This window comes from Sinohyriopsis cumingii, chromosome 14 (genome assembly GCF_028554795.1).
Source record: "Sinohyriopsis cumingii isolate HCF-2022 chromosome 14, ASM2855479v2, whole genome shotgun sequence".
Classification (NCBI taxonomy): domain Eukaryota; kingdom Metazoa; phylum Mollusca; class Bivalvia; order Unionida; family Unionidae; genus Sinohyriopsis; species Sinohyriopsis cumingii.
In genome coordinates, this window is record NC_142974.1 from 95,894,593 (window position 1) to 95,966,681 (window position 72,089).

The window sequence follows — 72,089 nt, forward strand, 5'->3', positions numbered from 1 at the left end:
AACGAGAAAATTTAAAAGGAAGAAGAAAATGAGAAGAGGAAGAAAGAAGAGGAGGAGAAGCAGAAAGAAGAGAAAAGAAGGAAGAAAAGAAAGAAAAGAAGAGAAGGAGTGTAGGACAGAAAATAAGAATCTGGTGGAGAAATAGAAGAAATTAAAAGAAGACGAAACCCAAAGGCCCTTTTCAGGGCCACTCCAATCACTCGAAAAGAGATAGACTTTCCATTGCCTACCCCTTTTTTATTTTTTTATTTTTTTTTAAAATAGGGTCCCGACCCTGTTCCATTTTTCCTTGTCGCTCAACAGACCCAAGATTTTTTTCCATGTTCAATTCCCCTTGAGGCTAGAGTGGCCCAAGACTTTTTCCCCATGTTCAATTCCCCTTGAGGCTAGAGTGGCCCAAGACTATTTCCCATGTTAAATTCCCCTTGAGGCTAGAGTGGCCCATGATTTTTCCCCATGTTAAATTTCCCTTGAGGCTAGAGTGGCCCAAGGGGGTCCTGTAATGCTAATTCTCATTGAGGCTAGGGTGGCCCCTATTACTACTGCCGGTGTTGATGTTGATGTCATGGGTTTGGTTCCCAATATGTCAACAGGTAGCTCTTCTGGTTTTCCCTCACTCTCTTGGATAATTTCATCCTCAAGTTGTATTAGAAAATACGAGTTTTTCCCCAATATTTCATCCTCGTATTTGGGGTTTCCTGGACGGCAGGTCTTTTTCGGGGTGACAAAGTCTTCCCACTCTAGATCTTTGCCGGTCGTATTTATTATGGGTGTCTGAGTGTTTCCGTAAGGTGTGGTTGTTGTGTCTTTTAGTTGTGAGGTTGTCGGATCAGTTATGTCCGTATTTGCGAAATCAATCAAATTTTCGCCATTTATTTCTTCATCAACAGTTTTTGTTGTATTTGTAGCTGCCGCACTTGTATATGTGCTTGGGGTTAACGGATGTGTACAGTCTCTGGGCGCATGCCCAATTTTTCTGTATCGTGTACAGGGACGCTCGTACTCGCATCCCTTGTACCAAGTTTTTAGCAGGAAACCCAAAACATAGAAAAATGTTGGGAGCTTGGCTGCGTCCTCTCTGGCAACTGTAATGATTCTTACCCCGGTTTTTATTTTCTGGTCCCCCACACAGTTGCCATTTTTTATTTTAATGTTGATCTGGAATTTCTGCTTTATTTTGTCTATCAGAGCTTCGTTATCAACTTCCAAGGGGAGCCCCGAGACCATTACGTCTGTTGTTCTGGGCTCTAACCCTCTGGTGATTTGGGGGGCTTCTGACACCTTTGCTGTCATTCCCTTAATGTATATTTTCCCCATGTCTAATATCGGGGTGTCGTAGTCTTTTGGGTAGATAATAAATCTATTTCTCCCTCCATTTTGTATTCCCTCATTCTCATCTATGGGTAATCCATTCGCTTTCAAAGCGGTGATTATGCCTGATTGTCGGGGGCAATCTGCAACGTCCCCGAAATCTAGCAGTTCGCATCCTTTGGGGTGAGAGGCTGTTAAAATATCTCTCCCATCCCCTTTCTCTATTTTATCTGCAAAGTACTGATCAAGTCTTGCCCCTTTATACATAATTTTATATCCCTGGGCCATAATTCTATTTGGAGAAAAAAATCCCAAAATGTTTCCAAATCTATCACACTGTAGTAGAAAAGGCACAATTCTCTATACTACACAATTACAAAATTGCAAAATTCAGCAATACAAAAGGATTAATTGGTATAATGAATCACGGCTGTGGTCTATTTATCAGCTAATCCTATTGCTCATATGGTCTCACGCTGTTGCGTAAAACTATGTGTCATGTACTTTAAAAAAGCACTCTATGTCAAAAATACAGATTGCTACAAACAAAATTTAAATTGTTAAGCAACAAACATATGAAATCAATGTAAATAATGAATGTAATAAATGAAAGAAAGAAAAAAACGTTTGCATGAAAGATCACAAAATATGATCCAACAACAAAATTGAAAAAGCAAATGTGAAATGAAAAAAAAAAGTGTAACACTAATATACCCTTTTCTTTCTATTAAACTGCCTTGGTTGCCAATTGCTTCCTAGGTGCTTTTCCACCGATGGACTTGATGGGTCAACAAACAAGGCTGCAACTGTTTCTTATGAAGGAGAAAAGCCAGATAACATCACAGATGTTAATACGATGTTAATAAATTGCTCTATGGCTCAATTATCATATTCGGCTATTGGATCACGAGGAAGAACAATATATAGCTTCTCACCAGATGTGCCACCAGGTTCTTTACTGCAAGTCAATTCCAGACAGATTATCTATTCTCCGCTAAACGTTGAGCAGCAAATCACCACCAGAACGATGACGCTTACAGATCAGAGCGACAGACAACTAGATCTTTAGAAAGAAACGGTAATGTATTATCTTCACTAAAGGCAATAATAAAAAATTGCATAAACAATCAACGTAATGATTAATCGCACAAAAATCTACAGAAAATGTAGTAGGAGGTAATCTCTTCAGAAGCATTTTTTCAAAAATAATTGAGCATGGGCCAGGTTTAGCTGCAAAACTAGCACAAGTTGCTATTGATGCGTCAAAAGCGGTCGCCACAGGTGCAGCATCAGCCGCTCGTACCAATCTTGGGCAAAAATATCTGATAAGATAAAAGATGTTCAGGACGCTCGCGTCCCACTTAAAAATCATGAAAGAAAACTAGCTATATCAGAAATAGATCCAACGCCAGAAACCATCAGAGCTATGATAAAAGCCATCAAAAAAGTGTTGTCGCCGAGAGGTGAAGAAGCTGTGTAAAGATAGTATCACGCATTGGACAGCAAAGAATTGATGTTGCAACATTCAAACATTTTTGTAATTATATCGAATGACAGACAATACTAATGAAGAAAAAAACTTATCTCAATATTAATGAAACACAACTTATGGATGAGTCGGCAACTGAGTTTGAGTATATTTACTATTTTAACAAAATTTCTAATGACATGACAATGGAACTGAAAACAATAAATATTATCGATGAAGATATATATTTGGTACACAAAGCCTTTCTTGACGCCAAATTTCTTAACGGTGCTTGTGGTGCATTCGCTGCTGGCACAGAGACAGCTCTGCTTAACAAAGGATGGGAATTATTTCATACTGCACGTTATCAGCTAGCCAATCTAGCCAATAAACAATAGAACATATTACAGACAATTTGCTAATAGCTAGTACAATGTTAAACGTTGTGTCATTTAGCGATGATTACTCGGAGATCAACAGCTACAAATATGTTATGGTTTAAGGACACCGGTCTTGCTACAGCTATATCAGCAAAGTTTATTCCAATGCACAATCTGATTGCTGCTGGTACTAATGCGGCTTCTAACATAGCTTCAGTAAGAAATTGACACTTACAGCAGCATGCAGAGCTGTTAATATTACTCAACCAGGATAATGGAGATGCAATGCTTATTATAGTTAACCAAATAATAACAATCTAGCTAAATAGAAACGTTTCATAGAACTAAAGTTATGCTAAGCGCAGAGTTTTTACTGACGGGAGTGCTGAAGTTACAATGTTTCTTCTTCTGTCCAGCATATTTTGATTTTTGTAGAGACGTGAATAAAGTTTTTAGAATCATTAAACACACGATAATTCTTGACAGGGCTGATAAAGACAAAATAGCTTTAGAGCAGAACGAGTTCATGATGGCCAATTTGTTATGCAACATTTATCACTATGGATGCTAACAAATTGTCGTCGTGGAGACTAACAATAACTTTGACTGGACAGCTAAGACGACATATATTTGTAGCGTTTCAAACAACAGCAAGTGAAGATGGTAATCAAACGACAAACAAGAGTATTTGATAACTTAAATCATACAGAATAACAGCTAGAAATAACTCAAGGCAGTTCCGAGAGCGACAACGCGTTTGTAATCACATGCTTATTTGTCTTTGATGGAAGCAATGTAACAGTACCAAGATACCAACAGTGGTTGTCAGATCTCAATGGAGGAGTTTATAACTATGTACTCAATATTTCATTGCGACGTTAGCAAGCATAGTGGAAAAGTAATAGGAAGTCCTGCTGATATTGAGATTTCCTGAACATTACAAGCAGCTTCAGGTGCTGGTTACTTAACACACGTGTTAATCACATCAGATAGATACATTACAAATGATGCTATAAAATGATAAAAGAAAATTTGGATGTAACACTAGTGTCTAACGATAGCGTTCGGACCGAAGTTTGTGTAAAACCTGGGTATAAAACTTGTTTTGAAACGTGTCATATACGCAACAAGAAGTTAATTTATCTGATGCCCAATTAAAAATATAAATCATTGCAATAGGTAAATCTGAAGCTATTTCACTAAAATAGAATTTCATGTTAATACATTAGATAAACTACAGAAACGCAGCTGTCTATGCTCAGTAAAGGTGAATCTTTTGTACTTAATCTTTAAAAATCAGAAATCAAAATGATGTCAAAATTGGGTGGATCAATTAGTTCAGCACTAGCTGTTATATCAAAAACGCTTCTTCCAAAAATACTACTTGTGTTAGGAATTCTTGGCATATCTGCATTATCTGGTGCAATATCAGGTGCAACACTCATAAAGAAAATATCCATAAGCACTTCACAACTAAAAATACTAATAGGTATATTCATGATCTACCTCGTATTGTATCGGAATACAATAACACAAAGCATGGGACAATAGCAATGACTCCTGCTCAGGCACTAAAAATACAGTATTAGCAAAGGAAAATATATATCGCAAGCATAACTTCAGAAGAAGCAAAATGAAAAGGTCAGAATTTCATTGTTCAAGAAAAGGTTGAAAAAAGTTTTACTCCAAATTGGTCTAAAGAAAAATTTATCTTTGATAAGATTCTAAAGTTTAAAATATTTAGCCGAGATGTTACTGGAAGCTTTTATGAGCAAGAACTTTTAAAAAAAAAATGAACAAGATATATTCGTTATAGAAAAAGTAATAAAGTGAGTGGTAAAACATGTTTAGTAAAATTGTGTGTTATAGTGATAGTTTTAACAGTTGGATACCAACTGGTCGTATTAAAGATCTTTAATGAAATCAGCGTAGATCTTTTACTATTTTATCATAGCAAGCTTACATTAAACGGTTTGCAAAATGATAAGTGATCAGCTCATTCCGCTGTAACAAAACCACTACTTAGTATAATGTTAATGATTTTAGCAAACATAAAATCGAATTTTATATTTCTTTGATGACTTGGTATTTTAATGTTCATAAAATATTTAAGTATATTATAAAACTGTTGATGCTTCTCAATAGTAAAATCAAACTTCTTGATCTTTTTTCCTAAGAAAGTATTTAACGTTGTATCGACTAGTTATCGGCATATAATAATATTGCTGATTCCTTCATAAACGAACATAATCAAAAATATCATCAACAACGTCGCCACCATCCGTTCCTGAGCGCTGCTCAACGAATAAGTATTCGGTAAGACCAAATTCTTTTGTTTAAGCTTATCCATATATTTCGCCATAATCGTGATAAAGATTAACGAGTAGTTTAAACATTATAATATAACGTTTACCTAAATAAACTATAATAAGATGGAAGTAACTAAATATCACGCAAAAGTAAATATCATAAATATTGAGCAGCTAGAAGTTGTAAGAAAATGTTTTTCAGGCAATGATCATATTAATGTAAATATCGGTATTGGCATCGGCACAAAAAAAAATATGTTACTAACATCAGCCGAAAATGCAGCGCTAGAACAGTATACAAATCTGTTATAACATACGATATAAAAACAATGCTGGAATGGTGTTCCAGCTGCATAAGCAAAGAAGAACTAATAAAAAATAATACTAAGATATGAAATATAAAGATATTATCTTACAATCTATAATCGATGGCTGAACGTTTTAACGTTACAGCAAACATCTTAAATCCGCAACAAATAGAAAAAAAGCCATTAAACATATTTTTGCTCGAGATATGTATGTTCTTTCTCATTTTAAAGTCGAAAAAATAAAAATTGCGATAGTTTGCTAACAACAACAGAATTAGAACTTCTTTATAAACATGATGAAATTTGGGTAGAATATGATCAATATGCGAAACAAAATATGTTATGTCTTGTTTAAAAAAACGAGAAACTAGCTAAATTAATTAGGTAATTACCGATACTTATTTTTATTTTTATTTGTCATTTAACTGATCTTGAGTTAATGTTAAAATGTCTTGCTGCTGATCTAATAGAAGGAAATAACATTTCTTCATATGCATCAGGATTTATAGGTTACTGCATTTGTATGGGAATATATGGACTAGTTTTTCGGATGGAAATGCTGCACGACCTTAAGAGTACAGTATATCCATCCGACAAAACGAGTTCATCTTTTTCCATACAAAAGCAGCAACCTTTTTATTATATGCTCATTTTCTTATTCTACCTAAGGCTTAATTATATATAACACGTAACAAAGTAACTGAATGTATGCCGTATTCCAAACTAAATACGCAAGCGCAGATTCATCAATATACAACAACAACATTAGTAATGCAAACATAACTCCGCCCGAAAAATTTGAACTTGTCGCGAAAGAAAATAACGTTTTAGTCTACTTAAAATTGAAATTTGGAGTCATATAGAGAATGAATGCGCATTGCACCAACTTTTCCCTTTGATCTTGAATGAATTGATTTTGGTAGTTTTGTCGTTCCTACGAAATTGCATGATTATGAACTGGATTTATCTGTGCCAATTCTACATGAAGTACATCGGATTTCAGCGGCATCGGAGCAAAATGTTGACATTTGCAAGTGTGTTTCTGTTCTTCCATTGAAATTTTTAAATCATAATGTGGGAAAACTTTGAAGCCATTCAATTTCAATCATCAAAATGACGCTGTGGAATATAATGTTTAGTTTATTTTGAGTGCAGTAAGGAGGTTGTAATTGCATTTCGAATGTAGTCGAACTTACAGTACAATTTCGAAATGTGTAATCAAGCTTGAGAACACATGACATGGCTCATGTAATTCGCTTTTGCAGAACTAAGAAAGTACATTCTGAGGAAATTCAGGATACAAAAATATAAGTATATTTTTTGCAGTTCTTGGACCAGCTAAAGGAGACAGTTTATGTCTTGTCGCTTGAAATGCAAGTTGCATTTATATGAAGGTGCCCAGCAATTATTTGAAATCTGGCATCTATCGCCAACTAAATTCAAACTAATGTATCAAAAAAGTTAACGCGGGATGTAGCAAAGCAGCTGGTATCTGGCAGTCCACAAAAAATCTGCTTTAGTTCATTCAGAAACAAATTTTATCAACAAAACTTAAAGGCATTCTACATGAGTCTACATGATTTTTTTACAATTCAAAAGTGTCTGCGTTTGCGTCCATAGTTTGTTTACAGTAGAAAGTAGTTCCCTTATGTGTGCAGTATGAATTCTGTGCGCGAGTTCAATATTGTAAAATACTGCACGATTCTGACAATGCAACGTTAACGGAGAAAAAATGAGCATATAATAATAACTGTTATTTCAGGTTTGAGATTTTTAAAATTATCAACATCTCCAGCATTACTGCGCCTGCTGTTTTCTTTATGAGATCAAGGCTATGTTTGCGATTGTCGGTTCTAATACTGTTTACATGGTCTATAACTGAACCTTTTGAAATAACCTTATAAAATACTTCATAAACAGAACGGTGTGATAAATACGTTACATAATCTGTGTTTGTTCCACAAACCGTAACAGTCAGATACCCCATGCTATTCAAATTTCCAATAATCTTTCTCGTTTTGATATTTCTGATAATACGACGTTTGTTTGCTTCATACAAATCATAAAATTGATGTGGTTGACATTCCTCCTGCAAATCTAGATTAGCAAGATTATTATCCGTCAAGCGCCGTTTAGATGATAAACGCGAAACCCCTCTGGATTATCACCATAAAATAATGTTCAAACAAACTCGTGTAAAAACATTTCCGTACGCTTTTCACAATCTGTTCCTTTTACTAGTATTTTATACCCATCCGGTGTTAGTACTATAATATGCAAACCAGTTCAGTAACTACACCTAGCATGTTTGAAGCGTAATAATTATACTTTTGATGAGGCCAGCAAATTTCTTGCTTTGCCATAGTTTGCTCAACATTGTTGAGACTTCTTTTTTCGCTCATTCTATTCTGTACATTATAAATTTCTAACTGGATTTTTAACCTGTTATATATAATTAGAGAAACAACCAGCCTTATAATATAGATGTACCGATTACGCGATATTGCATTAAAAAAGCTTATTAACAGCCGAAAAAATTGCCACAGCATTTACAGGATTTGACAACTGTTGGCAGTTTGATGACCATAATATTTTAGCCGGCTCTTCTTCAGTTGATCTCTACCTTCTGATGCTGCCAACTATAAAAGGAGATCTTAGTAAGCACAAAGGACAAACTAGTATAGTGTAGTATTATGTTTTGCTGACTATGCTTTACAATGATGAAGAAATCGCCACTCCGTTTACCATATCAAATATAGAAAAGTATTATTTGGAACAATCTTAAAATCATTAGCGGAAGAGGTGCATCAGGAGATCTAGAAAATGATTAACGAATATGCAAGTAGTTAAGTGGGACGACCTAGCGTCAATGGGAATTAGCATTACAGAGACCCCTGGGACACTCTAGCGTCAAGGGAAATTTAACATGGAGAAAAATCTGGGACGATCTAGCGTCAAGGGAAATTTAACATGGAGAAAGATCGTGGGAGGGTTTAGCGTCAAAGGAATTTAAACACGGTGGGACTGTATAGCGTCAAGGGAAATTGAACATGGGATTTTTTTTTATTTTTTTTTTAAATTTTTTTTAAAATTTAAATTTAAATTTAAATTTTAAAAAAAGGGGTAGGCAATTGAAAGGCTATCTCTTTTCGAGAAATATGGCTGGCCCTGAAAAGGGCCTTTGGGTTTATGTTAATGTATTCATTAACATAAAGGGCACCGCATTGGTCTTCTTCTTGTCCTTAGGCTGCGTCTTACTGTTGGTCCGTAAATTAGCACTCTTTTCAGGCATCCTTGTCTTTCAACGTAGATCCTACGTATCCACAGGCTGGTGTTTGTCCTGTGGACAACGGTCCACTTCGATCGGACATACATGAGCATGTCCGTCCTAAACATCATGGAAGACACAAGGGTGGATGACTCAACTGTGGTCCACATCTTGAAGCGACGAGAACAGGTGAATCAATGCAGTGAACTGTGCTTATTTATAGGTACAGGAAGGATTGAAACGGATTGAGTTCATTCACCAATCCAAACACGCGTTACAAAATTCAGTCAGCTCGCATCCAATCCGAAGAGAACAGTCTGTGACGTCACGTGGTCTATATAGATTCGTTAGCGCTTGTGTGCAGTCAATCTATGCGACAGTGATTGAACATGACGGAAACTCAGAAAACGATCCATTGGGGTGCACCAACAGGGGAGACTGCCCAAGGGAACCCGGACTTACTTTCAGAAGAGGTGAATTGGGATTTTGTGGATTTTCTCTCCTCGCAAGAATTTGTTCCGGAACCTTCGTTACCTTCTTCATTACCGCAAGTGGAGAATTTTAGACAGAGACAGAAAGAAGAATTGGAGAAATTTATACAACGACAAAAGGAAGCGGAACAGGCTTTTCTCCTACAGCAACAGCAAGAAGAAGAGGTAAGAAAAAAACAACAGCAACAACATCAAGAAAAAGTAGCAGCAGCAAAGAAACAGGAGGGTGAAAATCAAACGGTCACGGTACTGTTGGACATTTTAGCGGAGTTAAGAAGTTTGAAACAAATGTATCAGACTTCTTTATTACGACCGAAGAGAATACGACCTTCCCGAGCTAAACACGTCAACCCTGTGACTAAGCCTACCGTACCACCCTTAGTGATTTCAACCCAATCATCATCATCAACATTACGCAGTCCAGAAGTAGGCCTTGGCCGTGGCAAAGGCTTAAGGCAGTTAAAGTTGATTGTTTAAACTCACCCCAACACCATAAAGAAAAAAGGCCCAATAACTCAAAAAAACCCACCCATTTCACCCTTATAGTACGTTTCTGTGTATGAGTGCGTGAGTGTACGTTCTTATTTTAAAATCATAACTCAAAGACACTTACCTTATATCATTAATTTATTCTTTTCTCCATTTTTTACAATCCAATTCACAATTCACAACACAACACTTTAATAAAAAGTTCATTAACTTCTTCTTTCTCCTTATTTAGTCTCTCTGTTTTTTGAATTTCTTCACCGTCTTTTCCTCATTTTCTTCCCTTCTTCTTTTCTTCTCCTGTTTCTTTGCCTCTTGTAAATAGAATTGTCTTCTTTCTTCCTCTTCTTCCTCTGAAGAATCCCTCTCTTCTTCCGAAGAATCCCTCTCTTCTTCTGAAGAATCCTTCTTTTCTTCTGACTCCTCTTGTTTCTTTTTTGGGCAATCTGGAGACCAATGTCCTTTTTCTTTACAATAATAACAGGTATCTTGACTTTTGTCTTTTTTAGCCCCTGTTTTTGTTCTTTTTTGACGGTCTGGACACTCTGAAGACCAATGCCCTTTCTTCTGACAGATATAGCAAGTATCTTGACTTTTATCTCGAAAGGAAGGAGAGTAGTCCGTGGGCTGGTCTGAAGAGAATTTTCTAATGACCCCTCGCAAAGCTCTGACGAAACGTTCGATTTGGTTAGTCTCTTCCATCGTTGTGCTCGGCTTGAGAGTGAAATGAATAGTGAAAGGACAAGACACACACCCTTTTATATACGCCGGTCTGTTATGACTATAAATTAGTTTATGGTGTTTACACTTGAGTCATTTGACGTTTTGAACTCAAGATGAAACGATCCTATTCATTTGAGAAGAAAGAAGAAGAAAGTAAGAGGCAGAAACGTGATCTATCGCCTCGTACCAGAGCTGAAATCTTGGCACAAATTCATGCCAGTGATTTTGAAGAGGACATGAGTGAACCAGAATCCAAACCCTCTAAACCAAGTTCATCACCCTTTGTCAACCCTGAAAAATACTATTCCATTCGAGAGACTGAAAAGCGCTCCTCTAGAAAATTTAGAACCACGGCTTACACCTACACGGTGAAGTTTAAAGATTTCAAGGCCGACGTACCCTTGGAGAAAGCAGAAGGGTTCATCACAGAGATGTGGGATTCTTTGCTTACCGCACTCAAGCGACAATGTCAACCCAAAGAAGACGATCGCTTGACACTATCCATAGATCACGACGGTTTGAAATCCCCTGTTTGGATCGAGTTTAGCAGACCCGCAGAACTAACCCCTTCCAAAGTCATGGACAAGATTCAACACGTACAACAATCTAATGACCAGTTTGACATCACTGATGGTAAAGCCACACTGAAAATGGCTCACGTCTCTCCTCCTCAAGGGACCGGACAACGCAAAAAGATGTTATTGGTGGACGAGCTTCGCAACACCAAAACAAGTCTCGTCCGAATTCACAACCCTCAAGACCAGATGTGTTTAGCCCGTGCCATCGTGGTGGGACGAACCTATGCCAACAAGAACGACACGGTAGAATGGAAAAGAACCTGGAAAACTATTCAACAATCGGACCGAGCCAAACAACGAAACGAAGCAGAACTCCTGTTGCAACAAGCCGGACTGTCCAAAGACACACCCTGTGGCATTCCTGAGATGCAAAAATTGCAAGATGCCTTAGCTCCACTCTGCACCTTGAAAGTGCACCCTCAAGAAGTGCGCGGACCTCTGTTGTTTCGAGGCCAAGATTTTAAGGACGGAAAATACATTCACCTTTATCATCACGATGAACATTTCGATACCATTACCAGTATCACTGGATTCCTGGGATACGGTTATTATTGTGAGAAATGTGACTATGGTTATAATAATCGAGAGCAACACAAACATTGTGGATCGAAATGCCCAGGATGTTTGGCCTCTCCACCCTGTCTGAGCGAAGAACCAGTGCCTTGTTCAACTTGTCTGCGCACGTTTGTCAGCCCTACATGTTACCAACAACACTTGAAGACGCAAGGTTCACAGAAGAAATGCGCTTGTCAACTGCTGAGATTGTGCCCTGCGTGTAGACAAGGCATACTTACCAATAATGCCAAGGCACACGTATGTCGAGGAAAGAAAAAATGTCACATTTGTCACCACATCGTGGACTTGGAACACGAATGCTACGTGCAAAAATACCAACCCCCACCAGAGAAAGAGGACGGTCACAAGAAGAAAGGCAATTTCATCTTTTTCGATTTCGAATGCATGCAAGAGACCGGCATTCACATTCCTAATTTCTGCGTGGCTCATCGAGCGTGCGAGAAGTGCATTCAAGAACCTATCTTCGGTCATTGCCCTCACTGCAGCAAGATTCCTGGAGTGCGTGAAAAAATCTTTCGGGGACCGAACACGTTAGCCGATTTTGCCCAATGGGTTTTAGACCCCGTCGACAAGACGTGGAGCCAAGAGGACATCGAACGTTACGGAGATTGTCATCGTCATGCCACAGTGATGGCTCACAATTTCTCCGGATACGATGGACAGTTTCTTTTGAGGTACTATACGGAACATGGCACCGAACGTCCTAAAGTGATTTTGAACGGAGCCAAAATCATTTTCATGCAAGTGGGACAAGTGCAGTTTAAAGATTCGATGAGTTACTTGGCCATGCCTTTGAGTCGAATGCCTAAAACGTTTGGAATGACAAAAATGGCTAAAGGGTACTTTCCACACTTTTTCAATACGGAAGCCAATCAACACGCCGTTCTACCCCATTTGCCTGAGGCTCACTATTACGACCTCGACAACATGCGTACCGAACAACGAGAAGCTTTCTACGCTTGGTACCAGGCTCATGCCTCGGACCCTTTCGACTTTCAGGAAGAAATGCTAAAGTATTGTCGTTCCGACGTGGACATTTTACGGCGTTGCTGTGGAAAATTTCGAGAACTGTTCATGGAACACGGAGGGGTCGATCCTTTGAAAGAAGCTCGCACCATTGCCAAAGCGTGTTCCTTAGTGTACCGCCAACGATTCATGCCTGAAAACACCGTGGCTGTCATCAGTCCTCAAACGACCCACTATGTCAAGCGTCAATACTCGGTCAAAGCCCTACGTTGGTTACATTACTTGTGCGACAAGGAAGATAAATGGATTCAGCATGCCCGCAACGGAGGAGGCGAAAAGACCATCGGAACGTATTCGGTCGATGGCTGGGACTTAGAAAACCCCAAGATCGTGTACGAGTTTAACGGTTGCTTATTTCACGGATGTCCCGTCTGCTACCCTGACCGTGACACTAAAAATCAGTTTTTACAACGGACCATGGAAGACTTGTACCAGGACACATGTCAGCGACGCCTAAAGTTAGAACAGGAAGGATACCAAGTGGTGGAAATGTGGGAACACGAGTACGATCACCGTATGAAAACCGATCCCGAGTTTAAACGCCTCTTGGAAAGTTACCAGTTCATGGACCCGCTGAACCCGAGGGATAGTTTGTACGGAGGAAGGACCAATGCCACCTGTTTGCTGTACCAAGCCGACGAAGAGAAAGGAGAACAAATCAAATACTTGGACGTGTGTTCGCTGTATCCCTACGTGTGCAAATATTGTCGTTTTCCCGTAGGGCACCCGCAATTGCTGACGGAACACATCGACCTGAAAAACATTCGACAATACGAAGGCTTGATCAAGTGCAAAGTTTTGCCTCCCACGAACCTATACCATCCCGTCTTACCTCACCATTGTCAAGGCAAACTGATGTTTCCCTTGTGCCGTACTTGTGCCGAAACGTGCAACCAAGACCAACCTTGTCAGCACACCCAGAAAGAACGGGCCTTGACGGGAACCTGGGTCAGCGTAGAATTGTTCAAAGCTCTGGACATGGGATACCAACTGTTAGAAGTGTACGAAATTTGTCACTTTCCCAAGACACAACAATACCACAAGGGTGACCCTACTCAGAAAGGCATTTTCGCCGACTACGTGGATGCCTTTTTGAAACTGAAGCTAGAAGCCAGCGGCTATCCTTCCTGGTGTCACACTCCCGAAGACCAAATACAATTCAAAGAGAAATACTACGAACAAGAAGGCATCACTTTAGACCACATCGAGAAAAACGAAGGCAGGCGATCGTTTGCCAAAGTGATGTTAAATTGCTTGTGGGGTAAAATGGCACAACGACCGTGTTTACCCAAGACGGAATATTTGGCACAACCTTCCCGCTACTTCCAGATGATTCACGACAAAACCAAATACATGAAACACGTGGACGTCGTTCGCGAGGATTTAATCTTGGTCAATTACGAAGAAGATCTGGACTTTGTACAAGACGACCCTTTTGGAAATGTCATCATTGCGGCTTACGTGACAGCCCGTGCTCGCTTAAAATTGTACGAAGCTTTAGAACTGTTAGAAGAACGCGTCCTGTACTTTGACACGGACAGTTGCATTTACATCCATCACCCGATTCAACATCACCCTGACATCGAAGGAGACCGTTTAGGAGCCTGGACAGACGAGCATCCCGACGACAAGATTCTAAGTTTCGTCAGTGGTGGTCCCAAAAATTACGGCTACGAATACCGGGACAAACAAGGAGAAGTGCACACGACGTGCAAAGTGAAAGGACTGACTCTGAATCATCGTACCAGTCGAGTGGTCAACTTTGGGGTATTGAAAGAAGCTTTGCAATCGGGAGAGGATGCAAACTTTAAAGTGACCACCTATCAACCGAACAAGATTGTACGTTTACCCACTCACCACATCGTCAGTCGACCCTTGGAAAAAGTCTATCAAATCGTGTACCAGAAGCGAGTGCGACTTCCCAATCATTTCACCTTACCGTATGGACACGTCGGTATTGGTCTGTATATAAAAAGGAACCCTAGGCAAGATCCATAGTTCATTGTGACTACCAAGACCGAGCAAACAAGATGAATACTTTCAGAGAAACACAGAACAAGTTGTTTAGAAAGGCACAATTCAAGTGTGAGGCTTCTGAAGTGGAATGCGATTGTGAGCCTTGCGATGGGTACGATGCTGTACGTTGTGACCTGAGCGATGCCGTAAAGCATCATGGGAACTTTAGTGTCCCTACCCCTATCATGGAAAGTGATGCTGTGCGTGTCAAACCTGTGGGATGCGAAAGTGATGCCGCTCGTCCTCTTGGACATTTTACTGGGTTTCGTTTTAAAGGGGAATGTTCACCTTCACGTCTACCCCCTTACGGATGTCATCCAGCCCTGAGCAAACTCCTGTTCATGTCACTCAACCCTCATCGAAACGAACCTGTGAAAGACGAATATTCGTTCCCTGTGCGTTTGTCGGAATACTGCGACTTTGAAAATCGTCTTCAATCGTTCAAAGGAAAATGGCCTAAGTATCTGGGAGAACCGACCCCCGAAGAATTAGCCAGAGCCGGATTTTTCTACTTGGGCGAAGGAGATAAAGTCAAGTGCTTCAGTTGCGGTGTGTCACTTCACCACTGGGAACCGCAAGATTCGGCCTACGTAGAACATGCTCGATGGTCACCGAATTGTCATTACTTACCCTTAGTGGGACCGAGACATTGAAGTAACTTCTTACCATAATAATCTGTTCATGGATACTTTACAAGAGAACATTCGCGCTTTGCCTGTGGAGTTGAGAGAACGCATTTATCGAGAGCTGGTCAAAATACAAGTGAAACGTAAAGAACAATTGCATCCGTTACGTCACCGGTGTTTGAACCACTGGTACCTGAAGGCTATACAAGGATTGATTCAATTGAAAGTGTTCCATCGGACAGACATTGATCAACGATCCTCTAGTTTTAAAAAGGATTGGTTTGGTATGGACGATTCTACCTACATCATTGTAAACGTACTGCATCGAATTCCAGAGGAAGAGTTAACGAATTACCAACATCTTGAACACAATGTCAACTTAGTGAAAGAGGAAACTTCTGAACGAATTGTAATGTGTAGATTAGTGACTCAACGATTTAAATTCGACACTGAAGTAAAACCATGTTTGTGCAAAGAGTACATTTCTTGTGTCATACCAAAGAGGATTTAGTATGACCTATTCATGGATACTTTGCTAGAGAACATTCGTGCTTTGCCTGTGGAGTTGAGAGAACGCATTTACCGAGAACTGCTCAAAATACAAGTGAAACGCAAACTCAAAGTGATTCGTCCGTTTTTAAATTATGCTATGTTCCAAAGTACAAGAAGACTGATTATGAGTGGATATTACATTAGGCACAAAGTTAAACGAGGCTATTGGCCACCACCCAACGATTCCAAAAACAGTGTATATACTTATGGATACTTTACAAGAGAACATTTTGGGCTTGCCTGAGGAGCTGAGAGAAAGGATTTACCGAGAGCTGGTGAAAATACAAGTGAAACGTAAAGAACAATTGCATCCGTTACGTCACCAGATCTTTAACCACTGGTACCTGAATGGTATAAGAGGACTGATTCGTCAGAAATTTTTTCAGTGGTCAGACCTTGTTGAACACTTTCAGTGTATGAATGATGATGATGATGATGGACTAGTCGTTCGTAATTTTGGTTACTTCGAGATTCACTTACTGCAACGTATTGAGGAAGACGAGTTAAAGGATTACCAACATTTGTTACATGGAATCTGCTTAGAAAAAGACGAAACATCTAGACAAACTCTGACGTTTCAGTTACAGTATGTAACATTTAAATTCCCTACTGGAGAACGAACGTGTTTGGTTAGAAATTACCTTTATTGCTTCCGAAACAAAGACATTATAAAATCAAGTTGCCATGCCACGGATTATGTCACATATCATTCAACAGATTCCGTGGAAGGTACTCAATGACCATATTCAAACCGTGGATCATTACCATCAATTATTACAAGAACTGTATCCATTCAATTTGGGACGACAAGTGGTCTGTGTCTTAGTGACTTGTTTTCTGGGATTTCGTTTACCAGCCGATTCTTTGTGGACTTTTTACGATCAGTACTTACCACCTCAATGGCCTTAAATGGTCACGAAAAACTCCTTTTGCTCAAAGCCTTGCGTTTTCATCTGGATACTTCTCGACCTCAACAGGAAAAAAAGATTCGTCAACTTTTAGCTACCCAAGACGTGTATGACGATGTGTGTGTAGCTTGTGACTTACATCCCCATTGGACAGATGTCCGTGCCTGGAAAGAATGGGGTTTTGAGGCTTGGACCCAAGAAGTGGCCCAGTATGCACGAGAATTGTTCAAGGAAAAAAGTTACTTTTCAACCCGTGTTAGTGACGGTGCCAGAAGAACCCGTCACCCAGGACAGGACTGTCGTGGACAGACCTGAAAGACCCTTTCGGGAGGACACTTGTGTAACCTTACCCCTTGTTGAACTGGTTAGAACATTATCCAAAACATGTGGTTGTACAGACACTTGTGTTTATTCCACGTTCATAGTCATCATGTGCCTTTTATCCTTGTACTTAAGCCTTTGGCTTTTATGTATTTTTGTCTTTCGTATTCATGTTTGAAAAAAACATTTAATAAACGTGTTCTGAAAAAGTATATAAACTCTTGTCTTGTTTGTTTTCGTGTCACAAGTGACATTTCTCACACTATGGCTACCTCTACTGTCTCTGCTCCCTCTTCCTCTACTGTCAAAGTCATCGACGAACACTTAGATCGTGCCAGTTGGGAGGCTTTTTATCTTCGCCATCCCTTTAACATGCTCATTGCTGGACCTAGCGGTTCTGGCAAAACCGAATTCGTCAAACGTTTGATCGAACATAAACATCATTTGATCGATCGACCCCCTCAACGGATCGTGTGGTGTTACAAAGAGTGGCAATCGGCGTACAACCTCTTGCGAGAAAGTCAAGGCGATTCCATCGTGTTTGTGGAAGGCATTCCTAAAGAAGACGACGGCATCGTCTCTGACTCCCGTCAAACCCATTTGGTCATTTTCGACGACATGTTAGAAGAAGACGAAGAAGAAATTAAATTGTGGTTCACGCGCAAAGGGCATCACCGTAATGCCAGTGTCGTTTACATCACCCAAAATTTGTTTCAACAAAGTAAAGCCCATCGCACCATCAGTCTCAATGCGCATTACGTGGTCTTGTTTAAAAGCCCTCGAGATAAATGGCAAGTGCAAGTCTTAGCCAAACAGTTAGGAACGCCTTGGCTGACTCAGGCGTACGACGATGCCACTCAAACGCCACACGCCTATTTACTCGTCGATTTGAAACCTACGACCCCCGAGGATTTGCGATTTCGTACCCACTTGTTTCACCACTGGTGCCAAGACGGAGGGCCTGTCCTGTACACGTCTCCGTCCTCGACTTCATTTCACTCCCCATAAAAAAAAAATCTATAAAAACCTCAAACCCTTTTTCGTCTGTCTCACACAGTGTGAACATGACGTCCCTTCAGTCGCATCTTCCCGTCAAATTGATTCGTGCCTTGTATGGCATCAGTCGAGAAAAAAATCCACAAACACGAGCTCGTGTCTTAGAAGCTAGTCTCAAAGAAGTCTTACGATGGTTCACGGTGACGGCACGCCAATTACTCCAAGGAATCATTCAGATTCCTCATCAAACCAAACGCTTTTTCGATCGAAACAAAGTCGCTTTGGTCCAACTGGCCGATCCCCGCATCGACACTCAAACCAAAAAACAAATCATTTTGAAACCTGGAGGGAGCGGTACTTTAGGAGGGGTCATCATTCGCTCACTCTTAAGATGGGATCCTAATGCCCCCAAAGTTATCCCCAAGAAAAAAGTCCAACGAAGCCCCAAGAAGAAAAAGAAAAAGACCAGGTTCCCAAGGAGAACTTCTCCAGTGGCAGGACCCTCCTCTGACCAGACACCACCACCACCCCGGAAAAAGAAAAGAAGCCCCCAGCAAAAGAAACAGAAAAAAGTCCCCAGAAAAAGAAAAGCCCACAGAAGAAAACTAGTCGCAAGAGAGGCACTTCGGCCAGGACGCAACCTTACACTCGCAAACCACGACCTGCCACAGCGGTGACTGTGTCTCCGACAGCCTCACGTTTATCCACTTCTCCGTTGATGTCACCAGGAACTGAAGAGTACTTGGAGACGTTGATCACACCAAGAACTTCTCCGTTGATGACCCCCAAAAGAACTTCCCCAGTGGCAGGACCTTAAAATTTAGCGGCAGTGGCTGCTGCTCACAAAGTACCTTCTCCCAAAATCAAAGTCCATGAAAGATCGGGCATGTTACAAAGTTTACTGGATTTGTCCAAGCAAGAACTGGCTCGATTTAGTCCGTTGCGTACCCCTGCACGACGTGTCATGCCTGTCCTCAAACTGATACGACGTAAAGGCAATCATTGGCGACGCGTTCCAGTATAAAAAAGGCTGTGACCAAGTAGGGTATCAGTGGTTTTTTTTTGGTGCTCCTGAAGACTCAAAGATGTAACCCTCCAGAAAACCCCAAGGAAAGAAAAGGAAAGGACTGCCACCACGTTTAGCTAAACATGGGGACATGTTATCTGTCCTGTCCAAAGCTTCTCCACCCCTACGAAAAAAACTCATTCAAACGGCCTCCAAAGAGGCCATCGATACCGTGTGCGAATGTTGTTTGAACGTTTTGAAAGGCACGATCCCTTTGTCCAAACACCAGAAACAATGCTTAAGCAAACATCGTCACGTTCTTCGCTAAATGGTTCGAAAGAAAATTCCCATTCGTCAAAAAAAGAAGATGTTGGTCCAACGTGGAGGCATTTTGCCTCTCTTGTTAGGCCCCATACTGAAAGGAGTCTTGGGAACCATGTTGGGAGGACTGGTGGAAGCAAGATAAAAAGACCCTCGGAAGTCCCAGGATCTCAAAATCGACCCCTGACAACCCATGGAAGGACGAAAACTAGCTTTAGTGCCTTACAAACGATGGATGGAATACCATCGGTGGCAAGAACAACACACCCCGCATTTACCTCCCAATCCCAATTTGAGCGAGATGTCCCAGTTACAACACGAATTGCAGTCCTTGATGGATCGCCAAGATTTGTCCGAAACAGAAAAATCGCAAAAGTACGGTCAACTTTTGCAACGACTGCAACTCTTTCACCAGAAAGCTTTAGACGAAACAGCTCTACATACTCTGAAAGATTTTAAGACCTTGATGAAAAGTCCAGCACCATCACCAGTACCAGTACCATCACTACCAGTGACCAAGACAGAAAAAGGAGAAGAAGAAGGAGGTTTTCAAACTCCACCAGAAAAAGTACGCAATTTAACAACACCACCTACCTCCAGAATTGGATGGATTAAAAAGATGATGGCCACCCCTTCTTCATCACAAGAGAAAAAGAAAGTGAAGACAGAAGTGAAGGCAGAAGTGAAACAAGAACCGATATCCCCCGCTCAGACATCCTCCTCCTCTTCAACACCTATTGCCGGTCGCACACGCAAAGCATTGCAATCCAAGAAAATACCCCAAGAGAAAAAGAGTAGCATCCTCCACGAGTGGGTGTCTTATTAACACACAAACACAAAAAAATGGAAAAAGTCTTAGCCAGCATTTACTACGATCCCTCCCATCCTGCAGGTTACGCAGGAGTTCAAAAATTGTATCGTGGTGCCAAAACGCGACTGAAAAGTCTCCGTTTACCTCAAGTGCAACGATGGTTACAAGAACAAGCTACCTACACTTTACACAAACCCATTCGACGCAAGTTTGCCAGAAGTCGCACCCGAGTGGAAGGCATCGATTATCAATGGCAAGCCGATTTAGCCGATGTCTCTCATTTGGCCAGCTACAATCGTGGCTACAAATATTTGTTTTGTGTCATCGACGTCTTTTCCAAATTTGCCTGGGTGGTGCCCTTGACTTCCAAATCGAGCAGCGAGTTAGTGCGAGCCCTGCAACGGGTGTTGAAACAAAGCGGTCGTCACCCTCTTCGATGGCAAACGGACAAAGGCACCGAATTTCTGAACCAAGCTTTCCAAAAAGAATTAAAGAAACGTGACATTCATTTTTTTTACCACCGAGAATCCCGAAACCAAAGCCAGCATCGTGGAACGTTTTCAATGCACTTTGAAAGAACGCATGTGGAAATATTTTACGCATCACCACACTCTGAAGTACATCGACATCTTACCGCACCTGGTGCAAGCGTACAACCAATCTTACCATCGAAGCATCGGACGTGCCCCGCAAGACGTGACTCCCGAAAACGAAGTGCTGGTGTTTGAGCGCCTGTTCGGTACGTCCCCGACGAGGGCTGTCCCCAAGAAAAGTGGAGAGTTGACCGTAGGAGATTGGGTGCGCATTGGCAAAACCAAACGCACTTTTGACAAAGGTTACTTACCTAACTGGACGACCGAATTGTTTCGTGTCACTGGACGAGTGCATGGCCGTCATCCTGCCGTCTATAAATTGGAAGACATGAACGGAGAAGTACTCAAAGGAACGTTTTATTTATCCGAGTTACAACGTGTCACCAAAAAAGAAGACGACGTATACGACATCGAAAGCATTCTCGAACGCAGAACCCGTAAAGTGGGCAAACGACGTGTCAAAGAAGTCAAAGTACGTTGGAAAGGATATCCACCCAGTTTCGATTCTTGGATCGACGCTTCGCAAGTCATCGACTATAAAAAGAAGTGACCATCATGCCCTTTCACACAGCAGACGCAGCTACGTCGACCACTCCTTCTTCACCCAGTTCTTCTGTGCAAGATTTACAAAAACAACCCTTGTGGGTGTGGTGTGGAGAACGTGTGCCTAAAACTCAAATCGTCTTTTTCTGCCAAATCTTCGTGGTGTATTGTGTCATCGGGGCAGCCATTGCCAATTTGAGTTTGCAACAAGGAGACAAACAATTGTGGACCATTTTATTGAGCAGTTGCATCGGTTACCTGCTTCCTAATCCCTCCCTGAAATTCTCTTCCAACGGGAACCTTGTGTCCAGTGCCAGTGTCAGTCACCAGTCCAACCACAATCAGAACCCCATTTTGGGCGGAGACACGCCTCTGACGTCCAGTAATATCCCCTCGGACAGCCACAGAACTCTGGAATTATGAGTCACCAAAACCAATTTTACTTAACCTTACCCAGTGACAGTTCCATGAAGGTGTTTCCCCACAACACGTTGTGCTGTTACACGACCAAATTACCTCAGGCCATCCCCTTAGATCACGAAGCCCATTGGGAAGTGGCTTTAGTAGAAATGATTCACCCGACCCAAGTCCTCAATGTCCTTCCCAATCAAAATAAATTTGATGTGGAAGTTCATGACGAACAATTGCAACAGTGGATGGATGACAATAGCAAATATGAAAAGAAAACCCCTCCCACAAAAACTCAAAAGTACACCACCTATCACTTGTTCATTCCCCCAGGTTATTATTTTAGTGGTCAACATTTGGTCAGCACCATAGCCACCAGGTTTAATGGTGTGTTTCTGAAAGCTTTGGAGCATGTCAACAAAAATGTCACCATGGAGTACCACAAAACAGCTCGTCGCTTCCTGATAAAATTTCCTGAGGGGCGTAAAATAATATCTTTCTTATTTTGTCCTGAATTGTTTGACATGTTGGGCGGTGACATGGACCTGAGGAAGAAATTAGAACAAAAAACACAACCCGAATTATCAGTCATTTCTGACAACGAGACATTTGCCAAGTTTTTTCGTACCCCGGTAGAACTGAACCAAGGACTGAATTTGATGTTTGTGTACTCCGATGTGGTGGAGTACAACGTGGTGGGACACACCTCCGTGTCGTTACTGCGTGTCATTCCTTTCAAAGTGGATTCTGCCGCGAACGCTGACGAGGAAGGTGGAAACACTTACCACGTCCACCGCGAATTTTTCCATCCTCACTATTTACCTGTCAGCAAGTCATATTTGGACACGGTCAACATTACTATAAAAGGAGATTTGGGACAAAATATTCCATTCACCAAAGGAAAAGTCACGGTGAAACTCCATTTTCGAAAACGGTTTTCTCACGACTCGTAAGTAAGTCATGTATCCAGTGTACCGAGGGGTTGCACGACAGCGAGGACACGGTTTAGGAGACATGTTAAAATCGGCCTTTCGTTCGGTGGCCCCGGTGTTGAAACCGATGGTGACACGCGGATTGCACGCCTTGAAAGATGCGGCACTGACGCAAGGCAAAGAATTTCTCTAAAATGTCATCATCGACAAACAAAACCCTAAAGAAGCCTTCATGAGGGCAGGCAAAAATGTCTTGCTGCAAACGGGCAAAGACATTTTGGGCCGACGAGACACACCTATAAATGCCCTGCACGCTACCGAGTCAGGCATTCAGCAAAGACAAGGTAGAAAGAGACGACGAAGAAAACACCCTTTCACCAGACTTCAAGCGAGAAAGGCCAAGAAAAGAAGAACCGTTCGAGACTTAGACGTTTTCGATTATTGAGACACTGCAACAACAAAAAAATGATGCACCGAGAGTCTTGCGACTGTTCCAAGACGGAACTGGATCTGTTTGCCATGCCCCCCACCATGATGACCATGCAAGAATCCCAGTGGGTGGAATTTCACCCCGTCTCCTCATTGACCGATTCCGCTCCCATCGAGTTTGAAATCAAAGGACAGCCCTAAGATTACATCGATCTGAATAGCAGTTACTTGTACTTGAAAGTCCAAGGTCTAGATAAGGATGATGGTACAGTAGAAGACAGTGAGAATATAGCTCCCGTCAACAATTTCATGCATTCCTTGTTCAGCTCAGTGGATTTGTACTTGAATAACAAACTAGTCAGCAGCAGCATGGATACATACCCTTACCGTGCCTACCTGGAAAATCTCTTGACGTACGGAATAGATGCCAAGGATACTCATCTCAATGCCTGTGTGCTGTGGGTACCTGACGAAGCGGGCAAGTTCGACAAAACGGATGGAAGCAATCCCGCCTTTCAGACGAGAGAAGAGAAAATCTTAAACAAGAGGAGTTTAGAACTGATGGATCGTTTGCATTTGGACATGTGGTTGCAAGAGAAATATTTGCTGAACGGGGTGAATGTCCGCTTGAGACTGAATCGCAGCAGTACCGCTTTCCATTTGCTGGCTGATAAAACTGCTGGCAATCCTAAAAGCAAAATCGAGGAGGCCAAACTCTACGTACGACGCGTGGAAGTGTTACCCAAAGTGGGTAACGAAATCAGTCAAACGTTGAGCAGAACGACCGCCAAGTATCACATCCGACGTGTGGAAGTGAAAACGTTCACCATTCCTGCTGGACATCATTCCATGATCGAAGATCATCTGTTTCAAGGACAGTTACCCAAGCGTTTAATCCTTGGTATGGTCCTGAATTCAGCCTTCAACGGAGCCTTCGGTGAAAATCCTTTCAACTTTCAAAACTTCAACGTGAAGAAAATCGAAGTCAGTCGTGATGGCAAGACCTTGTGTACCCGACCTTTCGAACCTGACTTTGCCAAGAACAGTTACTTGAGATCGTACTTGTCCCTGTACGAAGCCACCGGCCAGTTAGGAACCGACACCAGTCACGGCATTGAGTACGAGGATTATGCAGGAGGCTATGCTTTGTGGGCTTTCGATTTCACTCCAGACCAAGGCAGCGACGAGGGTCATTTCCACCCTATAAAATCCGGCCAGATTCGTGTGGAACTTCAGTTTACAAATCCACTGGACAAGACAGTGAACGTCATCCTGTATGCAGAATTCGATAATACCATAGAAATCAACAGTTTGAGAGAAGTCATTCTAGATTATTAGAAGCCATGGAAGACTGTTATCCCTCTTTACCTAGTGAAGAAACTTTAAAGATGGAATGTGAGGAGACCGTGGAAAAAGAAGAAGAAGAAGTGATCATGATGAAATCGAGATGGCCAGAACAAGAAGCCCATTTAGTCTCCTGTTTTGCCAAACACTTGGTCGAAAAAATGACGGAATTAATCAAGAAAAATTGCTATGGATGTCAAAACGATCATCCCAGTCAAATTCAACACGATAAATGCCTGATGTTAAGTCAAGAAGAAAAATTGGACGAGTATCTGGACGAAGCTTGGAGTCTCATCTCGGACAAAGACGTGTTGCACCAGTGGTATAAAGACTTGCGTGAACATTCTTGTCCACCATTAACCACTCAAGAGATCCATCGTATCGAAGCTCTCCTGAATCAGAGTGAGGAAACAGAACGAATAACCGTTTATTCGTCAGACATTTTCAAGCAAAAAGTCAGGATCGAATTGACGACTTATTATTACCTGTGAAGAAGAAGAAGAAGAAGAAGAAAAAAGCACACACAAATCAATGGATACCTGGGAACTTTATTACCTTTTGAACCACAGTTCGTATACGGCTTCTTGGAATCCTGTCGTCTGTGCTAAAGATGAACTCCCTCATCGCAAACCTAAAGACCATCAAGCTTACGTGATCAACACGGACGACAGTCATCTCCCAGGAACCCACTGGGTAGCCGTTTACTTTCCTCAAGAAGGATGAGTGGAATATTTCGATTCGTACGGATTACCCCCTTTGGAAGACGATATCATCGACTTTATGAGAAGAAATGCTCAGACCACCCGATTCAATAACGTGAAATTACAAGGCACAGATTCCTTGGTGTGTGGACAGTACTGTGTGTATTTTCTGCATCATCGCAGCCTGGGCTATTCCTTAGAACATTTAGTGATTCATTTTGATCCTCGTTCTTCTGCTAGAAACGATGTGAAAGTAGATCGATGGTTCTGTGACCATTATGCTTATCTTTTGTCTCAAGCTAGGAAACGTAGTGTCCATCAATGGCCTAATGATTTCCAACAGTGGAAATCACAACGTTGTCAGCCCTGTTTAAAGTAGAATGTCAATTGAGAACAAAATTGTTTGTGATTTGAAAAAATTGTTTGATGTTATATTGTTGGATTATTGTTAAAAAATGTTAGAGTTGTTTAGTGTTAAGTGATTTTTGAATAAAAAATGTTGTGTTTTGAAAAAAATGACTTTGTCTTTTGTTTAGCTATAAGAATGTTGGATTGATGCTCTTTCATTTCTTACTATTCCTCTCATGGCACTCACTGAACGTTGCGACTCGAAAACCGTGTGGGGGATGTTTTCCTTCACGTCCGCGCTTTGACTTTAAGAACCGGGGTTGTTTCCAGTCTAACCATCCATTGTCGACTCATCCTCCTAAGAAGATGTGCTCCAAACTAGCTAAGCTCAACGAAGCCTACGTGAATTTGCAGAGGGTCAGACACAGTCTGATACCGAAGCCAGAAGAAATAGAGAATGTGAGAATGTTAAAAATCACTGAAGACCTGATAGAAGAGCTCTTCAGAGAAGAAATGAACAGGGAAAAAGAAGAATGGACAGAGAAGTACAGACTTCAGAGACAGCAGCAACAGCAGCAACAGCAGCAACAACAGCAACAACAGCAGCAGCAACCTGAAGCTGACAGAGGTTTTGTCGATTGCCGTATCGACACCAAAGAGTTCTTCTTCTCTTTCCGAAGAAGCAGACCTATCGCCAGAAAGTCTATCCTCAGAGGACATCGCATTCTTAGAAACTAAAAAAAGAATGCCATAGCAAACAAAAAAAAACAGCCCTTTTCAGGGCTACCCAATACTCTAGAAAAGAAATAACGATAGATTTGCCAATGTGTGTAGGTAGAGTAGTGTGAAAATAAACACTAACTCTTTTTTTAAAAATGTGAGGGTATGTGATTGTGTGTTTGTAAGTGCTTAAGTAAGTTGGTATGGATAGTAGATTAAAATGATGTCTTTTTTGGTGTTTGAGGTGTATATTTGGGGTTAGATTGGATTGCTTTGCTTATGTGGATAGTCAATTGAAGTGATTTATAAAAAATTTTAAAATAGTGATGGCTAGCATAAAAAAAGTGAGTGAGTGTTTCTTTTAGGTCCGCGCGTTGTTGTTGTTTTTTGGTCATGATCTAGGTAAGATCAATTTTATGTTTTTAGGGGGATGTTTTCCTTCACGTCCGCGCTTTCACTATAAATTGAAACTCGCTGGGCAGTCTGGCTACCCTTGTTGATTGATCAACACAAGAATGAATAGCAGAATAGTGAAACTGTTAGAACTCCAGATGCACCTGGAATATGCCAGGCGCATAGTAAATGAACTATCAGCGGAGGCTATCGTAGAAGAAGCAAGAATAAAGAACGAAGAGGAGAGAAGACAGAGGGAAGAGGAGGAAAAAAAACTAGAAGAGAGGATGTCGTACAATATTCCCGAGACAGAGGATTGGGGTGCTGAAGCGAATCATCCCGCCTCTGCACTCTCAAGACAAAAAGTAAAAAGAGACTGGAGTCAAAGATGCGTGTGTGGCGCCAGGCCTGGAAGGTGCAACCATTAGATAGGTGCATGTGGAGTTAAAAAAAAAACAGCCCTTTTAAGGGCTACCCAATACTCTAGAAAAGAAATAACTATTAATTTGCCAATGTGTGTAGGTAGAGTAGTGTGAATATAAACACTAACTCTTTTTAAAAAAATGTGAGTGAATGTGTGTTGGTGTGTTTGTGTTTGTAAGAGCTCAGGTATGTTTGTGTGAATAGTAGATTATGGGTTTCTTAGCGTATGTGAAGAGTATAGTTTCGGTTTTATTTTATGAAACGAGAAAAGTAGGGGGATGTTTTCCTTCACGTCCGCGCGTTGTTGTTTCTTTGGTTATGATCTAGGTAAGATCAATTTTATGTTTTTAGGGGGATGTTTTCAATCACGTCCGCGCTTTCAGTATAAAACTAACAGTGTTGGTCATTGGAGCCCATTCTACGGAATAAGTAAACAAGAAGATGCCAGCAGCTTCAGCTTTATACAACGATCTTATGGGAAGTTGGTATTGGATGGTAGATGGATTGAGTGTAGCAGAAAGGGTTGAACAGGAATGGAGATATGCAGTGACAAAAGACTTCGTCTCAAGACAAGTAACCAGCCTCCACTTATCCGTAAATATTGTTAAAGAAATGATAGAGGATGAGGAGAAGAGAATCAGAGGTTTAATTAACCCACCGTATGTGAAAGTGGGTAAGTTAAAAGAAGCAATAGATCATGTGACGAGTGCAAGGTGCTTTCTAGAAGACATTGTAGAATGGACAGATTGGTGTTTCGCGAAGTGGGGGTTAGAAAAACTTAAGAAAGCTGAAGAACTAATGAGGAATGTGCTGACCGAAGAGGTCAAGAAGATCAAAGAAAAGTGGTCAAAGGAAAGAAAAGAAGAAGAAAATAGAAAAAAAAAGGATGAACTAGAAAAACTGAACACAAACTGGATGAAAATCCAAGAGAAGTTCCGGGCCATGGGCCACCCGGACTGGATGCCGGAAACAGAAAAGAAGAAGAAAGGAATGATGGACAAAATAAGAGGATGGTGGAAAAAGTTAAGAAGTTAAAAGAAGAAGAAAAAACCCAAAGGCCCTTTTCAGGGCCAGCCATATTTCTCGAAAAGAGATAGCCTTTCAATTGCCTACCCCTTTTTTTAAAATTTAAATTTAAATTTAAATTTTAAAAAAAATTTAAAAAAAAAAAAAATCCCATGTTCAATTTCCCTTGACGCTATACAGTCCCACCCTGTTTAAATTCCTTTGACGCTAAACCGTCCCACGATCTTTCTCCATGTTAAATTTCCCTTGACGCTAGATCGTCCCACGATTTTTCTCCTTGTTAAATTTCCCTTGACGCTAGAGTGTCCCAGGGGTCTCTGTAATGCTAATTCCCATTGAAGCTAGGTCGTCCCACTTAACTACTTATGCATAATCTGGTTCAGGTTAAGTGTTTCAGAGCAATAAAATATTATATTTAACACTAACAAATAAAATCCGCAAAGGCGATTCATTTTTTTAAGCTTTATGATAAAACTAAAAACTCAAAATCATGTATTAACAGAAGAGAAAAGACAATAAATGTTTTCAGTGGGCAGTATTAACAGCGCTATACCCGGCTAGCGATCACGCTGAAATAGCATCGAAGTATGTAGAATATGTTGATAGACTAAATTTTACTGGAATCAATTTTTCAGTAGACGAACGTCAAGTTCCTAAGTTTGAAAAGCAAAACAACTTGAGCATAAACACATTTTGAGTTGATGAGAATAAATCTTGGAATCCTTACATCTATCCCAAATATAAAAGCAAAAGTGCTTTTCAACACACAATAAACCTGTTGTTTTACAAGGGCCGTTATTGTTGAATTAAAAACTTTAACGGATCAGCTGGAAGTCATTATAACAAACACAAAGAAAGAAAGCATTTTTGCGACAGATGCTTACACAGATTTAAGTCAGAACAGACGATAGATCAGCTTCACGTATTTTGTTCTGACTTACACAAAACTCCTATGCAATCTGTAAACGAAAAAATACTTAGGTTTTGGGATTTCAGCAGAATAATGAAAGTACCTTTTATCATTTATGATGATTTTGAATAGATATTCCAGTATCAAATGCTTCTCAAGATAATAGTAAATCACCAACTAGGAAAGTGCAAAATCAGTTTCCTTGCGTCGTCGCCAAGAAAACAGTTTGTGCAGTAAACAAAAGTCTCTCTACGTTATTAAATTATGCAGAGGCATTAATCATGCTTGGTGCTTCTTACAAAAATTTGATTAGCGATGATATTAACATCGTAAAAATGCAGGAAATAATTGTTTCTATGAAAAGCTAACTGTGAAAAAAGAAATAGAGTTTAAATCAACTGAGCGACGTTATATTTTATTATACTATCATACAGGTTTGATAATTTTTAATTCGTACTCTACGGAGATTCGAATCTAGGTCCGCGGGTAAACGGCACCCATCGTCTTGCCTACACACACGAGCCCATATTCCCTCACGACTAAGCACACATCACCAAAAAATGATGTAATCAGTTGGTGTTATATGCACTCGAGTGTAGCAGACCACGCTAAGAGATAGTAGTAGCAGTCTATAGTGGAGTTTCTTCCTCGTTTCGACAATTTTCGTTGAAATTGTGCTTCCAGCGACGATCATTTTCGTATTGGGTATGCAATATGTGTCAAAACGTACATAAAATTCGGACCCACTTAAAGGAGGGCAAAACGTATACTTGTCCTGGGATTTGAAAATAACATTTTTGATCTCCGCAACAATTACATTTTTAGAGAAAATTGTTGAAATGGGGGATACTCATACACTGTATACGACTACTATATTCAGCTAACAATAAAGGGAAATTGCTGTATAGTCACATAAACGGGCCCCAAATTAGTATAAAAAAGTAGAAGGTGGTCAAACACCGAAACAACCTAGACCATCCGCACAAGGCAATAAAGTTTCACAAAATAACACCATTTCCACATAAATAAGCAAATGCACTAATATCTTTTCATGATCAAATCTCCAGCAAAAATTAGATGATATACGATGGTTATAAACCCTAACCATCAGGCCCAATACACAACGTGGCAATAATTAAACAAAATCATAAAACTAGTATAAAATGTGCATATGCATGAAACAAATTAGGGGAATGACATGTCACTCCTACCTCTTTCTCACTAACAAACCACCTAAAGCACAAACCATGTATTTTCTAAATTATGTGCAAGACAACAACTATCTTACCAACGATCCTTAGATGAAAATGAACCAACATGCGGAGAAAGAGTGCGGTCCTTGAGGATCCTCTTCCTCCTTGTTCTCTTCTGAATATTCAGTTACGAAATATGCAGTGCATACATTAGATTTATACACCGATGAGAAATTAAGTAGCACGCCATGAGTACACCAAACAGTCGCACATGATCGAATGGCATCATGCGATTTTAATGGACGATAGACCGACAGACAGACAATTGTACCATCATTCAAATTCACTCATTCATACAGAATTTGTATTGGAAAAGAATGTATCTCAGCTGAGAGAAAATGTGAGAGAATTAATCTATAGCAAACCCACTGATCGTTAAGAGTCTTCACACACACCATGGAAGGCGCTGGAAATTGCAATGTCAATAATTGTGATTTTTGTTTTACTTATTGTGACAAAATATTCCATGTCGCGATCTTTTTGGATGACAACATTTTATGGCTGTTCAAATTTGTACATAAAATCTTGCGTTTGGGATGGATAAAGTCAAAGACACAATGAAAGGAAGCTGCAAACAAAGATATAAAATGTACTGGAATCTAGTATTACATAAACAAATCATTTGTTCATGCTGACCAGTGTATCATAACAGCACGTTTTTACATCATAATGTGCTTATGGACATAGAACAAAATTAATTTTACTATATGTTCTCTACATTTGTTTCTCAATACTGACCTATCCACTGTGTGACAATCAATACAAATCATATGTTAATTTTAATTACCTTCAAAGATGACTTCACGGTGAAGTTATTTTCAAAGGTTGACCTGCATTTTTTGAGAGGCTGGACTGTCAACAGAGCAGCATGTAAACAGAACACAGATTTCACTTTCGGATCATCACCAAGGCCTTATTACTCACTGTGCACTGTCGCCGAAATACACACGAAAAACCACACCCTGAGCTCATATTCTCGAGAATAAACAATTACCTTTAAATCCCTAACAAAAATTCATAAATATAACTCTTCTATCACCATCAAAATGAGAGAGGAAAAATGTTCTAAGAATAAACTAGAACTACATTTGTGGATACTGAACTGGAAGTACTAATTGTGACCCGATTCCTTTTGCAAACATCGGCCTGTGTACTGTATACACTCAGATAATCATGATGCTGGATTAGCTACAATCAATCAACATCCGAAGACAGCACAGGAACGGTAACAATCGACCAATACCGGTTTTTTGTTTGTTTGTAGGTTTGCTTCATAAAAATGCACCTCAAACTTAGTTTTACTGAAACGTCAAAGAAAACCGATTACCTCTAAAGCACCGATTGTTCTTTATAAATGCTAAGAAAATGAAACAAAAAAAGGTCTTAATCCAGTGATTCTCAAACTGTGTGCCGCGGAACACTAGTGTGCCGCGAGAGGTTTGCAGGTGTGCCGTGTGAGTTTTTAAAAAAATATTTAAAATTGCTAGCGTTTTGAACCTTTATCATATCGAAAAACTAAATGGTAAATCAATGCCGCAAAAGTTAAAACATAATATATATAAGTTCTGAACCAAGTTATTCAAGTTGTAAACTTCATTAAAACTCGACCGCTTCAATCTCGACTTTTCTCTCAACTCTGTGAAGCGATGGATTCAGACTACAAATGCCTGATGTACCATACCGACGTTCGTTGGCTTTCAATGGGGGAAAGTGTTAAAGCGTCTCGTCCATCGCAAGATTGAAATGATTTCGTTCTTGGAGGTTGAGAAAACAGACTTTGGATTCTCTCTTCATGACGAAATCTGGTGGCTGAAGGTTCAGTTTCTCTCCGATTTATTCGACAAATTAAATTCTCTGAATTTAAGTCTTCAAGGACCATCAGAAAAACATCATCACTGCAACATCAAAACTGAAGTCGTTTGATGAAAGGTTGTCGTTGTGGCAAAATAAGGTCTCGAAGGGAGTCCTCGACTGCCTTCCTACTGTCATCGAATCTCATTCAAACAAGAAAATCATCCCCGAAATTCTGGACACACTGAGAGACCTACAATCGGCACTGCAGCCTTACTTCCCATCACATGCAAGCGAGGAATATGGATGGGTGATCAATCCATTCGGAAACAACGAAACTACAAATCTTACAACCGAAGAAGAAGAAAAGCTCATTGATTTAAAAAAAAAAACGATACATTTTTTCAGTCAATATTTCTCGAAAAGAGCCTGGATGAGTTTTGGATCTCAATCAAGAAGTCATATCCTGCAATCAGTTCAAAAGCAATCAAAATAATCCTGCCATTTGTGTCTTCGTGGTTTTGTGAGTTTGGATTTTCAGCATTGACTGAAATCAAAATCGAAAAAGAGAGAGAGACTTCTTAAAACTGACGATGAAATGCGCGCTTGTTTGTCGAATTTGGAGCCTCGCTTCAATCTGATTTGCTCTCGAAAGCAGGCACATCCTTCACATGAAATTTAAAATTAAATATATATGTAAAAACAAATAAGTTCTTCACCACAAAAATTGTTGAATCTTTTCAGGTGTGCCGTGAAATGTTTTAGATCTTTTTGGTGCGCCGCAAGACAAAAAAGTTTGAGAAACACTGCTATAGACTCAAACAACAAGACGGACGATAGACGAAATGACTCGGAACAGATGGCGGATGGAACAAGTAGCGAATCAAACACAAAAACATATATGGTTAAGAGTGATAATATGACAAATAATTCAACTGAATCAGTCGAAATAATGTCAGACACATCCGACAAAAACACACACACACACACACACACACACAGTACAACGAAAACAATTGAAAACAAGATGCTCCGGCCATGATCGGAACTACTAAATAAAACTTCTTTAAAACAAACAAATTTTAGGATGGAACAAATTTTAGGACAGCATCATTTAATATAAATGGAATAAATGAGGTAAAGTTAGAGAAATTATATAAGGAGGAACAAAATTACGACATTATAATGTTACAGAAAACACACAATAAAATAACAAATGAAACCAAAGCAAAATGAGAAGAAAAACTAAACACTATATTAATAAAAAATAAAAAACGACAGCCAAGGATATAAATGGGGAGCGGTGGCAATAATAATTCGAAACAATAGGAATACAACATGGAAAAAATTACAAGTAGGGGATTGTTTCAAAGCGAGGGTAATCGATAACAAAATTAAAGACTGGCAACTAGTAAATGTTTACTTAATAACGCAAAGAAATAAGAGAAAGGTATTTGTATAAAACTTAAGCGAGTACTTACAAGAATACACAATGGGAAATTTTATTATGGGAGAAGATTACAACTGGATCGGAGACGAGATAGTAAAGAAAACAGCCCTTACACATAACGATCAATTATTGGGGGGGGAATAATTAATATTTTCAAAAACCACAAACTACGCGACGCAAATAGAAGATCGAACATAATAAGAAAGAAATATACATACGAACTTAAGGAAGGTCTAGCCAGTATGCTATATAGATTTTATGTTTCTAACCCGGAAAAATAACAACCTGCACAACAACTGATTACAAAATATCAGACCATCATAACCTGGTAGCAATAGAAATTAAAATAGAAAAAAAGAGCCTGTGGGGGGGGGGGGACAATGGAAGCTAAATAATAAAATATATGGGGAAAAGGAATACGAATAATTTATTAAAAAAAACTGGAAGGTTTTATAATGAGAGGCAACAAAGATATAGTAAATGAATGGAATATTCTAAAACAGGAAATTGAAAAGAAAACTAAAGTATTGTAAACAAAAAAAAAAGAAGGATAAATTAAAACACGAGAAACATGAAATTAGAAGATTTCTAGAGGTGACAGACCAACAGGATGACAAACGAGTAGCACAAGCAGGTTAAATGAGATTCTAGAACGAAATAAACAAGGGAGGAAAATAAGAGCGGGGAAAATAAAATAAAAAACTGTACAAAAAGACAAGATTTATACATGAGAGAAGAACTGAGAAAAGGGGGGAGTCGGAAAAAATAAGCAAGGGAAAGAACATTCATACACAAAGAACTGAAAAAAGTAATGAGCATATATTTGCAGAAAGTAGAGTTTAGATGATAACACCAGAATACAAGGACATGTGTGATGATTTCCTCTCAAGAGAAAAAAAAATTGTCATACCTGACGAAAGGAAAATCGCCAGAGACGGATGGGTTTAAGGCGGAATTCTATTTGAAATTCCAGAGAGACCTAACGCCACATAATATCTTATTAAGGAAGGGGACAATGTCCAAATCTACTAGGGAGGGAATGATCACTATACTCTGTTAGGGAAGGGAGATAGGGGGACCTAAAAACTGGAGGATTATCTCCCTACTTATCATCGATTTTAAAATTATTAGTAGAATTTTATCAAATAGGATTAATAACTATGGGGAAAATAGTAAATGAAAATCAAAGTTGTGGCGAAAAAGGCAGGTGTATTCAAAATAACATTATGAATATACAAACTGTAATAGACTATATAAATCTAGGCAAAAGGGGAACCTGGTCCTGTTTAACCAAGAAAAGGCTTTTGACAGATTAGAACATAACTATATACAACAGGTTCTGTATATCGGAATAACGTCAAGAGCACGTGTAAATGGAGCAATTACGAAAGAGTTTTAAATCCAAAGGTCAGTGAGTGAGGCAAGGATGTCCACTATCCACGCTATTATACGTACTAGCAGTTGAAATCTTGAGTCATCAAATAAGAAACAACCCCGAATGTAGAAAGTATACATATTGCAAACTTAAAACATGAGTTAAAGATGCTTCAACGTGCAGATGAGAGCACGAACTTTATCAGGGGAGCAAACTCCTTAAAGAACATACAACAATATTTGAAGGTTTGGAAAAAACCTTGGGCTCAATGATTAATCACGAAAAAGACCCAACAGAAATCCTTAAGAGAGGTACTGGAGGGGGAATCACCCGGGACACCACCCTACCTATAAAAAAAACAAGGTCAATGCCTTAGGAGTGACCTTTGGCCCCAAAGCAGAATCAGACAACTACAAATACATACAAAGATAAAGGAGACTATAGATATCTGGGCGCTTACGCCATTGTGCATAATGGAGTGTGGCCAAGACATACATGTATAACAATATGAACTATATACTAAAATCCATTGACTTGAGCAGCAGAGGAGGTGAACATACCTTTTGCTGGAGCGTCAAGTTTGGAAAAATAAGGCTTCCTACGAATGTGAAAATACAAGGTCAATAACGCCAAAACAAAGCCTCTAACCGAGAGTTTCTCTAATTAGGTTAGTTTTGTTTGTTACTTTATGGTTGTCGTTAGTGGGTTTTTTTTTAAAGTATGTGCGTGTGTATACCCACCCTGACACTTCACTGAGGTCGCACCTTCTCTGCTGCTGTAATTAAATCAATCTCTCATCCAAAATTTGTATCAAGGCCTATACGATATCGTGATCGAGGATGATGAAAATTTATTGTTATAAATCCGTGTGGGGTAGATTGTGCTCGCGACAAGAAGTTTTTAAATTTAATTTAATTCATGTCTCCGCTACACCAAGTCTGATGAATATTTCGCAGAGTATATGTATCAATTCCATTAAATACAACTAAAATAGAACAGTTGTCTCTGAAAACTTTAGGTATTTGTGTATATCGCTGAGTAACATAAATCACGTCTGTGTTTTTGTGTCTTCCTCTATAATAAATTCTAGCTGGATTTGACTGTTTTTCCAATATAACATCATCATAAACTACTTAATTATTAATAAATCCATCGAGGTCATCTACAGACGGGGCTTCGCCAATATCAGATATAAATTCCATAATATCATTGCCATCCTCGGCTAACAATTTTGCGTTTTCGTTAAAATCCTTAGGCACTTCGTAGCATCGCTGATCATCAACTGACGGAGCTACTAAATACAACTTATCCCATCTGATCCATCTCATTATCAAAATTAAGTAGCAATTGTGTTTTACCAGACCCAGATGGACCTATGATAATTGCTCCGATAGAATTTGGTAACGCTGGATGATGTTTGACTGGTTCTTGCTTTCTTGTCGCTGAGAAATCAATTACATCCATATAGTGATACAGGATCGTTCTTACTTATTTCGTTAACAAAATCGAACGTATCTCCTTCGTAAAATTGAACAGTTCGATTTCGTGGAAATATTGTTACTGCATTAGTCCACGCATGCGTATCATGATCAATAACTTCAACTGAAGCTCCCCTCGATTTAATCTTTGATTCGTACAAAATCTCTTCGGTTATCGTTTTTACTTTTATGGGAATTTTAATTTCTTTCCTAATTCAGCAACATCATTTATTGTAGCTCCGGTATCCTTGACTGATTCAGCCCATTTGTTTATTTTTTCACGTCGCTGATCCGTTAAACTATTTCAACGTATCGCGTTTGTAAAATGTTCCGTGTAGCAAATCCTGCGTAAATGAAGTGGGAGCAAATGTGCCAAAAAGACGATAACGTTTTAGGTATATGATGTGCACTCATTGTTTTTTCCTTTTTGTTTAAATTTGTTTTTGCTTGTTTAAGTATTCTGCATTTCGTATTTTGTATTTTTATGGGTTTTGCAGACTGCAATTTTCTGCAATTAGTATTTCTCATTTCAAACATTTTCAATGTTTTCACGTTTTGTTTAAACTTAAATTTTTAATAATACTTATTTGTATTTTGAATATTTGTAGATTGTGTTAATTGCAGGTTGCAATTTTGCAATTGGCATATGACATTTCAATTGGGGCTTTCTACCTTCAATCTTGTATTTGGAGATGGTTTGGTGTGAGACCTTATGAGTAAAATTCACTCAAATTATTAGTGAGTTCGACTCATACTTAACTAATTAGTCAGGTAGATCTAATCCCACATAGGGAATTGTATAGGGAGTTGTACCCAAATAGTGTAGAATGGAAATCTTGACTAGCAAGCACATGTATAAAGGGTCAAAGTTAGAGGATTACTTTGCAGTCAAGTTGATGAAGGGGGTTGGACAAGACTATCTAATAGCAGATCACCCAAAAGGATGCCAACTATTGGACGTTGGGGAAGGTAATGAATGTCCAAGCCAATCTGACATATTGACAGCACGAAAGCTCAAGGGAGTTCCAATAGAAAAATCTGAAGGCATCCATAATGTAGGGGAAAAAAGATACATAATCTACTCTAAGGAATATGACAATCCTGTACTAGTGTAAGGAGCTAGAAGTAAAAGGGAAAATAGCATCCGTGACTGAAGCACCACCAATCAGGTGAGAGGTTGAGCCAAAAACAAAGGAGATTTTTTTGTCTCCCCCTGGAAGTGGACAACAAAATACTAGTTGAAAAATTTGAAAAATGTTGAAGGTCAAAGCAAATAGACACAAAATGGCCAGTTTGGGGCTTCCAAATGGTAAAAACGAGAGTGAGACTAATATCAATAGCAAAAGAGGACACGACGAAAATACCTACTTTCTTTTACTTTTAAGATTTTTGCTAAAATCCTAGTACAGAGGGTGCGAATTCGAAAAAGTCTGCCCACGGTGCAAGAAAAACAACAACTGGGTATGCACCTAAAGAGTGCAAAGAACCTTTTGTCAAGGGACCTACGCCCACACAAAAATAAATTGTTTCGGCTTATGATCAAGAAGCCCAAAGTGAGGCGAAAAATGATAATGAAGCCCAGAGTGAGGTAATAATTGACCAAATTGATGATCAAGATATGACTTATCAAATAAAAGTACCATCCAAAATAGATACCCCTGACGCAAACAGTGCTCAGGCACAGGCAAGTGACATAACGGGGACGCTAGGAACCAAATACCTCGAATGGGAGAAATTTGAGACTCCCAGGAAAACCTACAAAACGGTGTCTTTCGATAAAAACGGGGATTTGTTAACCAAAAACTCTTATGTTCTACTCCATATAGAGGAAGATGAAGAAACACCAGAATTGGTGGGGAACCAAGTTGAAACAAGTCCATTCGATCTGATAGAGATTAAACCCCTCACATCGACACCGGCACCGCGAAAACGGAAACTCAAAAACTCCTCCCAAAGTTCTTCATTGGACGAGGAGGTAAGTGAGATTGAAATCATAACAAATAAAACTCAACAAGCGGCCATACCACCGGTTTAGGCCACAATTATGACTAGGAAAATAAAAAAGAACAGACAAACGGACGAAACAGACAATGAAAGGGACAATGACGATCACACGGACTCAGGACCTGAGGATGACATGACAACGGATGATGAAACGGACTCGGAAATGATTATGGAAAACACGGAGAATACAACCAATTTAGAAAGCGACTATAAATCTGACATTGAAGAAATAATTGAAGAAGACATTCAGAGACCCAAAGATGCTCTGGAAATAGACCAGAGCCCTACTAAACTACAAGAATAAATTAACCATAAATAAGCAAATATAAATTTTAAATAGTTTTTAGTTTTAAGTGATGTGGCACTTGGTAAAGTGTCGCACAAATGGAAGAAATAAACTTCTGAATTGCGACTACCAATAGCAATGTAATAGATAAAGATAAAGTAGAAAAATTAACCAAAGAAATGAACTTTGATGTAATCTTGATACAAGAAACACAAAAATGGATTCACATCGGAACTTAGATACCTAGTAGAAGATAATAGTAATTTGTAATAACTGCACTGTTTGTAATCTTGGTGTTCACATGGGGGTTGTGTAAATACATTTTTTTATATTTTAAATATATATTTATTATATAATGAACTATGAAAATAGTAATGCTATTATTTCTGCAATTAAGAAATTAAAACATGACGGCATAAAAATATCTGATGAAATAAATGCTGAAAAAATTATTTGTGATTTTGAATCATTACAAGAGCGTAAATTCGAAGATAGATATACGCTACCAGCGGAGTACAAATTCATTAAGCATATTCAACATGCTATGTTCCAATCCTTGACTACAGTCAATGAAACAGAAGTGGATAAAATTTGTCTCGCTTTCACGCACGATCGAGAACGTTGGATCAGAATTGTCTCACGAATACGAAACAAAAATATTTATGAACACACGTGTGAGACAATTAAGAAAGATTATGTCAGAAAATGAAAATACGGTCAGTGACTGTAGTAATGAAAATGAAAGCTAGGGCCCGTGTCGTTAAAGTGACTGTGAAAGTGAAAGTCCATTTTTATTCAGATTATTTTTTAAATTCTGATTCAGATTACTTTTATGTTAATTTTCTTAGAAAAAGGCGACAGTTTAGTGCAAATTAGTAAAACGTAATTGTTTTATCGCTGATTTTAGTAGATTTTTCAGTAAAATATCAGTATAAAAATTCTGTTATAATATACTTATTTGATTCGACTTTGTCAAGGATTATTATTCTTCTGTTTTTGATGAGATGATATTCTTATTCAGAATTAGACAATATATTTTAAGCCGATCTAATTGATTACAAGAATGTGCATAATTCTGAATCTGATCTCAATTACACGTAATCATAGTAATATGTTCTCGCTGTAGTTCATTTAATTGTTCCTGCGTCAGCAAAAAGATTTCATTGCCGTATTCATCAATAATTATATTGATACTAAATTGTTCTGTATTGGCTTGGGACTGTGTCATTATTGTTCTGATGGCATTTTCAAGTACATCTTTGTCGTGTATAAAAACTCTCACATCTTGGTACATTATATAATACCTCTTGATCAAATAATTAATTTGTAAAACACTCTACACGATTAAAAATCGTTATGATCTTCCATATAAATTTATACTCAGAATTTCATTCCTCAAATCAAGCAAGTGTCTGTCCTGGTCAGTCAGTTTGAAATGTATCCTTGATAATAGCAGATTATGACATCCTAGATAGATCGGATTGGTAGGTTCAGGAGGAACTTAAGGCATAAAAGTATACAAAATATATCCTTGCTGACCTTGATTTGACTTTTCAAGATCTGTTTGATAACTACCATTTATTGCATCACATACAAGAATGACTGCGATCGTTGAAGTTATATTTACAATTCCCGGCGAAAAATGACGATTATTTTTATATCGTAAAATACTTGCCGGTGGATTTATTTTTTTCCACTCTCCGAGTATTTTAGGAAAATATTCATCGATGATATCATTAACAGATTTCTCTAGTTCGGCAGCGTTAATATATGCAGGAAACTTAAAAGTCGGTAGATCTGCCTCTGTTATTGAATATTCATTGAGAAATATTTGCTTGAGTCTGTCTTTCGACTTGATTACCGTATGCATAACATCTTTGTGAACAAGTTCGGTATCAAATACGATCTGATTTAATATTTCTGTTTGTTTGATGATTTCCTCTTTTGTAGATGTCACATCAAAAAGATATTCGGTGCATAGTTGACGTAATTTTTCTCGTTGTTGTTTGTGTTCACGATACATATAATTAAAAATAAGTTTGATTTGGTTGGCGATATCAAGCCCTCCTGTAATTTTTCTATCATCATACATCCACCTCACGTCGTCGGCACTTTGAAATTAATAACGATCATTCGGGTTTGCTCTTATAAATCTCCACAACGGAATAATATTGTCAAATTCTGTGGTAATTCCCCAATACGAGCGTTTATCCGAAGTAACATCATACCGTGTTGGTTGAGGTATTGCTGTAGGCGACGGTGGTTCTATTTCAGGCCATAGTAATACGCTTCGTATTGATGAAGAATAGATATCGACAGCGTAATCTGGTGAATTTACTTCTATCGCGGCTGATAACGTCGGTTCCTGAACCGTTATAGCTATTTTTGATTCTCTTTTTGTTATAGATTTTATTCTGTGCTGAAATTCATCGTTGATTTGTTCGATCTGATAATTACCTGTAGGTATTCCTATAACCTGCAGTCAGGAGTTGCATCGTTGAGATTTATTTCTATTTGCAAATACAAGAGAATTTTTTTGCTGGTAATCCACCAAATGATTTTAATCTACTACTGGGCCAGCTGTAATATACTCGCAATTGTGCAAGAGCTATTTCTTTTACTGGAATTGCACTTTGAAAAACAACGCTAAATTCAGGGCTGGTGCTCAAGTGATTACTGATACCGTGGTTTTCAACGGTGTTACATTCGTTGCGATCTGTTGAGTAACTCGGTCATTTTGATTTAATTCCCGATTATCTAAATCAATCACAATCATTGCTTCTCTGAAGATTTCAATCATCACTGTGAACTCAGAATCTGTTAACCCTCCGTTGTTAAGTTTTGTAGATATCAACGAGGATAATTTAGAGTATGCTAGCGCTGCTGTATGTAATGTTACTACATAATCAAGTAATTTTGCATTTGTGCACGTCGATATTTTTTCGCGATGATACTGAAAGACCAGCAGTTATTGTTGTGACTCAAACACAGATTGTTACAACTGGTAGCGATGGTGTTACCGCTGATAATAATACGCCGGTTGCAGCAGTAACAACAGACGCCTGATACACATTTACCTCAACGACACCTACCCGTCTATGATATTTTTTTTTGCTTTTACTGTATACTCGTCAACGATATTTTTTAGTTTTGTTTGCGATTCACGTGCTTGATTGTACCTAAAAAAATTAACATTGATTGGAAGGCTCATTATACTTAATTTAGTAATCATTTGAAGTATTTCAGCGACAAATTCCAGACACCCACCTGTAAGACTCTGCGGTTATTTTTCATCAGATGAGTCCATTATAAACGATTCTTCGTCTGCGCTATTTAACACAATAGACACGGTTCAAGAAAAACTAGCGGCTGAATGCCGCCAGGGATACGTAGTAAATATACTAAATTTTGCACCGCTGAACACAGACAGCCTATACACACCAGTGATTTCTGCAGTATGTTTGATAGTGTTATTTTGCTGTGACCATGTTGAGAATCCTGATAACACTGTGTATACTATGTTGGTAATCTGCTTGTGGGGGGAATGTTAATCAGGTTTAATTTTTTAACGATATCAGGAATTCCACTTATAACATCTAGTTTTTTTCCTAATCGTTTCAATATCTGATATAGCTGTTTTAATATCGCCGAGTTTTGTGTTAATATCGCTGAGCCTTACGTCAACAGTCAACGGACTCCCAAGGAAATCATCTGCGATTTTATTTAGCTTTTGAAGGTTTCTACGAGTATTTAAAAACATATTTACGTGAACGGTCATATTCAGCTAGCAGCGTGGTTAATTTAGTATCTACTGTAATATAGTTATTGTCTACATATTTGTTTTGTTGTGGCATCGTCATCAGATGTAGGATCTCTTAAAACAACTATTTTAGTTCCATTCATGCTGAGTTCACCTGCCATTGTATCACCGGTACATCGTAAACGATTAGAACGCTTGTTGTAATTTCAGTTATAATAGTTGCGATTGATATATCTGAATCTCTGATTTTTCCGCCGTCAGTATATATTGGAATAGTATCCGTGGTAGCACCGAGAACTCTACCAACTATATCATTCATTTTGATATTACTCGTCTTTAAAACACCGTATTTGTCCTGAAAAATTACAAGTTCATCTCGGTCAACTCCAGAGAGGTTCATAATATCGGCGAGCTCATCTCTAGTCTCGTAATTTGACAAATCAATGTCGTCGAATTTATTCTTGTCTTTGATAGAAGAAGATCTTCCGTAAATATCTACCATTATACTTTAGTATCTATTTAAATCGTCTACTTATATAATCGTGCACGATTTTATGAGGTGGTAATGTTGATTTTGATATAGCAATTGCTTCACGGCCGCATATTGGCGGATAGGAAATTATCTGTGTTGGTAGAGTTAAATACCAGACTAGAGCTTTTATTGTGTTTTCTTAATTTAATTTTTTTTTTTTTTGGTGGAGCCAACCCATACGAATCAAAATAAACAATTCCACGTGGATCAATTGCGTATGCCAAACAATTAGGTTTCAACAGCACCTAACGCGGCCGCTTTTTCAACAGCTTGAGCTTCAGTAGCTATTAATGCTGGTATAGCCGGAAGAAGTGGAAATATTCCACCCATTTTAACAATATCTTTAATGACACCATCACAATGATTAATTTTAACACCGGTTTGTGATTGTTTGGTGTTATTAAAATGCTTCAGTTGACGTTCTGTCAATGATACTTTATTTTGACCACTTGTGATCTGATCTCGCTTTAGTGATATTTTCATTCCACGGTTCTTTGCTGAATTTAATTAAAGCATTTTAATCTGACCAGGATTCAGACTGACACTAACATGATGATATGACATTATAATATCATGGGCAATTTAATTACATGTTCAGATAATATTACATATTTGGAAAACATTACATGTTTTCTACTGGCGCGTCAATAACTCTCATTCTTCCACCAGCACCTTCGAGTAACATCGAATTGTCACTGAGTATAACAGCGATTGCTCTGTAATTAACGCGAGCACCTGGATTCACGCGAGTTCGAAAATGGACATCATCAAGAGACTGTCTACTTAAATCAAGATGTTCCAAAAAGAAGTAATAGATAGGATACCGATTTATATGATTCTGTGAGTTTAATCGCTCAGATTTCTGAAAAGCAATAAAGATATGTATTGTGAAGAAACACCTTGCTGGGATGTTATGTGCCATGTAAATAAATTATTAATGTTGTTCTGAGCACTATCCGTGGTTACTGTTAACCATGATAACAATGATTTACCAGCTGAATCCATAAAAGAAAGTAATCTTTTTCTTCAGTAATTGATGGAGTCATTATTGGCATCCTGCTCGCCAGATAGCATCATTATCATCGCCCTTTCTGAGAAGCACATCTGTGTTTAGCCCCAAAGATAACTTTTCTACCGTTTCTACAAAATCCAAATATGTGGGATAGTGGAATTGCGCATGAAAATCTTCTACGATCACACTTCAACGCAAATCTAAGTTTTGTAAATCCTGCATTTAAATCCGGGTTAGGAGAAATAATCTTAGTTTCTACATCAGCATTTGCGTTTCCAGCAAAGGTTTTTGGTGGTACTGTGATAAATTGATTATGATCGAGGTCGTTAGAATCATATTTGGCGAACATCATTGTTGGACGAGTTGATCTTGTATAATCATAAAAGTACCTTGCTAAACCTATTATCATCGTAGCAACATCAAAATCTTTCTGAATCGTTTGAATATTTTCCCCATCAATCATATACGTAGCACTGTCAAACAGCACCATAATACCTTTATTGACAAAACCGATCTATAATTAGCATCGTATACAGTATCATCTGTTTTTATAATTTCAACTTCTACCTCAATAAAAGCCACAGCGGGTAGAAAGTCTTTACTTGTATCAGGAACTTGTAATTCACTTCGTCCACGCTGATTTGGTTGTCGTGCGTCATAAGAATAAAATTGATAATCACGTACCGATTCGTCTTTAAGGACTGGTGCGTCCATATCTAACGCTGGATCGGATATACGCTTAAACATCTTATTATATTTATTATCGTCTTAAACGATAACGACCTCCCGAAATAAAACTTGTATTTATTTTTTTGGTATGGGCATTCCTGCTTCACCAGCCATCTCTGCTAGCTTTTAATTTGCAGCTTGATTTATTATTTTACTGATATTTGCAGGCATAACTTCAGTGTTGGTCAGTTTTACAGGTTGTGGTTTTCAACGTATTAATCGTCATAGTCTGTCCTTGATTGTCGAGAACGCTTTACCGGCAACATCACCAATCGCGCTTGGAATTTTTTCACGAATACCATCGACATATTTCATTCCTAGTTGTTTTGCAATCGGTATTGCTTTTGGGGCTATACTTCTAAATGAACTTTGAACAACATCGCCGAGCCCATCACCGTAAATAGGTTCCTATGTAGGTAATCGCGAATTTATTACCCTGACCATTACAGGTTCACGTTGAGCAATTATGTACGATCATGTTATTTATTATTTATCTAGTCACTATGGTAATCATCAACGATTTCATCGATAAGAGATGATACACATCGATGTCCATGATACCGCCTGTAATAATCTTCGGCAAATATCAGCTGCTTCATTAATAATTTATGGCGAATCATTTCCAGCACGTTTCCCTCCTATTAGGATTTCTAGTCGTTCTACGTCAGAAAGAACAATGTTAGGAAAAGCAATAAAACCACTTCCCTTTGGTGTAGTATGGGAAGAAAAACCACTTCCAGTATCCCCAATCCATTTGCAGTAAAAGTAGATAACATTTTCAATAGATGAAAGAAGATCAAATCAACCCCAACTTTCGCATGGGAAGCCCTATACAAATATTGACTAGGTTTTACTTTTATATATGAACAACTACGTATAATGGCTCCTCTTACCCTCGCACAAACAATTATGTAAATCGCCTTGCGGGCATAAACAAGTCGCTCATGACCTATGGGCGAAAGCGACTATAATATATTCCAATCATTAAAGCCTATAAACAAGTCGATAAGTCGAATAGAGCTTAATTGCCCTTCGTCTGGTGCTCATTTAAATAGCATACCCTGTCTGCATAAATGCGTGAGAGTAATGGATCACGATCAATTAAGTAGTCCGCTTTGAGAGCATAAACTAGTCGCATATGCTCAATGGGCAGGCTGACTATTATAAAACAACTAGCTGAAGCTTGGGAGCTGGGGTCAAACGCACAACCCTTTTACTAGCGTGGAAGGAACTAATTCTACTTGTCGATGATAATGATACTTCTGGGTATTGGATGCAGTTTAAGACGAGGAAAAAACAAAAGTGGAGGAGGGGGTAGGACAGGGCAGGAAGGCGACACTCGTATCACAGGCAACTGACCACTCTACGACAGCAACTTAATTCCTGTTCTTACACAGATTCTGACAGCCTGTAGTCAAACGTCGAATTGACGAGCAGCACTACACACACCCCTCCAAGATTATTGCAGTTAACAATACCCACAACAGATACTAATGAAGTACAGCCTATCATTAGCGCTTTATAATTTCATAGAACCACCGTCAGTAAGAAAGTTGTATCTACAGGTGAAGAAGAAAAACAGGAAGAAGAGGCAGAGGAAGTTTAAGAAGATATAGAGGAAAAAGAGGAATGCGACCCTGATAGGTAGAGGCTGTTGAACCTTGCAGTTCAGAAGGCCATAGGTGACTCCAAGAAAGCTCGTCTCTACGTAAGCGCAGGCAAATATTTGACTTGGAGGTCCTGAAGACACAAAAGCCATAGCCAATAATACTGGCAGTTTGGAAGACGCATTCTCTTTACATTACAATGAAGCATACGACCAACGTCCTATGTTGACCTTGGTGGAATCTGCATAACAACTCTCCCAGATTCATTGCTTCTAGACATTCCTAAAGCTGCACCACGATGAAGCTCGGACTGCGAAAGAGTAGTGGGAGGTGGAGAATAGCCAGAGAACATTCAACCTGCCGATCTAACAGACCTTTTTAGAGCTCTAACCAATTGTCTCAAACAATTAGGGACTCCATTTTTGCTTTGAAACTCTTTTCGATATATCCATGATTAATATTGAACATGGTCCTTTTATCACCATTCCAATTTTAAACTATTCAAAACCGAATATGATGAAGAAAATTCAATTTTTCACAATGACCTTTATTCTTTACTTATTCGGCTTTCTTTAATACGATTGTAAACAAAGTTTTTAAGTTGTTGAAGTAGGAAAAATTCATCTTAGAACTTAAGCGTGACTCTTATTACGATTGTGAATTACACAGAATTGACAGTAAGGATTGCCCTTATAAATTAAAACCGGGGCAAGAGTTTGTGTCCTGGCCGAGTTACTTTCCACTCTTGCCTCTCAGACAAGCAAATGTCCCGATGAGCGTGTACGTACGGAACCGGGCTGGCGTCTTGAATGGGGTACCAAACGCCACCGAGAGTCTTACAGAGATACGGGCTGCATCAAGATGAGTATTTGTGTGGTTCTTATTCCCACTAATCATTTGTCCGTTGGACTTACTTGTCCTGAAATCAGACAAAATTAAATAGCATTAATACGTGTGGGGATGTGAACACTAACCAGCTAACATGAAAGAAACATCGCATAACGACAAATGGATCTAGCGATGGATTTTATCCCTGCTCTGGCCAAGAGTGTGCTGAGAGGACTTGATCTATCGGTAACCACAGGCTGGAGCATACGTAAGCACGAAGAGAGAACTACTCTCCTTCTCACATGGTTAAGAAAAAGAAAAACACGACGACCTAGGTATGGATATGGTGATTACCAGGGATACATCATACCTTAACATGTTCAAGAGAACCATTGGAGAAGCATAAGTTAGTAACAGCACCCCCTCCAGAAAAACAAATTCTTCCCCCAACGTCTCCCAATAAAACCTCCATTTACTAAGAAACCAGAAGAGGGAAACAAGGCTCTCAAACAACAACAACAACAATAACATCAACTGAAGCAGCGTGAAGGAATAGTGGAAGAGACGAAAAGACAACAACCTATTCCACCTCCTTTTCTTCCAACACCTGTACAAAACACTGGTTCAACCAGTATAATAGAAGATGAATATCCAGATTCTGATGAAGAAAACATTGATCTATTCCAAGAAGTATTAAAACACTTACCCGAAGAATAAAAAAGACGTGGATAGAAAAGTGTACGTGGAAAAAGCAGTTGTCATTCAACCTGGTAGTTTGGGATACCAGGAATCATGACGCGGGTATTGATGTACCATTTCCTACTAAATATCACATGAGGAAAGCATACAATTCACCAGATCCAGATGCAAGAATTATACAATTTAGGAGAGCAGAAAGAACTTGGATTCGCTGCATCAACTGAAAATTCACGTGTAGCAGATCTGGTCGATCCAGGAGCCACAAGAATCCATAGGATTATTCCAGACCACCTTGAAGGCAGTCTTCGAAGTGAGAGTTAAAACAAACAGCCCTTGTAAGGGCTAGAAGAGTGAAGCCAAAATTGCCTAATGGGTACCCATTTTGCCTGGGGAACACGATTTGATGCAACTAATATTTTGCCAACTAATCTGAGTTATTAGTATGCCGTTCGAAATCTATATTTAAGTTTACTAACTCGAGTTTTAAAAGTTACGAGTCTCTTAGACAGGTTCTTGGAGTTTTTCGGACATTTATGATTTATGTATACTTTGTACTCAAAATTCCAATATATATATATATATATATATATATATATATATATATATATATATATATATATATATATATATATATATATATATATATATATATATATATATATATATATTATGATAGGTAAAATCTAACTTACTTAACGTGACTAATTACAATTGTGGCTAACACGTGAAAGGCATTTGGGAATGCCCAAGTGTAATACTGGACAGAATTTGACTTTGTACACGCACTGAGTTTCAGATAACATTCCTGTCGACGTTGTGCCTCCCATCCGAATTAATTGCCGTTCCCCCTCGGACAAGCAAAGACAAGAGTGTGGGCCGTTTTCAGCGCGTCTAGTAATCAAACACACGAAACCGGGACACAACTGAACAGTATCCTATTTATGCATTATCGCGTGTGGTCGTATGACTCTGATTCCCCACCTCCATAAATTAAGGAGTCAGCCAGTCAGTTGTATCAGATCAAAAGTAAAAAAGAAGGCTTGCCATTTTATAAATGCATTGAAGTACATGGCATGGAGATCCCGCAAAACCAGAAAACCAATGCCCCAACAGTGGTATTTCGGAGCCCGCATTTTCGGCGATTTTTATTAAGACGCTTACATAGACCACGCCCTGTCTAATATTGTGGAAGCTGCCGAACATCTGAAGGAACAGTATCAGCGTGAATCCTATCTGAAGCAGATGTTTGAAGAATCACTGTGTAATGAAGAATGTTATGCAGAAGAGGAACACCACCGTACATTCAGCCTGCGGACTTTAAAAAATAAAAAACTTTTATGAGGGCTGCTAATCAAGTTGCTATCAGGGGTTCATTTTAACAAGGGAACCATTTTGGATTAAACTCAGTCAGGTAGAAATTTTATCTATCGGAAGCCACCGCCAAAACAAACCTACCCATTGTATAATACAAAGTGACACAAAATTGATGTTCACTTTGTATAAAAAAATTCAAACTTGAGTGATGTGTATTGAAAGAACGCTGCATTTCAATGAATTGTCCTAATTAAATATGTGATGTACGCATCCGTGGTTTTTGGGGAACACTCGAATTATGTATGACTGGGCAGAATTCGATTTAATATTACGTTCCTGGCGTTGCAGGAAAGTTGCAACACGCTTTTGGTCTCCGGCAGGCCTATATTCTCAGTTTCCTCGCCAAGACAATATATATTCCTACAGTGTGAGACACACAAAGAAAAGACCCCAAAAACATGCATTTAAGCGTGCTGGATTGACTGGTGTCAGGTGGTTGGCCATTTCTCACACGGGACGACAAATTTTAATTCATTTTTAAATCCCCGAATAAGCATGTGGTGCTCATCGAGTAGGGGAAGCTCGTTGTGTGGATTAATATCCTCCCGTCGGGTAATGAATTAGTGCTTAAAGCGCACACCTTTTAACATGTTATAATTAAGAAGGATGTGGTGCATGCAATTACGCCACGGAGAAGGCACTAACTACTCGCACAAGGCTTTTTTGGCCATATACGAGTATAATCTATATTCAGTCGTACCACGTGTTTGGGTTCTATCCCTACCGGACGTCTTATGCTACAATACAGACCTTAGCCATTGATGGATAGATTCCCATTCATCAAGCACACAAAGAAATCGATTGGGACTTTATTCACAGGCGACATAGAGATTCTCACTGAGAGTAGGAAAACAGTCATGCCAGAAGGACGACTTAGACCGGCAAAACAAAGGATCAGAAAAGACATATCAAATATCAACAAAAGGGAAAACTTTAAGAATTGCCCAGTTCCCTTAGCAGCCTAAGTCAAACCATTATGGACTGACAGGCCGCACGCACAAATAGGTAAACAATTTCCTATAAGGTCGAAAAATAAGAACTTTAGTGTGAGACCAATTCTCTGATACGCACGAATTAGAAAACGGGACACCTCAAGGAGATGTGCTGAGCCCCACCTTCTTCAAGACGAGAGAAGCTTCTTTTTAGATACGCAGCCAGAATATCATTTCATAATATGTAACACCTTACAAGGTCTGTCAGTAAGTGATGTTGTTTGTCCTTTGGGCGCAAATTGGTCCCGAACATCCTAGGGGGGAAATATCGATGAATTATTAAACGAACGAAGGATTCCAAAAGATCCAGGCCGAACTGATTAAGTACATTGACGCAAAACCCTAAAAATAAATTTATAAGCACAGGACCAAACAATAATACACTGTAGAAATTAGGGCAAAGATACAGAGATAGACAGGAGATAAGACAAATTTACCAAAATATGTACAGACGTTTCAAAGTCCTCTCACCCGACTCGTGGTGATTCTGGGAGATAGCACCATTCCATACACACAGTTGAACTATTGGTAATCATTGAATCCCTAAAGCGGATCCAATGCTCAAAGACCATTACAACATATATAGTTAGCGACTCCCTCAGCGTGATGCGCTCCCTGTAAATAGCAACTTCTCCAGCAGAGAGAACTACTCCTGAAAAAGACTGAGGTGAACATCTATACCGTAGCGTTAATGTGACATAGACATTCCTGTGAGAGAGCGGGAGGGTAAAGTAGCAAAACTAAACTTAAAATAAAGCTAGAAGCGTTTTGACAAAATCTTTAATCCTCTTCTTGAAAACTCTATCAATTACCAAAATAAGCCAAAAGCACAAAGAACCTTCTATTCCCAATTCCGTCAGGACGAAACCATTAAGTTTCGACCAAAAGATCTAACTGTCCCGGATCAAGAGGATCCATCACGTGGCGTCCCTCTTTCCCTCCGATGAAGTTTCCAGACATGATAATTAAGGAGTGTGCCGTGCATATTCTAAAGCGGACGATTGGTGGCTCTCGCACACACTCAACCATTAGGTATAATGGTACCAATTACGCAAGTCTAGGTGGGTGAAGCTTAAGGTGTAGAGAATATTGCATTCAGAAATAAAGAACAACACTAGCTGTGATTGGTGCATTATGTATGAGTTTTACTTTCTGTTGGGCTTAAAAAAAGTTGTGTTTCTTGGCAACATGTGAGATCGTGTTAATTCATATCTAAATCATATTTTCTGTTTTTTATGATTTGTTTAAAATGTGGTACACATGGCTGAAACTGTGTCTGTTGTGACTAGATAACTCTGACCCATGTTTAGTTCCAGCAGAGTTATCTCCCTTAAATGCAATGAAGTACCTAGTTTTGTCCTTGTCAAATTGACAATCTAGCATTGTTCTCTATGACAGTGTGTAACATGCATGCTGAGGTAGGATAGAAAGTATATTTATTTAGCAAAACATTAGCACTGAGGTAAATGGAAAAAACAATTGGTACCGTCATACCATTAATTAAGAAGCCAACGATGCTGGCATTAACTAGTCATTCAGGGCTTAAAGGCTATAAATGACTATAACAGTTAGTCGTACCAAAAATCAAATCAGAAAATTCATTGCGGTAACTGAGGCGACAAGGAAAATGAAGTGTAGAGAGCTGCTCAGCAAGCAACAGAAACTAACCCAATCAGAAGTATCGAAGAGCATCCGAGCTATGGGAGAGTGTACCTAATATCCTTAGCAAGACTGATTCTAAACAATTTATATGAAACCCACAAGTATCCACCCACGACTGTGTAACTGCCATTGAACAAACTTGTGATGGCTGACATTATAGTCCCTTACAGCCCTCAGAAACGGAATATACACAAGTTTACACCACTGGAACACTCGTCTTCAGAGGTTGCAAAGCAGCACTTCTAAGGGTTAAAATAAGTCCCTCAATTACCTTGTGGTTTTCATTTTGGCTTGAAACCCCATTTCAATAAAAACACTTTCAGTATCCTTATATGACCATTCGCCCACCGCTCGAAAAGAGCACTCGAATATTCTATAAGTTAGACCATCCAAAATTACGGGTCACTAAGACCTAGTTTTATTTATTGTTATTTCGGAATAAAGGATGCAGGGTATATTTACAATACGTAGTTACCACGCAAATGGTTGCGAGGAACTGTCCGAACTGGGCTGAATTTGATTTTGGCACATCTATGGAACTTCAGAAAGGTTCCGCTGAACAAACCCATAACCAAAGAAATGTGTGATATGCTAATACTAAGGGGTGTTACGTGTTTAGGCTCGAATAAACAGTAACACAAAAAAGAGTGAAAATAACAAGCTTTGAAAAATGAAATAGTTTATTTCCCTGGAAAAATTCTGTAAAAATGAACAAATATGAACTTACGGTTTTAAGAATCAAAATCCAAAAATAATCCAAGAATAATCCACGAATAAAGTTTTAAGAGTCCTAATAATAAAATGTTCTAATGATTTCAAGTTCAAGTCCCGACGAAGAATCCAAGATGGAAGATGATGACGTATCTGTAATCTGTAGTGTTGAAGTATACAGTTCCTTGTAGAAACAGAAAATATCACTCCGGGTTTGGAAATCTGAATAGTTTTTATAAGAGCTGTCTTTGTTCAAGAATTGCACATGAGCACATGTATTTTCCAGGAAAGAATTAAACCTTTTAGAACCCAAGTAATTTGAAATAAGTCCAAACAGTACAACATACAACTTCCAGTGTAAGAGCCCAACTACTACTGAGAATATATCTCTAAAGCAAAGGTTATATCGTATTCTAAAAGGTAAAAAGAGGGTCACGTGATCATGTTCCAGAACCTCGCCGAAATTATGTACTTGTTAAAGATCATGTACACTCAGTGGCCCTGACGAAAACCAATCATTTTACTCTAAGAAATAAAAAAATATAAAAAATTGCTTACATCTTAAACACGTAGTCTCATCATGATTCTACAAAAACCAATCATTTTAAAATAAAAATAGAACTTATTTACGTGGTTGCTACTAATTTTGAATCAAGGTCAAGAGATATTCTCTTCTCTTAAAATGGGAAGAAATAGTAATCGAAATATGTAAACTACGATACCTCAGAGGCCATGGAGAGGAAGAGTTCAGGCAAAGAGGGTTCTAACATCACAAACCTAGCCGCCGAGTGTCCTAACAAGAGGGACCCAATGTGAAGATATGGCACAACCTATAGGTCATCCCTAAAACCAAACCAACCTCAAGCTACGAATATGGAAACTAGGAAGCAACCTCCAACGACCTAGCAAATAATAACATCAACTAATACGTCAATGCAGGAAATGGAGGGAGAGAAGGAGTAGGGAAAACGAAACAAATGTATCTACAAGGACACCGAGTTAAAGAAGCGAGAAGCCCCCCCCCCCCCATACCAAGCGCGATGATAATACTACCACTACCCCAAAAATACAAATGAAAACAGGATGTAAAATCTCAAGAAGTGGCAGTAAATATTTGAGCTGTCACACATTATCACTCGATGAAGATTATAAAATAGTGCGCCGAACTATGTAATGTAATTGGCGTGCAGCAAAGGATATAGACGCCAGAGGTATCCAGCACGGGTAAACATTCGTATGGCGGAACGGCCGATATGCGTTTGAAATCCAAGATCTGATTCTGACACTCATTCTTGAGAAGGAAAGTCTTACGATTTTACCCAAACCATTGCCATGGCACAAACAAAACTGACTGCCAGAAAGTCCACATGATTTTAAAATAGGAACTAAGGAATGCACTTTTGATGACGAGTAAAGGATGAATTAAGAAGAGTCATATGACTCATAAGTAATACAAAAATAGTACACGTAAAATGAACAGTAGAAACCACTCACAAGATGCATTGGACCCACGAGAGAAAATGGCGGCCAACAAAGCAAATAGAGAAGTAAAGGAATCATAGAAATATTTCTAAACAAGAAGGAGAAAGACAAGCGACGGATCTTTCATGGAATGCACATACAGAAAAGGCACATAGGAACTTGATGTGTCAGGAATACCAAGAGAAAGAAATAACATCAGTGATGGTTGCAATAAAAGTAAAAACCCAGAATATTTGCAACGGATATACTCAATCAACCCAAAAGGGTGTAAAGGTTACAATATACACCCTAGAGGAACCCAGCCAGTACTACCATTTTGGAGATTTAAATATTGCAAGGAAAACAGTTACAGTCAAAGAGCCCACATCAATTCTGCGGAAATAAAACAAACTGGATAATTACACCTTTCTGATATACCACTTGAGATACCTCTAGACGCAACGGTCGAAACGTTTGAGACAAAACTGAATATCAAGGTGATTTCATCAAGATTAGCAACGATTCCCCTGACCTCAATATACAATGGAACAAAATTAGAAAGAAATAATAAAGAAACGCCAACAACAATAACAAAAAAAAAAAACACAACAGGAGCAATAAAAGCAACAGCAAAAGGAAATCAACATGAAAATAAAATCTCAGATAGTACACAACATTGATCCATTCGTCCACTTTAAACAGCAAAGAGTCTTGTCAAAGAAGTAATTTAGTGGAGGAAGCAGAGAAGATTAAAGCCGCCTGGAACGGGAGGGGGTGGGTGGGAAAAAACATAGAGGAGAGTGTCAGAAGAAAGAAGAACACTCAATGTGTCAATACCAACTCTATGATGGTCGAGGAAAAAATTATTTGGAATATTTGGCCATCCAGACTGGATCCCTATTGATGAGACAGAAGAACCAATAGTCTCCAAGAAGTCATCTTGAAAGAAAGAGTGGTCAGGTATAAAGAAACAGAAGAAATCAAACGGCCCTAGGGCCAAACATACCTCTAGAATCAGAGATATAGCTCAGTAATAATGCACGCGTTGCACATAGTATGTAGCTATTATGCTAATAAGAGCAAACGTCATGGGGTATATAAGACCGTAACCTATATCAGTTATGCCAAGGCAGCAACCCTATAATGACACTACTTTGTGCAAGTTCGAATCGTACCATCGGATCAGACGTGATAGACTAACGTGGTGCGTCCTTAGGCAAGGCTTATTCCAGCTGCCTCGATACTAAATAACCCCCATTGTGTTGCTGCTCGTAAAACACCAAGCCAAATAATACATGTACCGCCTCTAACTTATGATACCAAACTAAACAATACCTCCATCACCTATCTGTATTATTGCAGGTAAAAAGCAATCTAATATTTACTGCTGTTCTTGTTTATTTTTTAAATGGTCATCCAGCGTGATACCGACTAAATTTTCAATATACGAAAAACTCATAGGAAAAGTGCATGTACCGTTTTCAGTCCTTATTAAGTTCCCCTGAATCATAAAATCCAACAAATGCTATTGAGGGACATTTTACTTGGTATATAAGTACCCATCATGGTCTAACTGCACCGAAACGTGTTTGGCGTTTCAACTTACAGTACGAGATAATTACCAAACACAGAGTAAAAATAAATTTGAATGAGGCCTCTTTGCGGTTAAACGGTCATCAGAAATCTTCTGAAGAAAATCTGCTTGACTGTACAGAAGCCACTCTGCTGTGGTCGTACTTGGACGTTAACACGAGGTCTGCAATTTTCCCAACAATACTTTCGCACGATGTACCAGATTTAATACTTATCATTGGAACACTTTGAGTTGTTCGGGAAGTCTGTCGTTCACATGTATGTTCATGCACGTGTAGATAACGCACGCAGTTGGTGGTTATATATGCTATGCTGTGATATTTTCTGACAAGACAATGTTGTTGGAGCTGTTGGTGGTCCAATGAGGGTGATCGATGCACCTGTGGAAATTTCGTAGAATTTTCTGAGATTCGTAATTAAACCTGTTACGTATTTTAATAATAATGTCCTATCACTAACTGAAGGTAGATCTTACTGAAACTCAACTTGCAAAAATAAAAACCGCATTAGAAGAACAATCGTGGGGTGACACTAACGCTTTCTTCAGCAAAATTAACTGGAAATTCCCTGTGTGGTTGAACAAAACACAGCTCTGTTAGCTTAATGCAGTCAAACCCAACAATACCTCAGTGATATTTAAATTATCCAAGTCAGAGGTGGCACAAATGCAAAAGACTGGGGGATTATTTCCATTTCTTGCATTTAGTTCAGCATTGTTATCGGCAGCGGCTGCAGCGGGTACAAAAGCTGCAGCTTTAGGAGCTGTCGGAACTGCACCAAGAATGGCTTTAGAAAGGCAGTTTTTGGTTGTATAAAAAAGGAAGAGGCCTTCGATTGCCAGGCAAGAGTCTTCGATTACCCTTGACAGAGGTCTTCAATTCGCGCCGTTGACTTCCAATTGGCCAGTCTTGATTTAATCGCGATGGCAAAATAAATCAAACATTTTCGTGGTGAACTTGTATGGATGGTGCCACACACACGTGAAAATGGCACTGTTAATCGTGATTCACAAACAAGCATTGGTAACACCTCACTTCAGTTTATATTTTGCATCGTATGGACTTGCAACGCCATTATTTATCCAGGGGCACTAATTCCCTACACGAAAACCGTTTTATTAAAATTTACCAGTACAAACTCAGTTATATGGTCCCATATGCAGTCATATTGTCATAAAAGTGTTGCGCGCACTGGAGCGTTCACCGACACCACAAAAATTTATTGATTTCACATTAAAGTACGTGCAATGTTGTACAACAAATTTATATTAACATCTACGACACGGTGCTGATGTGGATCGGAGCTGATTTACCACTAAAGCGGATTTCTCTAAGTTTACTAGTAGAGTTGTTGTTGGTGTCGATCTAAGTGAGAGTGTGATTTTTGAAGATCAAACTGGCAAACTGAAAACATCTAACAGGGACATTCAAAATATCATTGTCGAGTTGAAAGGCAACTTTGTGGTAAAGAATATGGTTTATTTACTGACAATGGTGGAGAGAGAGAGAGAGAGAAAGGTACGCAAGTCTGGATCATACATTGTTTATCCTAACCGGAACTAAAGGCAACTAGGATGCAATGGAAATGTGGATAATTGATAAGCGGCATCTTAGAATTGATAATGTACCAGCATTATCAACGATTTGCCTTGCCAGAAAGTACTACCATAAATTATTACACAGTTGTAATACCAGTAGCGTTGGTCACCGGAGACTAAATTCAGTTTGAAGCACCCAACATTTATCCAGATTGGTACTTAACTGCTTTTGTTGTTTGAGATTAACATTAGATTTCTGTCATTGAATTTAAGTAATGGAATCTGATCGTTGTGATGTAGTTGTCGAATATACTGGCGGGGGTTTGGATCAGCTGGCGGCAGATATTAACATTTATAACAAGTTCGTTCCACTTGTTGATGAATATCTGCTTCCGAATCGTGTTACCAAACCATCGTATGAACAGTCATATAATTTGTTAAGGGTCAAGTAGATCTTGATTACTGGAACCACCCTGGTTTACTATACCAACGTGGAATCAGCACACGTACATGTGACAATTGTGAATCAGAAGATGCTAAACCTCTCCTGGATTATTTTTATACAATGGCGAAGTGGCATTCACTGGTGTATCTATCCATGTTGCGTTCACCATTGCATATTTTTTTAAAACTTGACTCAGTTATGAAAAGAAAGATCTCGACAAGTAATTCGCTATTAAAAATAAAAAGATCTATTAAAATGTCAAAATCACAAGTAGACCTTCCATCAGAAATTATTAAGGAAACACAGAGCCTGCATGGTTCTGTTCCTGGAAGATAAGTCCAAGAATCATATGGAATAAGGTTAATCAGATTATATCAGATATGGAAAGCTCTTAAATACTGCCCTGAGGTAAATCCATCTAATATTAATCAGCTTATAAGTAATAGACATAAGCCTCTTGATCAAGAAACTCTACATATGTGAGCTATAGTATGAGAGAAATAAGATGAATATTCAAAGACATAAATCAGTATTCAGTGACACATGTAAGTTACTAGTAAATATGAATAAAATTATGTCAGCAACAGTTGTTTATCTAGTAAAACTGCAGATATTTCAGCAGTAGCCGCACACATTATGGTGAAACTCATAGTATATAATTCAAAACAACAACATGGAGAAAAATATGGTGAACAAATGCCAACAGAGGTTTTAGATCAAATAAGAACGGAGTTTACTAAATAAATAGTATAGCTTCAATTAGTAATACAAGCCTCTCTTTATACTGTATTTCTCGAAAACACACAACACTCATTCATTGCATTGGGACTAGCAGGCTTGCCTGAAAATAGTACACTGCGAGAATTCGTTCGTTTCACAGCAGATTAGTAAAGTAGTATTAAATGGCCGTGTTTGCCCTTTATAGAAACCCTTTGGAGGCACTTCCATCAGGACAAGACTCTACACCCCTCTCCTAGACTGGCTCACTCATGTCATTTTACGTGCACGCGCGTGTGTGTGTGCGTGTGGTTGTTTTCTCTGCTGGTATTAACTTCATAACAATTGTAAAGAATTCGGGAAGAGGGTTGGGCAAGAGTGGAACATTCGGTAATCAGTTTTAACGGCTGGCAGAGTGTGAAGTAAGCTAATCCTTGCCATTCATGATGATAAGTTATCTTTTGAAACTTTCAAGTGAATGGGCATGAATGAGAAGAGTGTACTCAATTACTGCTTTATTTAAAAAGTTGAAGTTTTAGCATGAGAGATTAGAGAGTATCGGTAAGTTCGTGCACGAATTTCAGGATAGGGCTTCACGCTCGAGCGCGAAAACTTACTACAATGCCAATCCTTTGATACTGATGCTTGCAAGAGGAAATAATAACCTTATTTTTGGAGGAATGCCAGGGAGGATTGTGAGTAATTTATCAGGGATATCTTGTCTAATATTCTGGTGATTAACTCTGAAGGAATTTACATAAAGAGGCTAAGCCCCAAATAATGTTTGCATAAAACCGCATATAAATGTAACAAATAAATACAGCAAATGATAAGGGACAAAATATGATTAACAATCATATCTCACTCAAGTTATGAAATTAAAAATTATCAGCACTGACGAGTTTGTATAGATATAGGAATATGACTCGTACCCCTAATTCATTATCAGCTGACATCAATGTTAACGTTTGTGAAAATGCAACTAGGTTTGAACTCCGTTCAGCATAGCATCTGTGCATTTTGACTGAAGTTCGCAGAATCTTTCTGAACACTCAGAATTGTGTGACTTGCGACATTTGTTCCCAGACAAGTGTCTTTAAAGTGGGGTACCAGATGTGAGCCAGGAAAACGATCCAGATCGTGCAAGTGTACAGACAAAGATTCCATGTACAATTTGAAAACTGATTAATTACTTGGAAAAAATTAAATCAAATATTCTACGGTGATATTATAACCAGTAGGTCCAATATGTGAGCATTAAGTACGTTACCTGATATCCCTCCATTCCCCACTCTCCCACCCCCACCCCCACCCCACTTAAATGCATTTGCCTTTTCTTTTTATCTTTCTTTTTCTAGGGGGAAGAGTGCGGTCGAACTGTTGTACTGTTGTGTTGTGATTTTCTACGTTAGGTTATCTTCTCTTGTCAAGGGTAGTTGATAACACAGAGTTCTACTTCAATGATAAAAGCTGTTCATCAACGACCTTTGGCTTGTGAAAATTGGGCTAGGTATTCTGACTTAATGTTTAAAGATCATAAAATAAAACTACAGTCTATATCTAAAATCGAACGATTTGTTGATAGATTCCATTGATTTGACAGTTGTTATAATTAGGTAAAATTTACACTTGGATAAATATGCAATATATATATATATATATATATATATATATATATATATATATATATATATATATATATATATATATATATATTGCGCTTGGCATCATGTGAAAGCTGATGAGTCACTGTTTATCTAGCTGAGATTTGCATTACATAGGGCTATACCTCTCATTCTCTGCCTAACAAGCTATCTGTATAGTGCCACTACCTGGCACTCGAAGAATTACTTGCGAGTACATCATACTTATTACACAACACTGCGTCGATATTTTGTTTGCAAAGCATACAACTATCGTTACATTTGTGTTATATATATATATATATATATATATATATATATATATATATATATATATATATATATATGTGTGTGTGTGTGTATATAACGCAAGATTTGTTTACTTCATCCATTTCCATCTCCCATTTTAAAATGAAGTAACAACTCAGCGTGCATGATAATTTTGATAACATTTGCTTTTTGTTGTGGATTTATTTTCAAATAGAATTTGTTAATAGAGACCAGGATGTGCATGGTGGATTCTACTATCTATTGGTGGAATTTGAAGTGAATTTTTAAATGATCTATTGGAATAAAAAAAATGAAACAAAATGAAACAAACCGTATATATATATATATATATATATATATATATATATATATATATATATATATATATATATATATATATAGTGTGTGTGTGTGTGTGTGAGTCTCTGTGTCTCTGTGTGTGTGAATGTGTGTCTCTGTGTGTGTTTGTAATTACAATATTGTTTTATTTTCAAAATTGGAAGAAATAGATACAGCATGAATAATGTTCATCACAAAAGTCATTTCCAGGCATGACTTACTCAAAGGTACGACATGAACCATTTAAGCATTTGCTATTATTAGATTTTCGGAACAGCTGGCTCTGTTTCTTAATTAGTAGTGTTGATTTATCGCTCATGAATCGTGAAATGTTATATGCGATTTACTTTGCAGCTGGCTGCCTGATCCCAAAATCTCTTTATTTACCCAGCAAACAAAATCTTCAGCCAGGAAGATACAACCAAAGTTATAAAAGTAACGGTAACATTATGCTTCAATTATTCTATATCAGCATCATGGAAATTGTCATTTATATCTTTTATGAAGCAACATAGTGGTGATCAGTTTATAGTAAATCATAAATGCCTAAATTTAAAACAAACAAATATTTCTTGTCAGTTTTGAATACGTTTAATCACAAGAGGTTACCGTTGGTGAACTGAAGACGAGATTATCTTTGGTGACATAAAGACGAAACATTACCTTAGTCTGAATATAAATCCTCGTTTGCTTGTACCCCCTATAGATTTCAATAACGGAAATCTTTTTTGTGATAAAAGGTGCACACAACCTAGTCAATTCATTCATTGTGGCCAGGTGGTTAGAGCGTCCGCCTCGGATGCGGAAGGTAGCGGGTTTTAACACTGGGTGAGTCATGCTAAAGACTTATAAAATTGGTTCTACCAGCTGCCTCGCTCGGCGCTCAGCATTAAGAAGTTAGTGTTAGGACTGGTCGGCCTAGTGTCAGGATGATGCCTCAGTGCTAAACATTACTATAAGCTGCCACACTGCAGACATCGTAGCATATGACTGAAAAATTGTTAAAGTTGCTTTAAAAATCCAAATCACACACACACACTGATTTATAATTTCTAACCCGACTGTGACCAGAGTGGCCCAAACACTGGATTCCTCTGCGCCTTTATGCTTAACGGACCTTCCATACTAACACGGCGCCATATTACGTACACTATGGTCGAGTCTATTTTGCCCAGTCAACAGAGTGACGTAGTTCATCCTATTCGGTAACTGCCGAATAATTCCGTACATTACCATAGTGTTGAGAGTTTAGAGTTATGTCCCTTTGCACACACGAACACAGAAATTACATCGCTTGTTAAAACCAAGTGAAACGCAAATTTGTAGTTGTCATTCTTTACCTTTATTTGATTCAACATTGTCAATATCGGAATCAGACGGCATAGTATTTTCCTTATATGTATGTACATGCGTAATCGTGCATACACCCCTTCGCTGAAAATGGACTTGTCCAGGAATTGGACATGACTGGCGAGCATGGTCGACTTTGAAACTGTAAACTTCCATTTGGAATGAAATGCGCAGACGATAACGGTGCTAGAGCCCACCTGGGCATAATCAGGTTTGAAATTATAAATCAGTCAATGAACTGACTTAGTTGTGCGCATGTTTTAACTTATTTTTATGCTTTTCGTTTTTTTGTTAAATCGGTGGGGTGGGGGTTACAAACAAACGGGGAGGAATATTCAGACTTAATTGACAGTTTCCAGCCAACACATAGATGATGCAAAATATGGCCTGATGATGCATCAGTTTAATGAAATCCGATGAAAGATAATCAAACTTATAGCATTTAAAACTTTGATACGGTATGTGGCATACAATACCATAAAAAATCTGCATTATGGTCCATTGGCATACATACCATTAAATAATGCATTGTTTTCCTTTGACAATTAATATCGTGACAGGGTGATTTGTAATCCACTGGCTTGGATAAAAGAGTGCTTTGTGGTCCATTGGGAAGCAATACTGTGAGAGACATCTTCGCTAGCCAAGGTTCCGATGTATTAATCCTGTTTACACCTTGGCGGATCGATTAGATATTTCAGTGCTTTAGGTTTGTCAATTTCACTGAATGCAGCTGCAGGCCATCGCATCAAATCAAAATCAGTTTCTTCAAATTTGAACACTCTTGCCTTATGACTGAGACAAGGGGAAGCACACAATTCGAATGGACTCATAAATAAACTATTTTCCAGTGCCGGTCCTTGTTCGTACAATACATCATTTTTTATATCGAATACACCCGTAATGAATTTTGTGGTGCGTTGTCATACTTTCGATGTTAAAGGTCACTGGCCACCTATATTGTACAAAAATGTGATATTATCATAGTCATAAAAAACGCATCTGTTATGCATACACGGCTTAGAAATATTTAATTAGACTTACAAATTCGCTTATTCGACAATCTCCGTAAATAATCGTTAGTTTCCGCGTGCCAAAAACGGAGATGACGTACATTTATCCCTTCTATTCAACCTAGCCATTCAAGTGTTTAGTGAAAGCTTGTCATTACTAGGCAATATCTTCAATTGTATTTGCTCCGTTATTCCATTACAAATAAGAAACGAAATAATTTTGTGTTGAATTTGTGAGCCATAACCCCACTGCTCGGTACAAATGATTCCTCTTTACATGCATGAACGGGAATTCGACAATAAATTGACAATGGAGCAGTTTTAAAACGACACAGTCTAGTGCATCGTGCACGCACATCGATATAAGGTTCAAAGGTAAATTAGTTTTCAATAGTTTCTCTAACTGTACCATATCCATAGCTTACTGTGTTTTATTTTTGGACAACAAGAAGCGTGTAGTTTGTCTTGTGGGGATAAATGTACGTCATTTCCGGTTGGCGTCCTCTACAGAAGAGAAATCGTAGCTAAGGGGAATTAACAGCGTTGTATACTTGAATTTCGAGTAATGAAATTATTACTTCTTCTTTACACTAAATATATTTTGAACTCTTTTTGTGCGAGTATAACTACTTTTAATCATGTAATGCAAATCTGATGTAAAAAGAAAAATGTTGGAGTATGGCCCGTGATCTTTAAGCTTACAAAGTATCCTTTTGAAGTCAAGTGCCTCCATCATTTACAATGTACAGCTGTTAGACGCTAATGGTTAATTGGCATTACGTATTAAGGGAGAGAACTCGTGATATCAAATAGATGTCGCTAAAATCTATTCGCGAAGGTGTAGATATGGTAAAAATGTCGGATCATTGCCTAGCGAAAATGTGTTGAAGTGCATGATCTAATGTAACTGCGCTAAGTTGATACTAGTCACATGAGAGGGTTTTCATTTCCACATTTAATCAAACTCTAATATTTTGTAGTTCTACATGCTGATTCCATCCACTATTTACTTACTTACCTTGAATTTGCCCCTTTAGACATGAGCTACGAGTTAATACCAACATTGTGGGTTGCTAAATTTATCACACAAGAGAAAATATGAGCCTCACTCCCGCGTGCACCGCACACTTCTTGATCACAGTGTGCACTCCGGCACCCGAAGGCATCCGATATCCAAGGGATATTTTGGGGGTTGCCGAATTAAAAATATGCCGCCTTCCCGGAATTGGGAAAATGGAATATCCGTGGTTTGAAAGCATTTAGATAAGTAACTTGAAATGGTCAGGTCCTTCAGAATTAAAAGCCTAATAATAACAACCATGGATCCTGTTTATTTTCAGTTTTAGTTTGATCAAATATTTCCGCGTATGCAGCCAGGCCTGATGGTTTCTTGGTTTTAACCATCTCATAATTAGTTTGGTTATGGGTCAGTTGCTCGATGCCAAGTTTTCGAGTAAATGATTGTGTTAATTAAGATCTGATTTAATGTTATGGGGAGGTGGTGCTGATGGCATTGGGTTTTTACTACCTTATAATATCGAGGCCTACTCCTTTATTAACTAATATTACTTAACGCATTGTGCATCTGGGTCTAATGGTCTTGGACCACCTCATATTAGTTCTATTTGGGGGTTAGATAGCTATCCCTAGATCATGAATCACTTAATTTTATTTGAGGGATATGGAAAAGATATTTGTAAATTAGTAGAGATGCGAATCGGTAGAACGAGGTCTAATTCCAGTTACATAATGTTTATGATAATTGCCACGTCTTGCTTATTCCATTACTTCCTAGATCCCTGGTATATTTTGTGAAAAGAAAAAGGGGAGTTTCATATCAACTATGTTCGGTTTATCACGCAGTCAGTGAATCATTATGCTAGTGACCTGTTATCATTAAACTGCTCATAGCCAAATGGATTTGTTCAGCGGGATGACGTAGAAGATGCGTGGTATACTTTCACAGTTGATGTAGGGTCCACCTACGCGTACAGGCGATGCCAGGACTAAATGACTCGAAGCTTCAGCTTTATCTCCTTCAGTTGCTTTATCTCCTTAAGTCAATACGGTCCCCACCCCGCCCCGCTTGCAGGGCCATACCACGGGTACATCCATTTGGTTTAAACTTCCTTATTTTCCCCTCGTTCATGGTCTGGATGTGAATGATATTTTGAGGGAAAGGTGAGGGTCATTGGTAGTTGGATATAAGGGTGTTATATACGGCTATATTTTACCATTGTCCCTATTTATACAATATAACTTAAGGCGCTCTTAATGATCGTTTTGGTGTTGTTACTACTTGGCTTCAAGAAGTCTGTGTATGAGCTGGGTGTTTTCAATGCTTTCAGGTTGGCTTCTAGTTTCTTTCTGGATATCTGATATCAGGGGCAGCCATTGAAGGCTATGAGGGTTTCCAGCAGAATGGGCAGTGTAATCCTCTTGTCGATGCGATGCGGGGTATTTCCTCCCTTTCCGATAGTAATGTAACTCTAGTTTTGATTCTGTTGATTCTGTTGATTATCTTCATGTTGATTGGGTTGTTGAGTTTGGGAAATTTGATGTTCCTGTTGATTTTTTGCAGGATCGAATATAATTTTCTGCCTTCTGTGTTACTGTCCCATTGTCTTTGCTACTGATCGTTAATAATTTTGTGACCGATAAAGCTGTATATTTCTTGTATGCTGGATCCCATTTCAATTTTACTGTCATCGTTGAGTCTTGATTTTGCTTCCTTGTCTATCCTTTCGTTGCCTGGTATATTTATATGTGATACCTTCCACATAAATTTGACTATGCTTTTGTTGTTCTCTAAATTCCTTGGTATAAAATTTGCCTCGTCTAAATAGTTCCCCCTTCTAATGGTCTTACCTAATTCAAGTGATCTGTGCACGTTGATGCAGTCACTGATTATGACAATGTTTGATTAGATCCATTTTAGGGTTTCCTTTAATGACCAGATTTCTAACGTAAATATAGAGCAGCAATCCGGTAGTCTCGCGCCAGACACTCTTCCCACATCCTGAAGCACCACTAGTTATGTTGGTTTCTGGTGATTTCGATCTGTATATACTTTTATATATGAATGGTATCTTCCATTTCCAAGTGTATTTTGGATCTGATTTCTAGAGGCTGCTCTTCTTTGTTTCCATAAGCAATGTCCTCAATGGCAATTATCGGTTTATTACAGTTCCACGGGTCCGGGTCAATGTACTTTACCTGCTCGGCTTGAATCCTGCCTAATCCTAGTTCGGTTGATAATTCGTGAATCTCTCTTACTCCAGGTGTGTTCGGTGTGAGCTTTCGGCTGAATGGTTTGCTGCATCTCTCGACAATACGTCTAGTGGGGTGTGATGTATGATGTATTGATATTCTGAATGCACATCTAAGGATCATCTCTTTTCTTCTTAAGTCAAGCGGTGGTTCACCTACTAGAAGTTGTGGTTCTTCCCTTGAAGTGACCCTCAAGGTTCCGCTACAGGTGTTTAGTGCCTTATACTGGATACTATCCAATTCTTTTTTAAAAGAAGGCTGTGGTTTGCTGAGGCATTTACTTGGCATCCATAGTCTAATTTGGATCTAATTAGGGATCTGTATAGTGTCAGCAGAGTCTTTTGATCCGCTTCCCAGTTGGATCCCTTAAGGTTCCTGAGGAGACTCAGATCTTGGTTGCACCTTCGAACTAATCCTGTTATATGTTGTTCCCAGGTGATGTTTTCATCAAAATACATTCCAAAAAATGTAGGTGCTTTTTCGAACTGGATTAATTTGTTATTTAATTAAAGTTCTGGGTTGGTTTCCTTTTAGGTATTAAAAGAACCCTATGGTTTTGTTTTTGTGGAGATTTTAAAACCCCAATTGTCAACCCATCGACCAATTCTGTCTTGACTCATTTGATGTTCGCCCAAAATGGATTCACTGGTCGGGAATCGCGCTTTCCAGATACCTATGTCGTCCGCGAACTGTGATAGGTCTACTACGTCATTGTCTACTCACTGCTCTAGGTCGTTAATCATGATATTAAACAGAGTGGATCTCAGGACACTTCCTTGAGGAGTACCATTATCTAATTTGAAGGTTTCTGACAGTTGGTTCCCTACTCTGTTTTTTTTTTATTCTTAGACCGGTTCGGAAGTTGGGTATTCATTTAGGCCTGTGATTCAAAATAATGGTTGAGAATTGCAATAAGACCCTAAGTCTAGATTAAGTCGTAAGCCTCCTCTAGTTCCAGGTATATAGCGATGAGATTCCTATCGCATTTCCTCTTTGCATTGAAAACCAGTTTGATGTTTGATTCTATTGTTGACCTTTACTTGCGAAAGCCGTTTTGATTCTGGCATAATAATTTATTGCCTTCAACATGGTGTTTCAATCAGTTATTAATCACGACTTCCATAGTTTTTTCAGATGTTGTTTGTTAGTATATATGTCTGTATGAGTTGATGTCCGTGGAGGTCCTTGTCTGATTTAAGTATGGGGGTGATACTGGCTCGTTTCCAAGAAGTTGGCATCTTTCCTGTTCTCCAGATTGCGCCGATAAGGTGTAGTATATCCATATCTATATTTCTTGGGATGTTTTTGTTTTTGCATATTTTAATTTGTCTTCCCCCGGCGATGTTGTCTTTTTCCCTTGGAGTGCTCTCTTCCATTCAGGAATCGTGAAGTCAACGTTGAGTGGGTTATTAGAATCTCCTTGATCAATGAATGGTTGTGGGAATTTGTATTATATTTAGGATACGATGGTTCTGGAAATTGATGGAGAGATTCGTGTTGCTACTCATCCCTGCGAAATGGACGGCCAGTTTGTTCGTTTTATCTTGATTAGAAATTGTACCTTGGATATGTAAGGTAGTTTGGACTTGCTTCCTCTGATCGATTTGATTTTATCCCAAACCTTTTTTGCACTTGCTGCAAGTTTCAGGGATGAGCAGAATGAATTCAGACCAATTTTATTTTGTTTCGCTGTAATAATAACTTTTTGGTATGTTTGTCCTTTTCTTTGTAATGCTAGTTTTTAGTGCCTGAATTTGATTAAAACCTATTTCTTTTCTTTGACAGTTCCATTTGGGGATCGAATGTTTTGCACTTCCGCCCCAGTTTTGGGAGCACTGAGGACAATGTTGCGTCAATGTTATTATTAAAAGTTTTTATATTTTCGTCATACAGGTGCTCATCCTCAATCCCCTCCCACAAGGCCAGAAATGCACTCCATGCGGCTTTGTCAAATCTCCATCTGTGTGCTTGGGAGGTTGCTGTCTATGGTGCTTCCTTGGTGTACGTCTCATTCCGCTAATTCCACAACTTTTGACGTGCATAGAGTTAAGACCATGCTTGATGTGGTTCCATTTTAGGGGTTGATTTTAGTGTGTGTTCCGTTATATAGTAGTACTAGATTATTAATGCGATTTATTTTTCGATTGATCATCCTCTTCAGTTCTGGTGGTGTCTACGCCACTGTTGGCTGCGAGAATTTAAATCTCCGCATGTGATGACGTATTTGTTTAGGATTCTTGTTATATATAAGTAAGCATCCAAGGTCCTTGGGCTTTTTCCTCCCTAGTTATATATTCCTGTATTGATGCTTGTTCCTGAATTGTATTGATCGTTGATTTCGGTTGAGGTATCTGTGGTTGTTGTTTTGTTACTATTGGTATTGCTACTGGTGTTCATTTTTCTTATCCTCTTCCCTTGGTCGAGTCTTGGCGTATTGAGTTGGGGTATCCAGGACTTTTGGTTTCTTCTTGTTCTTTTCTGCTGCTTGGTATATTTAGAAATTTGGCCTCGAAGCAAGGGACCTTATTTTCTTCCATTAGTTTCGTAATTTCTGCTATCCTAATAGCTGCTGAGCATTAACATGATCTGGGTTGGTGTGCTCCTGAACAATTTGGAAATTTTTTGCCTGTGACTTCTATAGTGGTCTCCTCCATACTTTTCGCAACATATTCTAAATTTCCATCCCCTGGTGAAATTCCCTCACCCTCTGCAGTTTCTACAAAGTCTTGGTTTGACTTCTTCGAGTGGGAAAACTTATCCGAACGTCCCCAAAGAGATTTAGGATACTTTAGTCAAATTCTAGTAATACATCTGCTGATTTGTGTCCTTCCCTATCCTTCACTCGCGTGGCTCTGCTGAGATAAGGCTTGCACTACTAACAGACACTTGAATTGAAGTCGCTTGAGCCCGTTCGGGCATGTGCGACTGGTTAAAGTTTACACAGTGGACTGCTTAACTTATGGGGTGGGGGTGGGTTTAAAGCCACACCCCAAAACAGCGTTAATGCATACACATTATGCTACTATATTGCGCCCGATTTCGGGGCAATGAAGGACGAAATATGAGTGGGAATTAGACCACAAACACACTCATCTAAATACATTCTGTAAGCCTGTGCAACGGGTTAATGGCCACAAGGAGATATACTTAATTGATCGTGGGAGAGGAAAGAGAGCCGCTCCTCTCACGCGATAATGCACGCATAGTGTGCTATTAATTAAGCACAACAGTCGAATGACAATTACGCCTCACACGACTTGTTTGTAAGCTAGTAGTCCAAACTAAGACGGTGAGGGAAGAGGCTCGGCAGGAGGCTCCAATCGTCAACCGGAATCTGAAATTCCCGGTTTTACTACGATCAAATCATGCTCAGTAATTAAATCAGACGGTACCCTATTGACAATCTTGTGTTAGCCACTTTCTTAATTAGAGTCACGCGATAACTGTTAAAATTTTCCAATACAATATTTTGAATTTCGTGAACTTAGATTAAATATTCATTCGTAAAATTGTCCGAAAAAAAACCAAGTCAAAGAGACTCGTAAGTTAGTTCGTCAATATTTGGATGTTTAAATTGATAATTTAGAAAACTGTTCAAAAGGGTCAAATTAGTTTTATCAAGTCGTGTTTCCAAGCCAAACTGGAACCCTTGGATAATGAGATAATTGGTTAGTTAAATCACTCAGAAGGGTTTTTAGGACGGCATTCCAAAGGTTTGGCGGTGATCTGCTTCCTGTCTTCAAACCGCTGTTCCGGGAATGCCTCAAATCCGTGAAGTTGTCTCATCTGTTCGGCGGCCACAGTGTGGATGGTAAGAGGGTGTTGATAATATGCCTCTTCGTAATATTGGATGAGGATACGCACCCCGAATCGGCATCTCTGAGGTCTCGGCTTTCTTGTTTTTAGTTGCCTCCAGGCTACATATTTCATCGCACTTATAAAGTGGAGGGCCTTTTTGAAGTCATAAAGAGCTTATCTCAAATGAAGATCCATTAGCCGCTATCTGTCGGCGTGGATATTCTTTTCCTCGTCTGCCTCCTCTCTCTCCCTCTCACTCATCATCATCATCATCATCATCATCATCCTCTTTATCTGTTTCTAGTTAAGCTGGAGATTGCGCTTCTGTTTCCGATTTAGCATTAGCTTCTACTTCTGTTTTTGCACTCTCTCTAGATCGTGTAATTTCGAGGAGGCTAAATTCTGTTTGGGCCTCCACGTCTTTCGTCTTATCCTGCCGTGGTATGGTCTGGGTCAGGGTCGCAACGGAGGTTGTAGTCAGCTGGTGGGCCGGTAACTACTGTGTGAGACTACTGTGTGAGTCTCATTATGCCTGTATTTATTAGAGATCCAGGTGGCGTAGTTGAGTGGTCAGTAGCCCTTAAAAGCGCTGACTTCCTCCTCTCTTTACGCTTCTTTTTCCTATTCCTTCGAGCTTCACTGTCTCCCGTTATCTTGGTCCATCACTTCACTCTTTTCATCCCAGATTAAAAGTAACGTTGTTCTTATCCGATCTCTCAGAGTCCAGCCAGTAGATTGGGTCTTGCCTACAGCCTTAATGGCCTGACGTGCTGGGATAGGTATCACTGTGTTAGATGGCGGTCATGATGGCGCCACGCCCTTTCTTATAGTGATTGCATCCAGCAACACGTGCTCGCTAGCTCATACTCCATGCGACTAATAAATGGCTTACACTATGTTTGACCCTAGGAGACTTCAGAGAAAAGAAAGCATTATCTGAAGAACTTTTCTAAACTAAACTTTTGGTCTGATGTTGTTGGATATAGGTCTAACCAAAGTATATATACCAAAGTGCACAAAATCTAAGGTTTTATAACCACATTATGGCCATATATTAGATATACGCACGCAATTTATGCAACCTTAATGTATATTAGAAATTACTTGAAAAATGTATCCTGATGAGCTATTTAATTCCAAATTAAACTGTAACTATCTCAATCTATTTTAAGCACCTTATATCTACTAAAAGAGATTCAAATTTCACAATAATTGGCCATTAAACCAAATGTTTGACTCTTTAGGGAAATTTGCTATCATTAATTTATAGTAGATCTACAAAAATAATCCTACCACTATAATGGCATTTTGTTGTAATTGCCTGCACTGTAACCTAATTTCATTGCCCCTGAGTGGCTGCTGTTATATCATATTTAATCTGAATCACATCCCCTATATTTAACAGTAAATAAAGATGTACTTCTCTATCATAAACATACAGTAATTAAATTTATCAAGAGAATGTAGAGAATCATATAAAAATGTATCTTCTCGTCTAACACTTATATAAATACATTGCCACATTAAATAACAAAATTTAGCCTAATAATAGATGCACGAGGGAGTGCTATGTAGTTCACTGGCATGCTAGGTTGTGTTTGTGGTCTATAACAGATTAGTCCACGATCATAATGACATGTATTTGTAAAATACATGTATTTTTCATCTTCAACAAGTTTCTTAAAATTACGCCAGTGTTTGTTGCTTAAAATTAGCATACTTTTTCGAAGAAAATCTCTGATCTCTACTTTGTATCGAGGAAATATAAGATCTGACCCATTCCAGTTTTTAAACATATCATAAAAGGTTTGCCCTTTTATTTAACTGTACACTTTAACCGAAGTTAAAGAAAAAAAGCA